At 35.1% G+C, this 60948-nt stretch overlaps 1 protein-coding gene across 4 annotated transcripts; it reads right to left on the bottom strand.

Annotated features, from left to right (window-relative positions):
* Positions 1 to 1710: 1710 nt before the first annotated feature.
* On the bottom strand, positions 1711 to 32968 carry LOC101901428 (brain tumor protein). Of its 4 annotated transcripts, none has more exons than XM_005185475.4 (3): positions 32521 to 32961; positions 12448 to 13230; positions 1711 to 7529 (listed from the first exon to the last, which is right to left on the bottom strand). In XM_005185475.4, the coding sequence occupies exon 3, from the start codon at positions 7402 to 7404 to the stop codon at positions 4279 to 4281; it is 3126 nt and encodes a 1041-aa protein (XP_005185532.2). In that variant the 5' UTR covers positions 7405 to 7529; positions 12448 to 13230; positions 32521 to 32961; the 3' UTR covers positions 1711 to 4278. The 4 variants fall into 4 exon arrangements, with proteins under 4 accessions (XP_005185532.2, XP_058981212.1, XP_005185533.2 ...); XM_059125229.1 differs by lacking the exon at positions 32521 to 32961 and adding an exon at positions 13679 to 13928; XM_005185476.4 differs by lacking the exon at positions 32521 to 32961 and adding an exon at positions 13389 to 13503.
* Positions 32969 to 60948: the final 27980 nt, after the last annotated feature.

Raw genomic sequence — 60948 nt, 5'->3', positions numbered from 1 at the left:
TATTTTACTCAATAATGAAACAATAACATTTCCTTAATCGTTATTCAAAAAACTCATTTTGGCAAGAACTTCTAAATTTTTAGTCTCTCTCAGAATGTAAAATTTCTTGTCCATAATAGTCCCAAGTGCAGATTGAAAGTGTGTTAAGTTCTGAAGTTGTACAAGTCAGAATATCGCAAATAGGGGATATTTTGTTTGCGATATGAAATATGAGATATCCCTTGTCTGAAAATATTATGAAACAAGTAAAAAAGCCCTCCACCATTTCGAAGAAACTTGAAAATTTTCAAAAAATTCCGAAAACTACCACTCAAATGAAAACTGTTATATGGAGGTTGTACGAAGACGTGGGCCTGCATACACAAAATTTTGTCAAGGCTGTAGTACCCATTAGAATTTTAAATACGAAATTCCAAATAATTCCGGTAAATAATGTCGCTAAAATCATGAAAATACCGAATATCGGAAGTATGGGGCCTATACGAAGACTTGGACCTGCATATAAAATTTTTTGTCATAGGTTAGAATTTTCCGCTGATCAAGAATATATATACATTGTAGGGTCTATTATGAATATTTCGAGAAGTTACAAACGGAAAGACAAAGTTAATATACCCTCCATAGAATGGTGGAGGGTATAAAAATGGATACTTTAATCCGAAAGCAAAAGATCCAGCAGTGAATATAAATGTTTTTTTAGAGAAGGCCTCGTTACATTTTCATAGAAGGACCAGGCCCATCTAGCTGGATCGGTGTTCATTGTTTTCCATTTTCTTCAGAGCTATACAAAAACACCATTTTGAAAAGAACACCTAGATTTCAAGTCTCGGGATGTTTGAACTTCATCTCTATAATAGTCCCCTCCCCATAGCAGACTGAAGGTGTAGAAATTCGGACATAAATGTAGAATATTTTGTTAGGTAATGTATTTGACCCCTTTGTCAAAATTTTATAAAAAACAATTTAGAAAGCCGTCAAATCTACAATAGACGCAGGAATCATCACATTTTCTAAGAGGCCCGGACCCATCTACCTATATGGGGGCTCATTATTATTTCAATAATGAAACAATAACATTTCCATTTTCTTCTGGGTTTGGCAAAAGACCGATTTCGAAAAGAACATCTACACTTTAAGTCTGGGTATGTTTAAATTTCATCACCATAATAGTCCCCATAGCAGACTGAAGGTGTTAATTTCCGAAGAAGCCAGCCAAATAAGCGCTTTATGTATTCCCACCTTTATGCCAGTCAAGAAAAACTTTCTATGCATTCCCACCTTAAGTCTACTTCGGTATGAGGATTGAAAAATTAACTTTAAAGTGAAAGCTTGTGTTTTTCGAGTTTACTTTCCAATCGTCATAAACAAAAAAACAGAATACTCTAGTGTCCCCTATCCTAAAAATTATTTAACGCTTTTTTAGTTTTTTTTTTTTTTTGTATTTAACATTAAGTCTTTTAAATCTGATTGCCAAACAGGAATTGATCGAGTCTTGTTGTTTAATATTTATATCTTTTTTTCTTATGGTCTTCTCTTAAAGTTGTGGGAAAAAGAGTTTGTTTAGATGTTTGGAATAAAAAAAATATGTAATTTTTGTTTGTTTTTTTTTTTATAAATTTTTGTTTTATTATTTAAAAAATATGAAAAAATCAACAGCTTTTTTATTTTTTTTTTTTGTTGTGTATTTAAATAGTAAAAAATTGTATTCAGTTTTTACGTTTTCGGTTCTTCGATTTTTATATAATAGTTAATAATAATAATAAAAAAAAGTTAACAAAATCATTATATTATTTCGCTTCGCACAAAAATTGTTCAGTTCTTATATAAAAAAATCAAATCAAATAAAAAACACAAAAAAACATACATTTAAAACTATGAAAAAAATTTACAAATTCATTGAAATTTTTAGGTGGGAGGAGGAGGAACGGGAAGGAGGGAGGGCGAGGAAAAACAAAAAAAAAATTGGTAGGGGGAGAAGGAGGAGGACAAAAAAAATAAATATTTTTTTTTTCAATACAATACTCCATATATAAAAAATATGAATTAAAAATAAATCAAAACAAAAAAAGATTCGTTTCAGATTATTTTTTCGCTTGTATTAATGCCATACCTACTAACTTAAACAATTAACAAAGAAAATCAATGCGAGTATATATAAAATAGTTAATTAAAAAAAAATATTTTAAAAAATCGTATTTCTTGGTCGTTAATTTTTTTGCGTTTTTTGTATGTAAACAATTTGTGTGATTAAAAAAAATTAATAATATATATGAAAACAACCAAAATAAAAAAAAAATGTAACAAAATGCAATAAATTCAAAACTAAAATGTAAAGCAAAAAATGATTTTAATAATAATAAAAAAACTATTAATTTGAACCAAATGTTTTACATACAAATTTATGTGGGCCATTGTTTACTACTTTAAAAACGAAATGCTAACTTAGTTTAAAAAATAATAATAGTAAAAATAAAAAACAAAAATACTTAAAATTATGTATATACCTCAACAATAAAAAAACAGAGAGAACAGAAAAAACACATACATATATATAATATTTTTTAAATAAATAATTTAAAAACATAAAATACAAAAAAATGGGCAGGCGGCGTAGAGACAACGACGAGAGAGCATGAGATTGATTATGTGTGAAAAATAAAACAAACATTCGTTCAGGCAGAGAGAGCTAGAGAGAGACTCTTAACAACACAATTCATAGAGAAATGCGAGTCAAACAAAAATAGTGTTTCAAAAAAACTGAGCTTCTTCTTTTCACACAAAAATATAAAAAAAAACAATAAATTCTGTTTGTTTTTGGAAATACAACTAACTAAAAAAAGAGATTTCATGGTCCTGTTTAAAAGAAAAATCATTTCGTTCACATTCTTCTTCTTCAAAATGAAAAACAAAAAACTAATAAATCATGGAGTGAGTTCAGTTATGTGGGGAGCAATCATTTTGGTTTGTAAAAAAAGAAAAACTAAACAAAAAACTACGATTCTAAAGAGCCTGAGGATAAAAGCCACCAACAAAATAGCTCACATAGCCTGGCCTGGTTCAGTCAGGTTTCCCTGGCGACCAAACCAAGCCAAATTGTGCCTATCTATCTTGGATCTGTAATCCTTATACTCTCAACTTTAAGAGAGAGAGAGAACATTACATTATAAAGAGCTCAGTCATGTTTGCTTTTGTTTTTTCATCATGTGACACAAATTAACTAAAAAAAAAAAAAAACAGAACAAAATTAGACAAAAAATAACCAGAGAGGAGAGACTGAGAGTATAAAAAATGAGCCTTGAATAAATACGCTCCGTAAAATCCTAACCTATTTATGTTCCTATGTATATATATTTTGTATTTGTAAGAGAGTTTTACTACTACACATATAATTAATTAAATAAGGGAGATTAATTATTCTTCTTCTTCTTAATTTAAGTTTTTAGAATTATAAAAAAGCATCATGATTAACTTTTGTGTGTGTGTTTGTTTGGGTTTTTTGTTTGTTTTGTGTGTTTTCTTTTCTTTTTCTTTTTTTGTAGTTATTTTGTTTCTTTTTTTTTGTTAGAAATAATCAAAACAAAGCTCAGTCCATTTTTGTTGCAAAAAGGTTTTTTGTTTTTTTCTGTTTTGTTTACAAAATAAAATAAAAAACCTTAAGATGTGTGGTGTTGTGTAATAAATCTTCATAGATTCTTACACTGTTTTACGTTAACGACCTAAGTAGTATCTAAAAGACGTATAATAATATTATAGATATTTAAGCATTTCATTATCGCTCCTTTGAATTATCATCATCATCATCATCAAAACATTATCTCAAGGAATTACAACTTTTTTGTCTTAAGCATTACACATATTAATCAACATCATATATCTTTAATATTTTTCTTTTTTTGTTTATGTAAATATATTGTTTATATATAAAACGTTTGTAAAAAATAATAATAATAATAAAAACAAATAATAATAATAATATTCATAAAAAATAAACTACTACTAATTCTTGTGTGTGTGTATAACTTATTAAATACATTTATAAAAATAAAAACAAATTCATTTTTTGGAAAGAATTTTCTCTTTTTGTGGGTGTGTGGGGTAGGGGGAGTGTTACAAGACTAAAAACAAGCATGGAAATAAATAGCCAAGGTAGAGAAAGGGGGAGGAGTAGGAGAAACTAGAAAATACATACACATAACTAACTAATTAATAATTATTATGATATATAAAAACAAGAATATTAATAATAATAATAATAATTAATATTATTATTTGATTTGTTTACAAACCAACTGGTGGTACTTGCACATAACGATATATGTAGAGACGATAATCTTTACTGGCCAACACAACACTGCCATCGTCCATTAATGCCACATCAAAACATTGGGCATGTTTCACCTTCGATTCCAATGCCGAAACCAATTGTCCATCCTGGGTGAATATGGTCAAATTGAAGTTATTATGATTGTCGGCAATTAAAATTTCACCATTGGTATTGATGCCCACGCCAATGGGATAGTTGGTAACACCTTCACCGCCAATCTGGCGCAAATACTGGCCCTCATAGTTGAATACCTTAACGCAGTGGGCACGATTGTCACTAATGAATATCTCCTGTTTGTCATTTACCACCACGCCATTGGGGAATTCTAGATGTTTACTGCAACCAAACTTGTGCAGTACATTGCCATTTTGATCGAAAATAATTACGCGCATCACTTTGCATTCCACGACAATAATTCGACCTTTGTTGTCCACTGTAACGCCCCGGGGATGTTGTAGAATATTTGCACCAAACTTACGCACAAATTGTCCATATTGATTGTAGATCTGTATTTGGTGTGTGGGCGAGCGTTCAGTGACAATAATGTCACCGGAGTTGCGTACCACAGCCACACGGTTGGGATACAACAGCTGGGAATCACGTTTGCCACACTCTCCAAATTGGAATTTGAAACGACCCTCCTTGTCGAAAATCTGTATGCGGTGATTGTTGGTGTCGGCCACAATAATGTCGTTTTGAGCATTTACCGCCACTCCGCTGGGCTCGGTAAACTGGCCCTCCATAACACCAAACTCTCCAAATTTGCAATGGTAAATCATTTTTTGTCTTTTAATTTGTGACTTGGGTGGATATATTGAAGCTGATAGCAGCTTGGATGTTAAGTCCATGATCGAATCGGAACTGGAGCAACCGCTGCCATTTGTCATGTTTAATGCTGTTAAAGCACTGGTTGGTAAACCATTTGTGGTGGCCACGGTGTTGCAGGCGGAGCCATTTGTCAGCGCATTACCTCCCAACATTTGGGTGGGGGTGGTTGAAGAGAATGGATCGGCACCATTTGAAGAGAAGAGATTGTCGGAACCACCATTGCTCCATTTTTCATAGGGATTGCTGGCGGGCACACCAACAAATGCTGAAACTGCATTGCTGGAGGCATTGGAATTGTATCGCTTTGCCATCAAATCTTCAAATGCTGAACTATGGCTGGATTGCAAGTGATTACGGCCCAATAGGGCACTGGAATATGATGTCTCCAACAGTTGGGCCGACAAACCCAAACCACTGGGTAAATGTGAACCTCCCGTTACACTGGAATTCGATGAACCACCACCATGTGATGATGAAGACGAAGTGCTTTGCGATGGCCGGGCAATGGGTGGTTGCTTGGTCTGTTGTTGCATAATATCCCCTGAAGAGGCCCGAATATAACCAAAAGTGTTCCTAACACCAGCCTGTATGGACTGATAGTTTGACATAAATTCCAATTCGAAATGCATTTGCAGTTCCTGTATAGCTGCCTGTAATTGTAGCTCCAGAGTTTTCCGTAACATCAAAACCTCGGTAATGGTGTGGGCTTTAGGCGATCTCTCGATGGCATCGCATGTTTGTAGGGTCTTCTCAATCAATTCCTTGGACCGCTGGATCCATGCTGAATGGGTGGCCATTTTGGCATTGTACAAACCCTCCAACTCTTTCATCAGTTCCTGTTTACGTTCATCCAACATGGAGCAGAAGAACTGATAAGTTTCATTCACCTCATTGTGGGCTTTTTGATATTGTAACTTGATTTTGGAGCCATTGAGTATCTGATTGTCACCGGGAGTGTTGTTGCTGCCAATTAGGGATACAATTTCACCCACTTTGCCACGTAAATCGCCCAACACTGTCTGCAAGACTGTTTCGGGTGTAGATTGCTGGCCGCCGCCATTGCCGCCCATCAAATTGCTCATGGAACCCAGACCATTTTCCTGGACATGTTCAACTTCATGCATGCCCGATGAATGTTCCAGCACCACACACTCCTTGCACACCAATGTGCAACAGGTGCGGCAGCTAAATTTCAACACCTCGTTTTTGTGACGTGGACACAACAGGGATTGCTGGCTTTGCAAGGTTTGTTGTAACAACTGCTGCTGCTGCTGTTGATGTTGACTCCTAAGCGAGGGTAACATACTGGAAAAGATATCGTCCTGGCCCATAATCGAAGCATCTGGGGAATTCATGTCATGATTATTAAACGACGAGGCTGCGGTGGCGGCAGCTGCTGCGGCTGCTGCTGAGCTTAAGACAATTTTTGATAATTGTGACAATGGTTGTTGTTGTTGGGAATTTGCTTTTTGCAGTTGCTGCTGTTGTTGTTGCTGCTGCTGCAACATCATGGTAAGCGAACTGGAAAATTTAAAATCCATGGGATTACTGCTGCCACTCATTTGCTGTTGGTTGTTATTGTTATTGGTGGGTGTTTGTGTTGTTGTTGGTGGTGTGGTGCCACTTTCAAATCCTTTAATTAAACACACATTGTGACCATTGAAGCAATGCATAAATTCATGGGCTGTGCAACAGTTGCCACACAAAAAACTTATGCAATCAAAGCATTTGGCCACAGCATCGGACTGTTTGCTTTTGCAGGCTGTGCAACGGGGTGCAGCTCCTGTGCCATTTGCGGTGGTGACATTAATGACATTGTTGTTACCCAAAAGTGTTTGGCATGGACTACCCTTACCACTGCCGATAACACCGGGACCATTACCACCGCCGCCTCCACCTCCGGAATTTGAGCCAGTACTCGAAGCACTACTTGAGGTGCTGCCACAACCACTTAAGCCACTGCTCGACAATGAGGATGTAGACGATGCTGATGATGCCGACGACGAGGCGGATGATGTGCTGGATGCCGACGAAGACACCGATGCCGATATGGTATGTTGACCTCCGACAACTACTGTTTGACCCACAACACTGGCAAAATCATCACAAATTGCCGAATCAGAAACTGGTGGCGATGAACCGCTTAATGTGAGTGGTGAATCGGATAGATAACCGTTATGTTCAATATAGGACTCAATGGAATTTGTACCACCTCGTATGGAATCCAACGATGGCGTTGGAGATGTGGCCATTTTGATGGCTACGTTTTGAAATTGTTGTGGGTAATTGTGTGGGTTGAGATTATCCTTTAGCTTGCCAATTTTGAAGCCGTTTTCTGTTGCGCTTTACTTAAGAAAATATTTCGGGAGGAAAAAACCTGGAAAACAAGAAAATGTAAATGAGTAATGGAAGGAAATTGGAAAAATATATCTGAAGTGTGTGTGTTGGTATTGGATTTACAAAAGAATGTGTGACAGTTTTGCCGGTCGTTACGTTGCTGGTTTTCTACAAAAAATGTAATTTTTTTTTTTCCTTAAACCTGAGCTATTGGAATTTTGACTGGAATGGAATGCTAAAGGATTCTCTTGTATATCTGGAGGAAATCGCTGAATTTATTCTAACCTACAACTCTACTTGATCAAATATTTCTTCTACTCTGTCCTTACCCATCCACCGTTTTGGGGGTCCACAATAAATCTCAATGTATTTTTTTTCTTCTTTTTTTAAATAGACGGTATAATTCTTTATTAAACAATAATAACAACATTTAAAGTTATAATAATGAGTTCATAATACGTTGTTTGGGAGAATAAAACAGCATTCAATAATTAACAATATTTTAGTTTTCTTTCGTTTTTTTTTTTTTTTTTTGGATTTTTCGTCTTCGTCTATTTGTTAAGACCCATTTCACTCAAAATCTTGAGAGCATTTCTGGCTGCATCCTCTTGGGATTCCTGGGCATTGGCACCAATGCCATGGCATATTTGTGGAGGATTAGTGGAAATCATAACAATGGATAAAAATTCGTTGTGATTGCCTTTGGGATAGTCGGAGAAATCAACTTCGAAACCCATGAGCTTGGCCAAATATAATAATTTATCTTTCATATAGAGTCCGGATGATGATTTCGGTGTGGTGGTAGTGGTTGTGGCTACGGAGCTGGGAGATGTTACAGTAGGATTAACACTTGTGCTGGCGTCAGCACTGCTTCCCACAGCAGCCGAGGTGGTGGGGTTGGAAGAAACTACAGGTTTCTCTTCCTTCTTTTCCTCTTCCGTCTTCATTGTTATGTTAATGGCTTTGGTATCCTTAACTTTTTCCATTTCCTCATCTCTATTCTTGAAATCTGCACTAGCTGTTTTCAGGGATTTTTCATTGTTGTTGGTGGTCTCATCAGATTTTTGTGGGGACTTCTCACTGCTGTTGCTGGTAGTAGTATCCACTCCCAAGGCTAGCAACATATTTTGAGCTGCATTGCGTCTGGCGGATTTCTTGCTATTGCCAACACCGCGTACAGTTAGATCTTTGGTGCACACCTCCACCACAAATTGACGCTGGCGAGCTCTCTCTTTTCCCCCAGCTTCTGTGATTATTTTAAATATTGGTTCCTTTTCCTTGTTGTGCTGGCACCATTCGACCAATTTTGTAATGGGATTGGAGGCATCGGCCACATCCGATGAATCAAGTCGTTCACGTTTTTTCATTTTATCACCCTGGCCACCTCGGGAATGGCCTGATTCCTTTTTATCAGCTCCCGGCTTGGAGTGACCACCAGATTTGCGGGCTGCACCAGGCAAACCTTTACCACCACTTCCACCTCCACCCCCTTTGGCTCGTTTATTGGGAGAATTGGCGTTGGCCGTTGTCGGTTCGATGGGTGGTAATTTCTTGAGTTCCTCCAACATTTTTTGGGCAGCCTTTTTCTTGGATATCTTCTTTCCGGTGCCCTCAGCTTCCGTGACAATCTGACCCACAATACATGCTGTGGTAAATGTACGCATATGGGCCGGCCCATCTTCACGCAAAATCTTAAAATCGACGGGTAGATTACGTTTTATGCCAATCTCAAAGACCATCGATATGGGCGATTTATTGTCACCCTCCACATCATTTTTCTCCTCTTCATTGTCTTTTTGTTGATTATTCATTTCCTCTTTCAACGCCTCTATGGCCTGGGCGGCTGCATCATGTTTAGCTTGTTGTATAGTTCTGCCAGTACCGATGAACTTTTGGGTACCCACTATGAGAGTAATTTTACAGGGAGTTGGGAAAATGTTGGCGTGATGATGTTGGGCAGCGGCGGCTGCGGCCATCATATGTGGTGGAAGCACTGGATAGCAAGCTGGATAGTGGCCACCACGATGATGATGATGGCCTGCGGCGGCGGCTTGTTGAACATGCATTAGAGCCGCTGCCGGATTATGATGGGCCAAATTGGGTACAAATGTTCCTGCACCTCCTCCGCCATATTTCATGTTTGGTCCCATGCCGTGTAATTGAGTTGGCGGTATGCCGCCTGGCTGATGACCACCACCACCAGTTGGTGGCCCTCCTCTAAAACGTTGTCCTCCCATAGCTTTACCCTTATCTCCAACACCACCACCACCACTTCCCTCTTGGGCTGATTGCCTTGGATCGAATATATAATACGTTTGTAAACCCAATTTCATGGCCAATGCATTCAGTTCAACAGTGGGTGTAACATTAACCTTGGACGCACCCTGTTCATCGTTACGACGATTGGCTTTTGGTATGGGATGTTTATATTTCGTTTTTAATATGGCCTCTTTGGCGGCCATATGCTGGGCTTCCTTAATTTTAAAACCCTCAGCCATGTACTCTTCATCTCCCAGTTTGAGAGTCACCGTAAAACGTTTACAATGGGCTGGTCCATTTTCACCTGTTAGCCTATATTGAAAGGATATCTTATTGAAACGTGCCAAATCATTGACCAGACACATGGGCGTTTTTTCCCGGGAACTTTTGAAATCATTTGATTCCTTACCACCGGCTGCATTGTTGTTGGTCTCATCGTTGGATTCCGAGGCCACAACAGTAGAAGATGATTCTTCCAATATCTTTTCGGGTTTGGTTTCTTCAGCTTTCTCGACTTTTTCTCCGGAACTTTGTATTATTTTGGCAGCATCTTCTTTTTCATCCAAGGTTGTGGTATTTTTCTCTGTCAGAGATAGTGTCTTCATGGACTTGATGGGTATCTCTTCTGTAGCCGCGACAGAAGATATGGTTTCATTTACCACCCTCTCATTGTTTGCCGTTTGAAAATTAAGCTCAAATTGTCTGGGATTTTCATTGATTTTCTTTAGGCCATAAACATCGGAACTTTTAGCTTGAGATGCTGGTGGTTGTTTGCGATTTTCATGGCCAAGAATTTTCAAATTTGTGGACGAATTCATGGCAGCAGTTTGAGGATTTGTTGTTGTTGTTGGAGGAGCAAGGGAAGAAGGAACTGTTGCTGTATTAGAATAACTAGTGAGTTGATGGTGTTGCTGATGGCCATGTAACTGATGATGCGGTGTAGTATGCTGCTGCTGATGATGACTTTCATTAGTATTGGCTTGTGGTGGAAGCGGAAATTTTGTTGATCGCGTCTTATTTAAGGGATTATGATATTTTTTATTAGCCGATGGATTACCACCAGACATTCGATTGTAATGCATATAGGGCGGTGGTGGCATGCCACCTCCTGCTCCACCTACGGCCACGTTGCCAACACCATTATTTGTTGTATCCATAAAATTGTGATAGTTTTGAGAACGATTTGAACGCTGTTGCATGTTTGGTGGAATTGTTGGTCCTGGTGGAAAACCCATATTTAAGCTATGTGGTGGTGGTGGAGGACCTATTTGTTGTAGGGAAGGTGGTGGTGGTGGCGGTTGTTGGCCACGCATACTGTGATGTCCATGCATGTGCCTAGCCGACATATTGGGCGGTGGTGGTGGTTGTTGTTGATGAGACTGCCGATTCATTTCCGTCTCGTCCTCGGGTGTTTTCAAACACACAATGCAAAGGCGAGTGTCTGTAATAACAAATTGGTTGGTTTTGGTATCATCATCACAAGAAGCACAGTCAGGATTTTTTTTGTTGACGTTAAGATTAATAATTAAATTAAAGCCGGCTCTTTCGTTTGCAGACAAGGGTGGATTGAGAACTGATTTCTAAAAACATGAAAAACCGAGTCTAATTTGAATAGATCAAAATGTAGGTAGGTAGGTATTTATCTTAACGAACAACAAATATTTCCGACCATGCATCGACGACCACCGCCACACAAACCTTCCGCAACAAACTAAAATTTGATGTGTATTTTATATGATTTGGTACAATGCAATATTATCGACTTGGATGGGGGCTTGTACTACAACCAATATATAATTTATCATTTCTGAAGAGCTCTCCTATCAGTTTGGATTTTTTTTGTTGTTATTATGTTTTGATGGGGGTTAGTAATTGTTTTCTTTTCTTCTCTCGTTTTTGTAGTTTTTTTCAGGAAATCTTGAATTGTTAAATACTTATAAATATATCATAAAAGAGAATATTACAAAAAAAAAATCTTGTCGATATTGGTTTGTTGCTTCAATCCACCCTCGTATGTTACGTAGATGGGCTAAATGGCACTATAATAATACTGTTTTCTTATGCTGTCATGCGTTTACTTTGAGACTAACAATATGTCTAACTAACTAGGTACTAGATCCAATACTACTTAACAAAGATTGAGAGATTTTAGTGCGCCACTAAAAAGGGAATAATACTTTGATTTACAATGGGTATCTACAGAAAGGGCATAATATTTCCTGAGAGTTCCATATAAAATGTTTAAGTCAAGTCCAAATGGTGAAATTGTACACCTATCATTGACAAATCTTGTCCGATCCTTTATTAAAAAATGGATTCCTCTATCACCCAACATAAATTATCCTAGCTCCCCTCAGAAAAATGTTGAAATCCACAGTGTCCTCGTGTTCCCAATCTATATACAATAATGAAAATGTCAATGTTTATTATGGCTCAATAATAGCAATATTTACATTACCTTTATTGTTCCTTTAGTCAATTTAACTCTTGTTTTTGTTAAGTTACTTCCTCCCCGGGTCCTTATCATAAATTTCGCTAATAACAACTACATTCTATGAAAACAACTACACTTTGTAACCTAACAATTTGCCATGTGTTTGCAAACTAGACTAACCTAATATCTGAAGAAGGCTAAAGTGTTAATATCATTTGTTTGTAAATCCAATATACAACTTTAAAATATGTTAAATAAAACTTACCTGTTGTATTGGTTCTTCCTATTGCTGCTGGATTTTTCTTTTGTAGTTAAGTTGACGTTGGTACGTCTGTCCCTTATGGTCAATTTTTATGGGTTTAGTTTTGTTTTTGGTTTTCCTTTATATTTTGTGTTTGATAATGATCTTCGTTTTAATACTATGTTCCGTTCCTTTACTAGGTGTCTTGAATGTGATTTGTTTGATTTAATTGTAAAAACTTCTATTTTCGCTAGTTCTTTCTTTCCTTCTCTGTTTGATTGTGATAATTCACACTCAGCAAACCATTTGCCTAATGGCGCTGTAAAAATGCAGTGGAACCAAAAAAAGTGTAGTATACGTTTAGGCGCTTCTCTGTTTTATTAACTCTGTGACCAAAAATACACTACACAAATGGTGGTCACCAACGTTTGAACACATTTCCTTGTCTTTTTTCGTTTGGTTGTTTGTTTGGTTCCGCGCTCGCTCTCTTACAACACAGTTGTCTCTTGCACGCTCTCTCTCTTTTCTTTTGCTCTCTATTTTCTTTGTGCTGCTGCTGCGAAATAATGCGGCGTTTTATGAATAATATTGTTGCTTTTATTCGTTTTGTTGTTGATGGATGAAGTTGTCATAAAAAAAGAACAATTTTTGTTGCGCTCTGCTAATTGTTGCTGTTGTTGTTGGCAAGTTTTGTGAGTTTTACCTTTTGTAACTTTGTTGTTGTTGTTGTTTGTGTTCGAATTTGGTTTTCAATTTTTCCTGAATATTCAAAGAATACTCAAGTTAATGGGGACACAAAAAAGATTCCTGCAAAAAAAAAACAAAAATAAAAAAATGTTATTAAGGATTCACACGCAAAGACAATGAATAAAAATTCCATGCAAAAGGACACCATATGCATGGGAAATATGGCAAATATTGTTACTTTTAATTTATTTAATTGTTTTTCTTGTTTTCTGCCTTACTCTTCTTAGTTGCAGAAAAACACGGACACTAAACTCTTCTTTACACCACAATTGTAACGAACCAACTATTGAGCGAGCATCAATTGTGCAGCATTGAGCATAACACATAGCAGTAAACGACCCGGGAAATGTCTATAGAATGTTTTCCATCCATCCAGAACACCACTAATCACAAATAAACTCACCATACACAACAAAAAGGAATGGAAAAACAAACAAATATTTAGCCTGAACATAACAATGAATGCCGCCGAAAATACACTCACTCATTCGTTGCTTCTTTCACTCACCAAACAGCGGCGCCAAATCAAAGAGAGAAAGAGAGAGAGACCACAAAGAAATGGAATGGGTGGGAAAACTGGAAAAATGGCACAGTCAACAGTAGAATTTAACCAGTGAAATATATGTATGAACGAGAATGAGGGAAGATGAAGAAGAAGAAGTCTGAGCCTATAACAGTGATGCCATATTGATTTATTTTGTTATAACTGTCAGTTACCATATGTATGATGATGAAGGACTATGGTAGCAATTACTGAAACATAACGTTGCGTAAAGCTAAATTATCATGAAAATTAAATATATTATCATGAAAATTAAATATATTTAAAAATCTTATACAACAAATAGATAAATAAATACAATTCATTTACTTTTTTGTTATGATTACAGCATTTACTTTGTATAAAAGTCAGTATACGTTTAACTATTAAATCGTAACGCAACGTAAGTTAACATAACAGTGAGGTATGCTTAAAAGGCTTTAAACAAGAACATAGTATATTCGTAGTAAACATAAAAACAAAGTCAGGAGCATGACGACGATGAGTTTTATTATGACAATTAAGCAAAGCAACAAATTGTTGTTCGTATTACAAAAATATGTTAATGAACAAAAACTACGACAACAACAAATATGACAGGTACTTAAAAATATACTTCCGTTTTTCAAGTTCTTATACCTTTTTTCTTCGCCATAATTATACCCTACAAAAGCTTAGATGGCTGCTGCTTCTGGCAAAAAAACAAAGAAAAAATATATAATATCCACAAAACAACTTTGGGTAATCATTAAAAAAAAATTTTAGAAATTCCGGTTCTAGCTAGCAACAACAACAAAAAATCATTAGAAACTAGACAAATTTTTGTACAAAAAAAAAAAAAATGATTGACAAAGTATATTCAAGAACTGGTTCTTCTTCACTCGCTGGCTCGCACACACACGTTTTATTATTATTATTATTTATTAGAAGAGTTCGTAAAATCACATTTGAAATATATATTTGTTTTGTTTTTATAACTATGTAAAACTGAGTTGTAGTTAATGATTGTCAATTGTAAGTGTAACGTTAAGTTAATATAAATTAATAAAAAAATTGTTATTCGGCCAAAATAGGAAATTGAGTAACTACTAAATATAATTTATTTTTGTTTATCTTTTTTTTACTGAATTTTGAGCATGGTAGAATAATACAGGGAACATTGATATGTCAAAAAATTTTAAAATGTTTTTTTTTAATAAGTAGATTTTTATTAGTTTTAAAGTTGTTATGAAATGCATTCCTTATATAGTTTTACAAATTTGAAGTTTTTCATTCAAAAATTTCAATTTGAAAATTGCTTTGACACTTCATTATCCCAGCAACTACGTCGATGGGACTACCTGTATTCTTCTACCATGGGTTTGAGTAATAGCATTACATTTGGACATTTAATTTGGCTAATCAGCTGATAATAATGGTCCTTGGGCCAGGTGGTATAATCTAATATTGGTTCTGCCTCTTACGCTTCTGGTTTGCTTATTCACATAGCTAAGATCCAAATACTAACTGAATATGAGCAAAAAAAAAGAAGCGTGCACGTGCAACAGCAATAAAGTGGCCTGGTGATGACTAATACATAGCAAACAAAACCCCAATGACTGGTATCCTAAAAGTTGAAATCATACACACACACATACGCATGATAAAATATCCCACACACATACCACAGTAGGAAAAAAGTGCCACTGTTGTGTCACAGTTATCAAGAGAAGTAGTTAGAAGAGGTGCTATTATAACAACAACTAATGGGTTGGGGGGACACACAATGGCATTTGTGACGAGACGACAGCTGAATGAGAAGAAAGCGTATTTGTTGTGTAAAGAAATCAATAATAATAAAATGTTGAATTTTTCACACACACACAAGCACATAAAATTGGTAGGATAGTTAGTTGTTAGGGATCATGGGCGGGAAAGCAAGCAGTGGTGAAAAACATGACGAAAAAGGCGCCTAGCAACAGTCACACACAAGAAACCATGGCACTGTTTGTTATTTATTTTGGTAATATATATTTAACATTGGTTAAAAGATGGCAGGAGCAAACGAAGAACCTGGTTGGGAAATCCTTTTGCTCTTTGGAGATCCTATATATAGATTTATATATTATTTCTCCTTCCACAAAAAGAGAATTTGAATTGAGCAGTTTGTCCGGTTACCCACCAGCTTTATGTCTAAAAAATCATTCAAAATGGTAAAAGAGGATGAAACTAATTCATTTGGTGTTAAATGACAAGAAATTCCTTTTAAGAGTTGTTGTTATTTTTGCCTTAGTTTCTTCAATTCCAATACTCAATATTTTAAACGAGATAATTCGATGTATAGCCCTATTGCCACATAATTAAAGCGTTCAATTACAAGAGAGCAGAGTTTCTTTGATATCTAACAGTCTATTATAGTTCTCTCGTAATTAAAATAAATTGAGAAGGCGGCAAAATAATAAATTATAAGAAATAAGACTAATTTTCAATTTATTTTACATTTCGTACATTCACGGTTGTAATATCGTTGCTAACTTACGAGTTTGATGTGTGGCTGTGACCCTTTACAATTGAGAGTACTCACATGTCATACGTCAAGATGACCACCATCTTCAATTGCATTTTCCCGCCATTTTTTAATTAACAAAGCAAAAACTCCCAAAAGTAAGTAAACATTTGTAATAATAAAATATTATTGGAAAATACAATTTTAATAAAATTGTTTGTTGTTGTAAATTCAATATTCCAGTGGGAAAAGTTTTAATTGCCCCGAGGATTATCCAAGAAACAATCAGTTAAGCTTTTTGTACCCATTAAACTTTGGGTAACTACCCCCCGTCACTGGCTAGGATGTAATGCTCTGCTCCTGTTTGAATAATACTTCCAGCAATCACGTACGCCACCTAAATGTATAGCTAGTCAGTCAGTCAGCCCGCCCCTATTCACACATATACGTAAATGTATGCATGTGTGCATAGACCGCGCCATATTATCATCACCATCATGGTGGTTGCCCCCCTTCGATGCCTTTTTACCATTAACATTAAAATCAAAAACAAACTCGGGAAAAAGAGACTAGAACGCAATAAGTAAAAATGGCAAAAAAAGAGGTTGTGTTGCTGACTGGGGGGGGGGGGGGGGGGGGGGGGGTAGGAAAATCCCCCTTTGCAAGAACCCAGGCATGTTGTGGTGGGTGGTAGGGAGGAAACACGGACTGTTGCTGCCGCTGCTGCCTAACAACCACCACTTGTAGATAACAGTTGTGGAACAACAACAACAAAAATATCCGCCCTTAATAAAACTCAAATTTTTATAAAGCTAGACATGTGGGGGATATAACAACTCACCCCCTCTTATTTCGTTTCAAACTTATCCTCCTCCCACCCACTCTTCTTGCTTGTATTATTCTTACCAGGAAGAATCTTTAAATGGGGCGCAAGAAACGCAAATCCTTCTGCCATCAACACTCCCAAGAGAGAGATTAAAACAACAACAAAAAGAAAGAACCAGCCGAACTGTTGAATGTTTGAATAAATCCTGGAAAAATGGAGAGGTGGTGGGTGGTGGTGTTGCTGGTGGGTGCAATAAACTCCAGTTATATATATTCCTTTGAATAAAAAGGCTCTTGGTACGGAATTTTCCCAAAAAAAGAACACAAGCCCAAGAGTTCAACAGCACAGAGAGACTTCATCAAATGGAGAATGGGGCAAAGAGTCAAGTTTTTATTGTACTCTTTGTACGGAAGAGAGAAAATGCGCGCGCATGTCAAACTCCCAAAATAGCCAACAAGTTGACAACTCTCAATTGGGCAAAGATAACAACAGCTCAATGCCACAGGTTGTAATAAATGTCAGTTAAAAAAAAAAAAAACTTTCTCTCCAACTCTCTCTCTCTCTCCCTTATAGGGTTGCTGCTCCCCCTCATTTCGTGTTGGACATATGTTTTTAGCTCTTTTTGTGTAATTTTTATATCCCTAAAATGCGGAAAAAGAAAATATTAAAGAAAAATGGAATCAAAATAAATGTAACAGGAAGAAAAGCTGTTGCGCTGCTCATCTACCGGGTTCTATGGCCATCCAACCAGGGCTAGTTATTCAACCAACTGCGATAAATGTGTGTTGTATGTGTGTATAAGGAAAGAAATTGCACGTAACTCTACAACTGATGAAAAAAGGAAGAAGAACAAGACATAAAACGAAAATACTCTCAAAGGCGAAATTAAAAACAAGGTAGCAAGCAAAAAAGAAGCAACAAGGGAGAAAGCAACAATAAAGGCAATAAAGGATCATAAAAGCCAGGCTGGTTCACATAAAAAGAAACTAAGCAGACAGCGCGCGACATATGTTGTCTTGGCTATGGGAAAGAATGAAAACGTAAAGGAAAGCAATTTTGAAATGTTTATTTAGTTGTTGTAATTTTTAAGTATCCTCCTCTACCACTTACAGGAACACGCACGCAAACACAAAACATTCGCCCTATTGTGTTTTCGTGTGAAGTGGAATTGGCAAAATGTGTAACATTTGTTGAAACGACAGCAAATCCTTTTTGTCCACAAAGGAGAAAGGAATAGACAACACTACAAGCGTTTGTGGAAAATATAGCAAAACTAAGTAAATTTCAATAAACACGATACACGGAGGGCTTGGGAAGACCTACATATAAAAGAAAAAAAGGAGAAAAAAAAAACGACAACAACAACACACCATCACCAGGTACAACAACAAAAGGAGCTTAAAACAAAAGGGTCGTTGAAACGAAAAAGGCTTTTTTTTTGCATATAAATATTCAGAGTTCAATTACATTTTACAGGACGAACAGGACAACGGACTGGAACGGGTGAAATTGAAAATGACAGACGGCCACACGTAGAGGATGTTAAACATTTACACTTTCAATGTGTATAAACGTGCGTATGCATAAAATTTCTATTTAGGGGGTTGGTTGTTGTTATACCTTCTTTTCGCATTTGCCTTGGCCTGTCCCAGGACATTTCCAACAACAACGACATAAATACAAATGTAAATTTATGCATAATTTACTCAAAAACTGGAATTGAAAATCAAATCAAAAATGTAAATATTTTGTGTTTTCCCAATTTACAACACGGGGCGATAAGAAAAGTTCTGAAAACATAAGAGAGGGAAAGAGCGGTGGTCGGGGGTTGTGGCACACTTTCCCTGGCAAGCAAACAATTTCGGAAAATTAAAATATTACCTTAAAATTGTTATTGTTGGAATGTTGTAATGGACAATTCCTATAGAAATTTTCAGGGTTTTAAAAATTAGGGAAAAGCAGGAATTAGGTTTAAAAAAAGGAGTGGAAAATAAAATAAATTTAGGGGAGGAAAATTAAAATCTAAGAAAAAGTTTTCAGAAAATGTCGTTCTTTCCACCTATTTACAGTTGCAAAAGGAAATTGCGATCAGGATCAGGGCACACACAATATATACATATTTCATTTATAACATCTGATCACAAGATTAGCTGTCCAAAGACATTATTGTGGTTGAAATCACAGCACAATGGGAAGGTAGTAAACAAATTTCTTAAAAGTGTTTCAAAAATGTCTTTGTTTCTAAGCCCTCAGCAGCCATATGGCTAGAAAAGGTATATATCATTTGATACGGTCAAAACGAGCCTAGTCGAAATAACGGTTTCGAACCAGGTATCTTTGGACCAAATTCGTTTCAGGACATTTGGAGTCGATCTAACGATGTCCGTCCGTCCCTTCGTCTGTCTGGCTGGCTAGTGCAACCGACAACACTCGAAGGAAGTATTCGAGTTGATGCAAACTTGGTACATCATAATATTATTGTCAAACTTAGATCGAGTTGGGAGATGGGCCATATCGGCCCACTCCTTCTGGTACCTCTCACACACAATGTCAAAATTTTCAAAGAAAATAATTTACTGAACAGACAGACAAAGAATAATTTGGCTCCAACTTTGCAAATCCTAATATTTACATCAGTGCTGGATGAGGTGCGAAAATGGACAATATCGGTCCACTCCATCCAATAGCTCCCCCACAAAGTGTCCAATTTTTGAATAATTAGAAATCTTATAAAACGAGATATAAGTGTCCGATTGTCTTCAAATTACACACATCACAATATATTTATTAAACCAAGGTCTGGTGTAAAGATGGGTTATATCGTTCGACTGCTTATGGTACCTCTCCCACAAAGGATCAAAATGTTGAATATCCATGAAGCTCACAAAACGGGAAATTAACATCCGATTTCATTCAGACTTGCCACATCTCAATATTTCCATCAACACAAGATCTGTTATAAAAATAATAGAGATCGGACCATTCCTTCTGGTTCCTCTCCCACATAGGGTTCAAGATTTTGAAAAACAAAACGCTCAAAGAAAGCGAAATAAGCATCCAAATCTCTTCAAATTACACAGATCACAATATTTTTATCAACCCAAGCTATGTTGTGAAGTTGGAATATATTGGTCCAATCTTTCTGGTACCTCTCCCACAAAGGGTTAACATTTTGAGTATCCATTAAGCTCATAAAATGCGAAATTAACATCCGATTCTATTCAGACCTGGTACATCTCGATATTTCCATCAACACAAGATCTGTTATAAACATGATAGAGATCGGACCATTCCGTCTGGAACCTGCCCCACAAAGGGTCAAGGTTTTGAATAAATAAAATCCGAAATAAGCATCCTGTTCTCTGCAAATTACACACATAACATTATTTTTATCAACCCAAGGTCTGGTGTGAAGATGGGATTCATCGGTCCACTCCTTCTGGTACCTCTCCCATAAAGGGTCGTGAGTTTCAAATAACTCAAAGCGGTGATGAACTTTTTACAATAGAAACTATGCAGTTTTCAATTGGATCCATTATTGATATCACATTTTGTTATATTGGCCCAAAAGTATCTAAGATTTAAAATATTTAAACATATTTTACAGTTTCAGTAATGTAGTAAGGAAATTGATGTGTGCCCCTATTACCTGATATTTTCATGAGAATCAATTCACAGTGAATGTAACATAACATCTGTTGTAGTAAGGAAATTGATGTGTGCCCCTATTACCTGATATTTTCATGAGAATCAATTCACAGTGAATGTAACATAACATCTGTTGTGGCTATATGCATATTTCATTTATGGCAACACTGTGACTTTGATAAAAATGAAAGAATAACTGTAAATGTAGAATTATCATTAATCGATAATTGGCAATAATTTTGGCGTTAATTACTAATCGCACAATTGTGTGTTTGAAATGTCAATGAGAGAGAGAACGACTCTCTCTGCAAATAGTAGCGGTATTATCGTTTGATTCGTTAGACATTTCACATTTTTAGGTGGCCAGGCCACACATAACATTTTATTGACAACTTTAAAGGGGGGAAATTATTGATTCTATCAATAGGAAGATTTATAAAATAAAAAAATGTGTCCCCTTCAAGATTTTCAATATTTTTTTCAATAAAAACAGTACAAAAGGAAGGCCAAAAATACAAAATAATTTAATTCGTTTATTAGCAAAACTACTTGGAATTCTATGTTTGAGTAATATTTTATTCCAAGAAGTGTATGCAGAAAAAAATATTATGAATACCTATCTACAGTTGCTTCCCGAACCCATTTCTACCAACAACTCAAACCCGTTGGTCGTTTTTCTTTGATTTGTTGTTGGACCAGCCAGCACTAAGGGGAGGAGAGTGTGGTGTAGAATGAAATCATAACAATTGATTTTATTTTTAACGCCAAGCAAATATAAACAATATTTTTTTTGTTTATAAAACACCAACAACAACAAAATAAAATCAACTACATATTCAATTAGAAAAGCAATACACGTCGTCATCAAAGCACCTACGATGTTCCGTTGTTGTAGTTGTTCTTCTATCACAAAATATAAATGACTACTTGAATGCAACAACAACAACAGCAACAACAACAAAGTAAGCCATAATATTTTGTCGTTTTTTTTTTTATAGTTCTCATATCTATCTTCCACATCCATACCCCTACCAACAAAAGTCAATGGTCTTTGTTATATGCTAAACAACTTATTTTGCTGCCGATAATATGGTTTTTGTTTTAATAAATAAATAAACAAAAAACATAACAAAAAAAACTTGTTTAGATTTATTGATGAGATTTCGATGGCAGCCAGTCACTCACTCACAGTCGCTGCTATCGATGAACGATCACATTCAAATTAAATCGTTGTTGAGTTAAATCGTTGATAAGCTTAGTTAATTGCCAAAAGACAAGAAGTGGTCAAAAATTAGTTTGAATTATTTAATGATGTTGCTTGCTCGTCGTCTGTCCGTCCATCCACAACAAACAATAACAACAATATTTTACCTCTCATAACAATATTTGGCAGATGATGATGATTATTGGTTGAAAAGAAGAAGCAGAAAAAAATATGAATTTTAAAAACATAATAATATTAAAAAAAAATTTTGTATATTTTGCATATCAACTCTTCATTATATTTTGTACACAAATTATATTTATGAGTTTTATTTTTTATAATTTATAAGTTCGTTGTTGCATTTTCTATAAATAACATGAATGAATGGTCATAAGAAGTGCCGAGAAGATGAACTTTGGAATGGAAATCAATAGTTAAATAAAATAAAATGCCGATGAATTGTTAAGAATTGTCTTTTTGAAGTAGTAACAGCAGAGTTCAATGTGTGGTCGATACCATTTTTTTTTGTAATGTCAAGAAAAGAATATTTCAAATATTCAAAAAGTGTTACTATTTCCCAGAAAAAGAAATTAGGCCGATTTAATTTGTGGCCACATAGCTAAATAATTCAAAATATTTTAGTTTGGGGAGAAGAAAGCTTTTTCTTGGTCCTTGGTCTATAAAAATATAAAAAATATATAATGGGATCCATTTCAAATGAACATGGTTAAGGTGACGGCACATAAGCAGCTTGCCATCGTAGCACCGCATATTTATGTCAAATTATAAGGAAAAGTTATGGCAAGATTTGAGTGAGGCTTTGACATTCCTTTATGTCATTAAATATACACCAACATAAAATGAAAACAACTTTTCATTTTATATTGTTGTACAATTTTTAGAAAAATATTTTCCCGTGAATTATTATTTAGACAGAAACGGAGGCTTAAAAAACGTGTTGCTTTTTATCTACTTTTATACTGCAACAGAAGAAAAAACTTCCAATACAATGTGTGGCCAGTTACTCTTAACATTTTTTGTGGAGCGGCCTTTTTCTCACTGAAATATCTGCATTATGAGACATAACATTATTAAAACTCAATGTGTGGCCAGGTAGTCTAATCAATTTAATTAAAGAGAGCGCAATTACTCTCTATTATGAAATAACGGAAGTGAGATGGATCATTGTTTCATATGATTACAAAGAAAAGTGTTGTCAACATTTCAATTTAGCAAAAACGCTACTAAGAAAGCAAATTGGGAGTAGCCTTAATTTTGTTGGAGGGAAACAAATCGAGTTTAAAATCAGTAAGGAAAAGTCAAAAGTCGTGCGGTGCCGATGAGTTGAATAAAACTGCAACCAACTTCAGACTGCTGTCATTTCTAAGCCACTCGTCCGACAGCTGCTTGTTTACAAGCGTAGAAAAACATTTTTGTGAGAATTTTCCAGAAAAAAAGTTATTCGTGATAGAATACAAACGTGATAGTGTGATTTCTTTATATTTGGCTGGAAAATCACAAGTGGCCATCGTTAGAGCACTCCTGCATTTAAATGTGAATAAATCTTTACTGGTCAAGGAAGTGGACGGAAGGAGGACGCACAGCAACATCAAATTAATTAATTCTGTATTTTGAAGAGTATGGGATTAAGAGGCAGGTGTGTGTGTGTGTGTTTTGTTCTTTTTCAAATTTATCTAATAATGCCCTTAAGGCCTCAATATTTTAAGAGTATGCCCCTAATGGTTTTGCTGTTTAATTTATACTATAAAGTTTCCAAGGATTAAAACTATTACAACAGCTGTCAACTTTGATTTGGTTGTTGGTGATAAGAAAAATACATTCTTGGTAAAGGCCCAAAGAAAAACAACAACATGAAAGTTTATTGTGTTTTTAGGAAAATTTTCGGATTTTCCTCTTTCTTTTTGTTTAGATAAGATACTTATCTACAAAAAATAGACATTTTCTTTTGAACACTACTCTCAGTCTGTGTGGGTATTTTTTTTGGGGGGGAAACAACAGGTAAAAGGTCACATTTGAAAAGGACGCATGACGTCTAATGGGGGCCAATTTTTTCAATGGAATTTTTTTTAGAAGAAAAAAAGGTTACACCGCTTGTTTTTCTTTCTTACCTTGTACAAAAAAGTGAAAAATGTTTAACCCATAAACAAGTAAACAATAACAATGAAAACATTACTGATAATAATGGTAAAATGCTGATGATGGAACAAAGATGCGCAGGGGAGAGAAACACAGGTTTTCATTTTTAAAAGGCTGATAGAGCACCAACAACAAAAGAACACTTCCAAAATGAAACATTAACAACTTTTACTGATAATGTTCTGTGTGTGTGTTTTTTCTTCTTTTCATTATTTTTTTAAGGGAAATACGAGGCAAACTTATATTGTTGTTGTTATTGTTAACCTTTTCAATGTAAACATTATGGCTCATAATGAAATGGGGAATTTCAAAGAAATGTCTATAAAATTTGGGAAAACAATTTTTTCCTCAAACGCAACAAAAATAAACAAGGACTTTGCATGTAGGTAGTTTCTATTGTTTTTTGTTTCTTTTATTTATTTTTTTTTTTTTTGATAAAGTTTATAATTTGTCATCGTTAAGAATTTAATTACCACCCATAGTTTTGGGAAATAACTGAAATATTTTTGTTTTATTACACATAGCGCTACAGGTCTCCAATTCGATAAAATTTCATAGAATTTAGTTATATTTTTAACTAGTTTTGAGGCTACTCCTTTTTTACTTTTCTAACCGCGTTTTTTTCCCAAATTGCAACGTTGTCAACACTGTGTTTTATGACTATACCAGTTACAACATAATTGACCATTTTACTTCCGTTATTTCATCATAGAGAGTAGTTGGCTCTCTTGGTTTCAATTTGTTAGACAACCTGGCCACACTTTGAGTTTCAATTACAAGGTGAGATAAAAAAACTGTAACAAAGTCAAACACGCTATAATTTTTAATTTTTTTTAATTTAAAAAAAATGTCGGAAATAGAATGAAATTTTAGAATAAGTTTAGATTTAATGGAATTGGTCAACTTGGCATGAATTATGGCCTTCAAACGGCCAATGAAACTGTCACACGCTGCCCGAATGTTGCTCTGCGGTATTTTGGCCCATTCGCGGCCAAGCGCTTGCTTGACTTGATCGAGACTTTGGTATTTCTTAGAGCCAACCTTGATTTCCAAAATACTCCAGACACAATAGTCCAACGGATTGGTATCCGGATATTTTGGTGGTGGCCATTGTGCGCTGGAAATTAAGCGAGGAACCTCATTTTGTAACCATTCTTGGGTGGCGCGTGCTGAGACCTGGAATGTTGTCCAAAATCTGCGGCCAAAATGTTTGCTTGCCCAGGGCTTTAATACACCCTCCAGAATATTTTCGCGATAATATTCGGCATTTATTCTGATGTGGCATCATTTCGATTACTACGAGCGGAGAGCGACCATCGCCTGTTATGGCGGACGACATCACCATCGTGGGCGCTTGAGTTCTGGTGATCAACCGAAGGTCCACATTTTCAGCTGACCTCTTTGGCAAGTAAACACGATCATTTTGTTTTGTTTACAAACTGTTGAACAAATTCGGCAGTTCACCACTTTGGGCCAAGCGAAGCAATTTTTTAGCTCTTTTGAGTCTATTTTCTTTACTTTGCGGTGTAAGTTCTTGCACTTTTTGGAATTTCAAAGGCTTACGCCGAGTTCATTTTTCAAAATATGACGAATGGAATATTGCGATATATTCAGCTTTTTTTTTCTGAAAAATGTTCATCAAAATGGTATTGTACGCTTGTAAACAATATAAATAATTTTAACAGCTGTTGGACAAGTGCCTTAGAAATGACAGTTTTTCCATCTCACCCTGTATATGCAAATTGAACAACTTGGATGGTGGCCATACCACTTCATTTACATCATCATTTCTCCATTTGATCGATCATACCGTGGGAGATGCGTTAGAAAAATGTCTTTCTTTCGTGCAATTTGAACACATTGAATAACTTGAAGTGTGGCCAGGCAACTTCATTCACTGGTTGGCGCCATGTCATTAGTCAGTTATCAGGTGCGTATGATAACCCAAAATGTATGCAAATTATTACAGGATTTGATTTGAGAGGGGCAATTCCTTAAAGTTTTTACAATATTTTTTATGTGTGAGAGAAAAATTCACTGCGAAAACAATCCCGAGTTCTTATAAGCCCCATTCCATGTCCGTGTCGCAAACATTCAATATGTTTTTATGAAATATTTTCAGAAATCGTTTGTAAAATTCTTCTACCAAGAATTATTCCATTTTTACCCAGGAATTATTCCATTTAACAATGTGACTTGATACATCTGTTTAATTAAATATACCCTAGTAGTTTAGTGCCCTCTGCTGGCTGGCTGACTGGCTTTTCTGTTCTGCATTTCTTCCCACTTAAAAACAAACACACACACACACCACACAATGCACAACGACAGCAACCAGCAATAATAACAACAACAACAAAATACACATGCAATTGGAAACACACAAGAGCGAAACAAAAAAAATCAACAACGAAAAAAAACAAACACAGGAAGAAAATAAATAACCAAATTCATCTTCATCGAAAGCCTTTAAGAATAATAATAATGTGGATATAATGAAAGAGTAGAGTGTAGAATAAACATCAAAAGCAACAACAACCATGCCAACGAACGGACGGACGGCAACAACAAAAAACCATTAATTTTTTTTTTTGAACGTTGTGTGTTCCTTATGTTTTGGTTGCTTTGTAAAGCCGAGTTCACATCACTTAAAATTCATAAAACAACAACAACAAAAACAAGCAACAACACCCATTGTGGCCGAAGAACGTTGAGGAGGAGAGAACACACACACGCATGCACTCACACAAGGAAAAGGTTCAAACCAGAGTTCAACATAAAAAAACACACAACACAGCCATCATCATCATTATTACCATTGCCGATGCCGTTGACGCCGCCGTGGCCGCCGTCGTCATCAACATTAGCAAGGCTTGGGGTTTTGTACGTCGGCGTAGCAGAGAACAAATTAAAAAAAAATGTAGACAGAAATTGTGTAGGTTTTTTTTTTCAACTGTTCGTCGCCGTCTGTCGTTTAGTCACCACCATGCATACGATCGTATGTCTGTCTGTCCGCCGAGCATTTCTTTCCACGTTTATATTGAACACAACGACAAACGGCCTAGGAGGTTTGTTGGGGTTTGTTTGTATGTTGCAACGTTGCGCGGCGGCCAACACACATAGATTTCTTTGTTGTTCTCTTCATTCTTGTTATTCGCTGTTATGTTGTTGTTGCTGCTGTTGTTTTTCAGTTTGTGCGAAATATTTAACAAAACAAAAAAGGAAAATTACCAAAGAAAAAAGTAACAAAATGAAATTGAGACAAAACAAGAAACAGAATAGCATGCCAAGCAAGCTAGGCGGCGGGCTGACATATGCGCTGCTGACGTTAACAGTACAGGAACCAAAAACGGGTGAGCACTAGAGAGAGAGAACAAAATGTAAAAACAAAGAGAGCGAGAGTTGTGAGTGGCAAACAAAATGTTAAAGAGATTACTGCACGTAGCACACGATGGCCAGGCGGCAATCTGTATTAAAATGGGAGACAAAAGAATATCCCAAAAAGAAAAAAAAAAACAGAAAATGTACACACACACAAATGTACAGTTTGAACATTTGTATGTAAAATTGTGTTTGCACGCGATGGTTTGGTTGGCAAAAAAAAAAAAAAAAAAAAGAAAAAAAAACAAAAGAAGAAGTGTTAGAGTTGCCATCACAATAATGTGTTGAATTACACAATGGGGATTTTAGTAATACAGCGAGGAGCAATGAAAGAAGTTTGTAGAAAAAGATTTTCAAACGATAAACTAGCACATGGTCTGTTCCAGAACCTGCAAGAATCTACTAGAAAAGAGAAATCGGAAGAAGATCGGTTATGGTAAAAAATTGTATATTCTTTCAGTTCTACAACAGACCAATGTACGGCACAAGATAACCTCGTACAAGCAGTGCCCTGTTCCAGAATCTACAAAAATCTACTACCTTTGATTTTTTTTATATTATAAAGGACAAATTGGTTATCGCTGTAACGTCCCAAAGATGGGAATCAATTTTATATTGTCTAAATTGTTTTTTTTAACATACTCCAAAAGATGATTCCGGACTTTAGTTTCCTGCGCCTACTTTTTATGAATCTTGGTGTGTTTTCAATACCAATTTGCCCCTCCCGGATGCTAACTGCCCCAACTGTACTATAGCGCTGTTCCTTTTATTAAGAATTATAAAATTTGAGCTACCTGGCCACACATCGAATTTCCTTGGCGAGTTTATAAGCAATTGATTTGTTCTAGAACTTGTAAGAATCTACCAGTTTTGCATTTTACGTTTCTATTGGAAAAATATTTAATTTTATAAAATGTTAGCTATTGTTTATTTCAAAAATTTGTATTCAAATTATGTCAATTGCAATTTCCCAGATTATATAGCAGCGGTTGTGAAGTGGGTTATACACCATCGAACTAAACACAATTTTCTCTCCAAATACTACGAGATTTAATTATTTATCCAGAATATTCAGGCATATTAGGCAAGTTTAATTGAGACCATATTTTATGATTCTCTTATGAACCGACTTCTTCTTTCTATTTATACAAGGTTTTTCGTTTTCAGAGATGTTCGCTTTTCATTATTGCCTTATTTTTGTCTTATTATTGACATAATTTCTACTTATGAATAAAAATAGCAATGCCGTGAAATAAATCTTAGGTGAGGTATACACTAACGAGATACCATATGTTTTATTTTACGCCGTCAAAAAGAGTTAACATTTACGTCGATGTTTAAGACTGTTTGGGATGCTTTTATTTTAATTTAAAAAAAAACACAATTTTTTTTCGAAAAAAAAAAATATCGAAAATATCTTTTTTCTAGCTTTTGTACAACAAAATAATGACAAAAAAATTTTCGGAAAAAATGCAACTAAATATCACCCGAAATTTAAAAAATTCTTTTTGATAAAAAAAAAATCTGAAATCATCCCAGAATAAATAACCGTTAACTCCGTATACATTTAGAATTTTTCTAAGACAATGGTTATATTATCCGGCTACGAGGAGGACTTTAGGAAACCCTATTCTTGTCCAACAAAATAACCCCGAGAAGACCTACATTTTTTTTGCAATAGAAATTGGACTCAAAATCACCGAAAATTTATTAAGTTATTTTGATAAATATTTATGATACTATTGCCAGAAAAAACTACCGTTTATGCCTTTAGATTTAGAAGTTTTTTTTTTTGAAAAAGGGTAATATTATTCCGTTACGATGGGAACTTTAATAAAACCTATTCTATTATAAAATTCTTTTGGATAAATATTTCTGAAATTATTGCCAGAACAAAAAATCGTTAAAGATTCAGAAGTTTTCTAAAAAAAGGTCATGATGAGAACTTAAAAAAAAAAAAACTATTCATAGAATTAATCAGAAAAATCTGTAGTTGCAAAATGCTCTGTTCCAGAACTGCTTTTATCTTTATGATATCAAACAAGTAAAATAGCTGTAAGTTCGGCCGGGCCGATCTTTAAAATCACTCCACCATTTGGCACGATTTTGGCAATTTTCAAAAACAATAAAATCCGTTAAAATCATAAAAATACCGAATGTAGCTGTTATATTAGGGTCTATACGATGACTTACTTACAAAAAAAATTGGTAATTATTTAGCTAAAATCATCAAAATACCGAATATCGGGAGTTGCCGTTATTTGGGGGCTATACGAAAACGATGTGCACAGACAAAATTTCTGTCACAGGCTGTAGTATCCATTACAAACTTCAAATACCAAATTTGAAACAATTCCGATGAATATTGTCGAAAAAATCATCAAAATATCGAATATCGGGAGGTACCGTTATATGGGGGCTATACGAAAACGTGGACCTACATGGCCCATTTTCAATACCATGTCCTGCAGACATAACATACATTTGAGTAATGTGGCGTTTCCACTGCACTTGATTCGCTCTCTATTCGTTGTTTGACCCTTAACTATGAAAAAACTACTTAATTCTTCACACAAAATTTCCTGAGCGAACAATCATATTTGTACATTGTTCAAATCAAATCACTCTCAGAACAACGAAAAAATATGTCCCATCCCTAACAAATGAGAGCATTTATCGAAAAAATTAATTATGACATTTAAAAATTGAAAATAGAAAAATTTAATGAAATTTTGAAAAATTTTGGGAAGACTGAAATTTATGAATGAAAACTACAATGTAGAATAGCGTATGTACATTCAAACGAAAGTAAATTTTGTTTTCTCTCTCATCCGAGGTACGCATTTTGTCCACGAGTTGAAATTACCACAGAAAACAGGAAACAAAAGAGGCAATATTTTCAAAATGTTTGTATGGGCAGAAAAAATGTTTGACAAGTGTCTCTCAAACAGAATTTAAAAATAGAAAAATACAAAAATATGTTCAAAATGTCAACATTTACACAAAAAGTTGGAAACGTGAATGAAAATTATAAAATTAATGTTTTAATAAATCTTTGGGAGAAAAATAATCATTTCTTCTATCCATATTAGTGAGAATTAAATGTATTTTAGTATAAATTCCCATTAAAATCAACAAACAAAATTTTGAAAAAAAGGAATTATTTTACTATGAATTACGAATCGTGCCGTATGAACGGGTTAATTCGTGTACCCAATTCTGAGAGCGAACAACGTTGTTCGGTTTCCAATGGAAACGTGCTATAACATGTTATTAATATACTTCAATTCGTTCGGAAGCTAGAGTGATTTCCACAGACGGACAGACGGACGGACCTGGCTAAATCGACATAGAATTTCATGCTGATCCAGAATATATATACTTTGTGGGGTCTAAAATAAATCCATACTATGGTGGTGGAGGGTATAATTACTAAAATTTGTAAAAATGGTTGAAAAAGGCATATTATAACCTCCGGTTTGCGTCGTATAAGAAAAAATATAAAAACCTACTTATTGTTCACAAAGCATTTTAAAATTTTGACAAATCAATGTTCTCAAGCATTGATGCATCTACCTGTATTCATCTGCCATGATTACAACTAATAATTTCTTATTAACTAAAACGAGTATTTAAGTTTTTAAATGGTCTGTTCCAGAACTTTTTGAAACTGTTTACTACGATAATCGATTTTCCCTTTATGATATCGAAAAAAAAAATGCAGAACATGTAGATTCTTGAAGATTCTGGAACAGAGCAAAAATTTTTCATTTGACATTTTTAAAATCATCGTTTGTCAATTAATGAGGATCAACTGTCAATTAAAACCGTTTGAGTTTCTTATTCTGTCATGATTTATGCATCAATTATTTTAGATCTAATTTCAACTAAATTTTTGTTTTAAAATTATTAAATAATTTGATGCAGGAAAGTTATTTTAAAAATCTCTTAAGAATTTCTCTCTCATTATTTTGCCTATCTCTGTTATAAAGTATGGTACACACTACCTAACATGACAACAATTCAGTTTTATTTTGTTTGGATAAAAATAAGACTAACAATAACATAGAAAAAAAAAACATCCATTTTGGCAGTAACCAGGAAAGTTGGGTTTTGGTTTTTGAATGTTAGCAAATATTTTGTTAAAATTACAGAATTTTTCAAAATTCTTGTCACAAAACTCCTCAAGGTTAATTTCATAATTTTTAATAATAGCACCATAGTTGTTTAATGTTCAAGTAGTTATCTTAAGTTAAAAAATGTCGTTTATCTTTATTTTGCAACCACAGCCGTTTAAATGCGTGAAACATTTCAAGGAAAAAAAAAACGCGCAAATGGCATCACTTTTTATCATTGGTGTATTTTTCGGAGTTAATATCATCAAACCTCTGGTTTTTTTTAATTACGCGCAAAACAAATTATAACGGTTCTGAAATATAGTTTATGTTCATCATGTCACTGGAGCTCCACATTAGTTTTATAAATTCAGAAAAAAAATCAAGTTCACTCATGTTTTTGTTCATATCACATAGGTATTTTTTGTTTTCAATTTGTTTAAAACGTTTAGTTTTTAACATTTCCATTGGTATCTTGTTGTTATTTGTTATTGTCACAAGAATTTCACAACTTGTCTTGTGCATGGTTTTTTGGTAATCCGAAAAATAATATTTTGCTGATCATCTGAAAAATAAAGTAACACAACCACCAACCTTCTACAAAAACGCGCGACGGTTTTGTGGGTTTTTCACTTTTCAACACAAGTTTTCTTTGCCATATATATTTTTTTTCTTGTTTCAATACAAAATGTGGTTTTGAAATCACCAAAAAATGCTTAAGAATATTATTTTTTCATGTGTTTTTGTTGTTGTTTTTTCTTTTTAATTTTGTTTAAACTTTAATCCATGTTCAGCTGTGTGTGAGCTGCCAGTCAGTCAACCAACCAGCCAGCCAGCAAAAGAACCAGAAATGACGATGACGACAAAACAACGATGTTATCGCTTAGAACTTAAGCAAAAATTAAAAATAAACTTTCTCATATTTCTTCTTAATGCACATTTTATTAATTTGTTTTTTATTTTCATTAAAAAAAATACTAAACTATAATTTACCTTTTTCCTGGTAATTGATTTTTTTTGTTATCTTGTTTCACAAAATTTGATTGTGCTTCAAAATTTTTTGTTTGCTTGTTATTAACAATTTTTTTTTGCGATGCTTCACAATGTGGGTTTTGTTGGTTTTATCGAGAAAAAGCCTTGTTGGTTGGATTTTCATCAAATACTTTTCTTTGTATTTTCTGCTATGTTTTTCCTTTGAATAATTTTTGTTTTGTGTTAACTTTTTCAATTTTTAATATTTTGTAAATGATTTTTTCGTTTTTTTTTTTTTTTTTTGCTTAAAAAGTGTTATTTTTTCCAAGGGGTGACGCCGATTAAACAACAAAAAAAAGAGTAAAACTACAAATTCAACGGACAACGGGCGTACAAACGAAATATACGCGCGACGACGACGAAGAACGACAACAGAATGATATAGAAAATGGTAAAATTTTGTTGTAGACATCGAAAACCAGAGTCTCACAAAACCAAGCAAGCCCAAGCAGACGCAAAACACACACACGCACACACAGAGGCAGAGAACACAACCCAGAAAGGCACGCTCACACATACCAGCTCAGCGAAAACCAAGCAAGCCAGCAAAACACACAAAAAAGGCGGCAGCGCAACATCAACAGCGGACATTTTTCACAAGAAGAGAACATGAAGAGAATTAACAACAACAACAACATCAGCAGCAGCACTGAACAACAAGAACCCAACCATATACATATGTACGTATGTATTTGCCTGTGTTCATGTGCTGCGGCTGCTGCTACATTGGCATGACAAAAGAAAAAAACCTACAACAACAATTTACAAAATAAAACAACCAAGAACGTTACTATACTTAACAACAAATCAACACAACAAAGAAAAGCGGCAATTCCAGGCAAAAAAAAATACCAAATAAAATCAACAAGAAGTAAATAATAATAATAACAACAACAGCAGCAGCAGCCTCAGCAAGAATACAGGCAGAGAGAGAGGGAGAGCGAGAGCATACATGTGTTAGTTTGAAAGAGCATCGCAACAGAGCCAATGCTTATTTCACTCGTACTCTCTGAACATAAACAAAAACAAACGCCAAGAATCTTTGCACAATAATAACAAGAACTAATAAGAGTGTTGCCCATAATGCGGTTTTTAAAGGAGTAATAGCTGTTTTTAATACAGCCATTCTTTGGGGGAATTTAATGCGTAAATGAAATTAAATATAAACAAATATACCCATGTTAATGACACAAGAAATGCGTGGCACAAATAAAAAGAGCAATTTTGTGTCCTTTTAAGTAGCTACTGACAAAAATCACGTTAAAATGAAAGTAAACTATTGATATGTTCAAGAACCTACAAGAATCTACTAGTTTTGTACATTTTTCAATATCATAAAGTGAAAAAAAAAACACGAAAAAAATTGAAAAATATCAAAAAAAAAATCTTTAAATTTATGGTCTGTTCCAGAACTGAAAAAATTTAAAAGTTTTTACAAACAAGTTTTATGCAATCGAAAAAATTGCAAAACTAGAATCGTTTTTAAATTTTTGTATTGATGACTTGAGGTACATTTATCCACGGAACCAGAACATTCTCTCTCTATATTCCACCTTTTCTTAAAGCCCCAAATAACGGTTCCTCCCGATATTCAATATTTTGACGATTTAAGCAACATTTTCAAATATAATTCTTTAGCAGGTTTTACCACCACTTGGAGAACACTGTCTATATAGATTCACGTTCTCGTATAGCCCCGGTGTTTCGGTATTTTGACGATTTAAGTCAAATTTTCTAATGGAATTGTTAAATGTCGCTGCTTAGATTTCGCAATAACAAAATAATATGCTGCTGCAATAAGCATATTATTTCTTATATCGCTCATAAAGCGGAACCTCCGAATATTTGTTATTTTTGCGTTTTTAGCCACATTTTTATACCCTCCACCATAGCATGGAGGGTATATTAAGTTTGTTATTGCGCTTGTAACACCTCGATTTATACATTTTAGACCCCATAAAATTCTTGATCAGCATAAAATGTCGATTTATCGATGTCCGTCCGTCTCTCCCTCTGTGAAAACCATTCTAGCTTCCGAACGAAACGAAGTAGGTTGATAAAATTTTACTCAAATGTATATAATGTCTGCAGGACTTTTGGTATTGAAAATGGGCCTTGTAGGTCCACGTTTTGGTATAGTCCTCATATAAAAACAGCTCCCGATATTCTGTATTTTGATCTTTTTAACGACATTATTCACCGAAAATGTTTCAAATTTCGTATTTGAAGTTCGTAATGGATACTACAGCCTAAGACAGAAAATTGTCCGTGTTGGTCCACGTCTTCGTATAGCCCCCATATAACGGAAACTCCCGATATTCGGTAGTTTGACGATTTTAGCGACCTTATTCCCCCGAAATGATTACAATTTGGTTCGTAATGGATACTACAGCCTATGACAGGAAATTGTCTGTGCAGGTCCAAGTTATGATATGGCCCCCATATAACAGTACCTCCCGATATTCGGTAGTTTGATGGATTTAGTGACATTATTTACCGGAATGATTTAAAATTTGGAATTTGAAGTTTGTAATGGAAACTACAGCCTATGACAGAAAATTGTCAGTGCAGGTCCAAGTTATGGTATAGCCCCCATATAACGGTACTTTGATGATTTAACGACATTATTTACCGCAACTGTTTCAAAATTGGTATTTGAAGTTCGTAATGGATATTACAAACTATGACAGAAAATTTTCTGTGCAGGTCCACGTTTTGGTATAGCCTCCATATAAGGGTACCTCCCGATATTCGGCATTTTGATGATTCTAGCTACATTATTCACCGATTTTTTTAGTTTCGCATTAGAAAATGATAAAAGTTGTCCATGCAGGTCCACGACGTCGTATAGACCCTAATATAACGGCTACATTCGGTATTTTTAAAATTTGAAGAGAATTTTTAAGGGATTTTATTTTTTTTTTGAAAATTGCCAAATTCTTTCCAAATTGTGGAGGACATTCAAAGTTCGGCCCGACCGAACCTAACCTTTTTTAACTTATTATTCATCGTAATAGAGAAACTTCAACAAAATGTTCAGAGAGGGTAAAATGTACCACCACCTCGTTAGTTAAAAAGCTTAATAAGCTGCAAAAAAATTCAAAACGAAGCTTCCATCTATGGTACAATAAGGAGGTAGAGCAGCTTGGTAAGCTTGCAGCTTGCTTCCAGTCAGAATTATTCAAAATTATTAACAACAAGTTGTTTAAATTCATTTGATATTTTTTGCTCCTTTCTAAAATGAGTCAAATAGCGCGAGAGATGAAAAAAATGCCCGGATGTTCTCTCAAAAGTATGATCCTAATTGTTTAATCTTTCAATTCCATGGCAAATCTGGTTAATATCATTAATGTGCGCACCGCTATTTAAGTTTCTTCCAATCGTTGATTTTGGAAATATTTTTTTTTTATTTTTTTGAACCAACAAATACATACACAAAATTAGCAGAAGTCGGGCGCACTTAGAATAAAATTGTAATCAGCTGGGATCTCCTCCTTACCTCTTTATTGCACCATGGTTCAATGTTTGAGTTATTTTGCTCACCGACTTTGGAGATACCACTTTGAGAAACTTGCGTTTAGACTTTTATTTTTCATCGGATGAATTAATAGAGCTGAATTAATGCGCCTTTTTATGTTGCTATTAAGTCGAACCAGATTAATTAAATAATATTTAATCTCTTCAAAAATATTTTTTGTTTCCATTTCCTAGCAAAGATTGCCATTGTCATAAATAATATACTTTAACACAAAAAAAACGCTAAATAGACATCACTAAAAATAGAAAGAGAGTAGATAACGTTCTCTACAAAAGGAAAAAGCGGGATTGCTTACTGTCATTTATTTTACATAGGTGTATGGTTGTGATGCCAATGACAATGACAACAACAAAAATAAAAGGCCCAAAGGAAATTCGAGGTAGTTCAACGATATTGGTAGCGAAAACTATTATTTCAGGTTGGTAATTTTTGTTGCACATACATATCTCCCTAATCAGTGTGTGTGTGTGCGTGTGTGCAATGTATTGATGGATGGATGACTGGTTTGATGATGCCTTTTGGGAACCTTAAGAACAAAGAAGAAGAAAAATTGTTAAAAAGAATCCAATAAAATTTTTACCTGCCACCATCTACCACCATCCTGCTGTTGATCGTCAATCAAGTTTTTGTAGAACATCATGGGCATAGCATCAAACATGGCATTGGTGGCCTGGCTTGGCCTGCCATTAAATTGCAGAGATCATTAACGAGACCAGCAACAACAAAAAACAAGATAATGAAGAAAGGAGAAGAAGAAAATACATAACAAGAATCCACAAGAAAGTGTATTGATCGAAAATCATCAGTCATTTTTAAGCCATGGCTGTGAAAAAAGGTAAGAGATTTAAAGATTTGTACAAAAAAAGAATACCAATAACAACAACAAAATCTTATCATCACCTCAAGGCTTTTTTAAACCCTAGATTTTTGTTGTTTGTATTTTATGCAGCCAGACGTCCGTCAGGAAAGGGAGGTGGGAGCGGAAGACTAACAACCATGAGAACAGTGAGTTATGTACACACACACACACGCGAGAGAGTTTAATTGTATGCATGTATTTGTGATTCGATGACTCAGTTGGATTTTATAAATCCCTTTGCTGCCAGCAGCAGGCAGTAGCAGTAGCTAGCCCTGTCCCGGGTTAAAAATTAAATGAAGGGGTCCTGTCGCTGCTGTGCAGAATTCGCCAAGGCAAAATTGCATATGGTGCAGACGTGACAGACGATAGAGCGAAGCAAAACACGGCAAGAACAAGAAAACCAACCAACAAAAAAAAGGGTTCAATGAAAATCCCCAGTAACATAGCAGAGCCGGACAAGCTGCTGCAGGGCCAGGAGGGAGGTAAGATGACAGCCAACAAAACCAAGCAACCATCCAACAAACAGCAGCATGCATTTGCTTGGGCAAAACAAATACAAAGTTGAAAAACGGCCGAGCAGAGTTATGCACAACATACAACTTCAACCACAACGAACGAACGACGGATGACGACGGCGACATGCTACAAGAACAATAACAACGAGAAGAATACAAAAACAAAAAAAATAGCAATACTCACATAAAATTCTCTATTGCAGGCGAAACAAAAACACACATCCACACTCGCATACACCCGCGCCGCACTCTTGCACAAACATGCACACGGCACACACACACACACACACGACTCGCACACAATTGCACTTATGTTTTTGCGCTGCTCCTCCATTACAATACAACAATTTCCTAGGTCGTTAAACTTATGGTTGCCAGGTTGTGTGGTTGTGGATGGAGAAGAATTTTTTGATTGCAGGATTGTTTGGTTGGCTGGCTGACTGGGTTCCTTTGGTTGTTTTCAACATTGTTGTTGTTGGTTTTTTTGCATAGCCCTTTTTTGCTGATTTACTCTGCCTTTACACGGTGCAATTTTTAGCTGGCATTTTTATCAATTCTCTTTTAAAATTTCTGCGTAAATCTTCGCGCCTTTACACGGTGGCATTTTTCGATAATAGTGCTTGGCATTTTTTCTGACATTTTATTTTATTCAGTATTTCGTATAGAGCTAATTGTTTGTAACAGATATTTATAAAGAAGTGATTTAAAATTGAATGTGTGAATCTAAAGGAGAAATGATGGAAAAAGTTATTGATGTGTTAAATATTGCATTATTAACTTTTATTTTAACTTTCTTTTTTTTACTTTTTAATACTTCCAATTAATTTTCATATAATTCACTATACAATTCAATGACTAAAAACATCACATCACAATAAAAGAAACGCATCAAAAATTACAATAAAGAAACGATATGAATTGTCAAAATCATAAAAAATTCGGAAGAAGCAAAAAGAGAAATGCAAAGAAAATTGCATGTAACCCTGTGCGGTGGCTTATCGTGCCATTTTTTCTTCTATCCTTGTCTCTCTACACCTTTTACCAACAAAAAAAAATTGCATGGTTAAAAAATGTCACCGTGTAAAGGCAGTGTTATTCCCTTTTATTTTTTTTAATGTGGAGTTGGGGCGATTTTACTTTTATGTTGAGTGCGGGCAAAAAGGATATCAAAATGCAGTCTTGAAAATTAAGAAAAGTGTTGAAATAATTTGTCTAAAACGATAGAGGACTTTCTAAAGATCTACTTTGGAAGTTTTTAGAGGAAGATTAAATCTATTTTAAATTAAATATAAATACAAAAATAAATCTCGCCACTTAGGAAAAAAGTCTTAGAAGTTATTTTAAAATAACTCTTGACTTTGCCGTTCCGTTTGTAACTCCTCGAAATATTCATAATAGATCCTACCTATCTCTCTGTCTGTTATAATCACGCTATATTTCGAACGAATTGAGATTGAAGGCTAAAATACATGCATAATTTTAGCCTTTGACCAGTAGCCAGTTTTAGTTCGTAAATGGGTCATGTACCTCCCGATATTTGGTATTTTCATGATTTTAGCGACATTATTTAGCGGAATTATTTCAAATTTCGTATTTGAAGTTCGTAATGGATATTGCAGCCTATGACGGAAAATTGTCTGTACAGGTGCATGTCTGTCTTCGTATAGCCCCCCTATATCGGTAGCTCCCGATATTCGGCATTTTGATGATTTCAGCAACATTATTCACCAAAATCGTTTCAAATGTTGTATTGGAGGATCTTCATGGTTACTACAACCTATGCAAAATTTTTTTGATATACAGGTACACGTCTTCGTATAGCCCCCATATGACGGTACCTCCCGATACTCGGTAGTTTTATGATTTGTGCGGAATTGTCTCAAATTTGGTATTTGTTCGTAAACATGACAAAAAATTTCCTAAGCAGGTCCACGTCTTCGGATTTTATATTCGTTTTGAAATTTTCAAAATTTTGACCCTTTGTGGGGGAGGTACCATAAGAAATGGTCCGATCTCTACCATCTACATATATAAAAGATCTTGTGTTGATAGAAACATATTGAGATGTTGAGGCTAATTTCGCGTTTTATGAGCTTCAGGGATATTAAAAATCTTGTCACTTTGTGGGGTAGGTATCAGAAGAATGGCCCGACATATTCTATATTTACTCCAGACCTTGGATTAATAAAAATATTGTGATGTGTGTAATTTGAAGAGAACCGGATGCTTATTTCAGATTTTATGATCATTTTGGTTATTCAAAATGTTGACCCTTTGTGCCGGAGGTACCAGAAGGAATGGTCTGATCACTACCATCTCTATAACAGATCTTGTGTTGATAGAAATATTGAGATGTGCCAAGTTTGAGTGGAATCGGATGTTAATTTCGCGTTATATGAGCTTGATGGATATTCAAAATTTTGACCCTTTGTGGGGGAGGTACCAGAAAGAGTGGGCCGATATATCCCATCATCACACCAGACCTTGGGTTAATAAAAATATTGTGATATGTGTAATTTCAAGACAATCTGACTCTTACATCACATTTTATAAGAGGTTTAATTATTCAAAATTTTGACCCTTTGTGGGGGAGGTACTTGATAAAGTGGTACGATATTGTCCATTTTCGCATCTGACCTAGCACTGATGAAAATATTAGGATTTGCAAAGTTAGAGCAAAATCGGATTATCCATTGTCCTTGTGGGCAATAAAATATATATTTTTTTGAAAATGGAGTGGACCGATATTGCCCATCTCCGAACTCGATTTAAGTTTGACAAAAATATTACGATGTACCAGGTTTGGACCAAATCGGATACTCCCTTCGAGAGTTATCGTGCACACCAGCCAGACAGATGGACGGACATCGCTAGACCGACTCCAAATGTCCTGAAACGGATTTGGTTCAAAGAGTCCAGGGTCTAAAACCGTCATTTCGATGGGGCACGTTTTGACCGCATCAAATGATATGTACCCTCTCTAGCCTATGGCTGAGGTTATAAAAATGACCAAGTGAAGTACGTCGGAAAAGGATTGTCATAGTCGTTTTAGCAAATGAGTCTGCCTCCATTGTATTTTGCCATTGGTAGACCCAAGAACATATGGAGTAGGTCAACTATGTTAGACATGAACTCTATGTCTCAGAGTCTTGGAAGATCCCACAACAACATTGCAGAACTAAGTGAAGTAGCTACAAATCGGCGGAGAGAGTTTATAGACAGCCTATGCCCAGTATGGAGGGAGATGACGGCGATCATGGTTTTTCGATCTTGTTGTTTTTTCGATCTTGTTGTCAGGATTGACCGCTGGGAGGGGCTAGTACAGAAGTAGACAGCATTGCTTTCGAAGGCTTTCCTTGATTCATTTTGAATTTGCAGACTACCATGAAGTCCCTATCTGAGAGATCTGATGGCAACCTGCTGCGACCTTGGTGTCAACACGACAGGCCACACCTCGGTCGAATCCTCTCCAATCCTATCTAGTATCTGAAACTGATCTAATTCATCGCTCTGGAATCTTAGAGGGTGGTGTTTCTTCCTCCTTCCTGTCCTTCACAGGTATTTTACCTTACGAATTCCTGGATTTGTAAGATTTAAGACACCTTGCAATTGGATTTTTGACCTCTCGTCATCAAATTTTTTCCGATTTTCGAATAAAAATATAGAACGAATTGAGATTTTTTTCCCAAATTTCAGATCAAACATCTGAAAAGTTTCAGAATTTTGGATCAAGCAATAGACATTTCTCTGATTTTCGAATGCATTAATCGAATATTTTCCGATTTTTAGAAGCCAGGAAAATTTTGTTCCGAAAATGTTCTCAAACATATGTATTGAACATCGCGATAATCTCCCCTCCAACCACATGGAAACAACCTGGAATTTCACAACATTGTGTTCCCCAAAGTTGCATGAATTTCACAACTCCCGCCTCTCACACCCGGCGAACATAAGTTTATGTGTTTGTTCAAATGATAATTAGCCAGCATTAATTTCATGTCTGACTCGACGTTTTGAACTTGAAATAGAGACGTAAAATTAAAGCGTCCATTGCCTGGTCAGAAAAATAAACAACAGAAACCCCTAACGCCGGGCAATCAGTCAACCAACAAGTCGTACATACATGCATGCATACATACTAACCGGCATCATCGCCACATTGTTTACATATTTACTCTTTTGGCCACTTTTTATTAAATTTCAAACAAAGGATATGTTTACACAACAAATTTCATGCCGTTATGCTTTGTTCTTAGCTTTTGTTGGAAATAGCCAGTGCAGCAAGTCGTGGACGATGGGGAAAGGGATTTAAATTTTCAAGCTTCTTAAGTAAGGGAGCTGAAGAAAATCGGAGCAACACCCAAGAATCCCGTTTCGGTTTCCATGAACGGATCAGATGATTTCAACAAAATATTAAAAAAAAATCTTCCCTGGCATAATTTCGTGATATTTTTCTGGTATTCTGCTCTCTATAATATCGATAATTCTTGTTTATTTTTTCTAGAGCTTCATCTACGCTAGATCTCCGATTGGTACTAAATTATGCTTTATGACGTCTGCTGCATTCTATAGGATTTGGTTCACCGTTTGCAGACATATTTCTCCATCCATATTTTTTATCATACCCAGCTAATAATTTTTTTCCGAGGGTTCTGATGTCTGATTTTTTTTTGTCTAGATTTTCTGTCATTTCTTAAGAAAACTTCAAAAACAATTACCTAAAAATGGAAACCCAATTTTCTCGATATTCGTATGAAACTATAGAACAAATAAAGATTTTTTCCGAATTTCGGATCAAACATGTGAACATTTTCAGAATTTCAGATTAATTTTTCGAAAATTTTCCGAATTTTGAATGAATAAATCGAATATTTTTACGATTCTCGAATAAAACTATAGAACGAACTCAGATTTTTTTCCGAAATTCGGATTAAACATCTATAATTTGTCAGAATTTCGGATCAAATTTCCGACATTTCTCTGATTTTTGAACGAATTAATCGAATATTTTCCGATTTTTGGGTAAAACTATAGAAAAAATTCAGTTTTTTTCCGAATTTCGGGTAAAACATTCGACATTTTTTGGAATTTTGAATGGGTTAATCGAATTTTTTCCGTTTTTCGAATAAAACTATAGAACGAATTCAGATTTTTTTCCGAAACTTGGATCAAACATCTAAAAATTGTCAGAATTTTGGTTCAAACATCCGACATTTCTCTGATTGTCGAATGAATCATTCGACATGTTTCCGAATTTTGAATGAGTTAATCGACACTACATCCTATGACAAAATATTTTTGTATCCAGGGTTACGTCTTCGTATAGCCCCCATATAACGGCACCTCCCGATATTCGGTATTTTGAATTGTTTCAAATTTGGCATTGAAAGATCTTAATGGTTACTACAGCCTATGACAGAAAATTTCGTATGCAGGTCCACGTCTTCGTATAGCTCTAATATAACAGTTCCTCCTGATATTCGGTATTTTGATGATTTTAGCTGTATTAACCGGAATTGTTTCAAATTTGGTATTTGAAGATCGAAATGGATACTACAGCCTAAGACAGAAAATTGTGTATGAAGTTCTAGGCCTTCGCATAGCCTCCATATAAAGGTACCGATATTCCGTATTTTCACGATTTCGGCAACATTATTTAACGGAATTATTTAAAATTTCGTATTTGAAGTTCGTAATGGGTACTACAGCCTATGAAAGAAAATTTCGTATGCAGGTCCACGTCTTCGTATAGCCCTAATAATCCTCCCGATATTCGGTATTTCGATAATTTTATATATAACGGCACCTCCCGATATGCGGTATTTTGCTGATTTTGGCGACATTATTTACCGGAGTCGTTTCAAATTCGGTGTTTGAAGTTGATAATGGATACTACAGCCTATGACAGAAAATTGTCTATGCAGGTCCACATTTTTGTATAGACCCCATATAATGGTACCTCCCGATATTCGGTATTTTGATGTTTTTAGCGACATTATTCGCCGGAATTTTTTCAAATTTGGTATTGGAAGATCTTAATGGGTACTACAGCATATGACAAACAATTTCGTATGCAGGTCTACGACTTCATATAGCCCCCATACAACGGTACCTCCCGATATTCGGAATTTTCATGATTTTGGAAACCTTTTTTCCTGGAATTGTTTCAAATTTGTTATTTGGAGTTCGTAATGGATACTACAGCCTATGACAAAAATCTTTGTATGCAGGTCTACGTTGTTGTATAGCCTCCATATAACGACACATCCCGATATTCGGTATTTTGATTATTCACCGGAGTTGTTTCAAATTTCGTACCTAGAATTCGTAATGGGCATTATAGCCTACCAGGCCTTCATATAGCCCCATATAACGGTACATCCGATATTCGGTACTTTGATGATTTTTGCTACATTATTCACCGAATTTTTTTATTCAAGGTCCACGTCGTCGTATAGACCCTAATATTTTAAGATTTAACAGAATTTTTAAATGGATTTTATTTTTTTGAGAAAATTCGTTCCAAATGGTGGAGAATATTCAGGAGAGTATTTAAATTCCTTAACCCCTTTTTTGTGTCACTGCTTCTATTCGAACCTGTAGAGATCCAAATTCCAAATCATAGCTAATTTTAAGAATATGTTGCATAACTTTTATTCAAATTCATATGTCTTAGTATTTCCCAATAATTTTTTGAGGACCTCTTTTTACTTGCTTGATGAAGTCCTGCATATAACGAAGCTAGAAGAAGCTTTAGTGTCGGCACGGAGTATTAAGATTATTTTCATTAAAAAAAATAAATAATGGAAATTGCCTCAACTTGGGACCTTCCCATTCCAATAAATCGATTTCCTTTCCCTCTCCCAATGATAAACAATCATAGTTTCCTTCCCCATTTTCCCAAAAAAACAAACAACCCAACGAAATGTCAATTTGTTATAGAAAATCTGTCGGCGACAGGGAAAATAGTCCATATATCCATTAGGCTTGTGATAATATTCCGAATGGCTGGATGATGAGTTGTCAATATCATTAACAGTTTTCATGCCATCACCACAGCCAAGAATTGGGTGTATCCGCTGCAATTTAAAGATCTCTCTTTTTTTTGTTTTCTTCCAGAGGAAGCAAATTGCCATTGTCTGTCGTCCATCTTCGGCAGAGAGAAAGTGAATCTTCAGCCATCATATGCACCACAATTGAGAACACACACACACACTCGCACACACACACATTTTTGGGGCGGGGGATTTATTGTCACTTCCGTTCCAGATGTTGCAAATCTTTTCCCCCATCGAAGCTAACAAAGAAGACACACAACACTCTGTCCCTTCTTCTGGTGCGGTCTAGAGTGCTCCGTGTTTACCAGAGTTCAGGGAAAGAAATGAAAAATGCATTTCAAAAAAAGAAACCTAAACAAATAAAAGAAATTAAGGAAATCAAGTTAGAATGAGAGGGAGAGAGAGAGAGAGAGTGTGTGTGTGTGTAGTAAGAACAACAAGGAAGCAGAGAAACAAAAACAATCATTCTCAATATGAACGTGATGTGATGGATGTTGTTGGTTACGTCCCGCTGCCGCTCCCTTTTGGCACAACATGGAAATAATGTTTTGTTAGGCGAACAATAACAAAAAAAAAAAAAAAAAACAACAGCAGCAGCAAAAAGTAGTGTCATTTGGTTATAAACTGTCTGTTTGACTCTCTGGCCGGCTGGCTGACTCACCGATCGCTGCAATTGTTGGCCTGGCCGCCAACCAACAAATATTGTATTACAAACTAAACGAATTGACAGATAGTATGACTGTCTGTCTGTCGCTTGTATCCGTCATCCATGTTGCTTGGTGCATGCTCAATCGCTCACTCACTCACAGATCGAGCACAGAGAGCTGCATTTCAAAGCTGGCAACCAAGTTGAGCTACCATTGAGGCTGTTTACACCCACATGCCTGTGTCAGGCCTGTCCGTCTGTCTGTCGTCTGTTTCATTCTCTACGATGTCTGACGATCCCTCCTTTATTGCAGGCACATTGTTTGTCTGTCTGGGGTTAACACATTTCCTTCTTCGAAGTTGGTTGTTTTTTTTTTCTACATAGATCTCGTTTTATACCCTACACCACAAGTTGGTCAGGGTATTATGTCTTTGTGCATTTGTTTGTAACAGACAAGAGGAAACGAGAGAAAGACCCGTAGTTGCTTTAGAGGATCTCCATAGAATCACTTTCTGAGTCGATTTATGTATGTCCGTCCGTCCGTCTGTCCATGTATTCTTGTGAACAAAATGCAGGTCGCATTTATTACCCGATGCAGATGAAATTTTCCAAACAACATTTTTTTGGCCCAACGAAGAACCCTATTGAAATTGGAGATAATCGGTAAAAACTTAGATATAGCTCCCATACATATCTTCGTCCGATTTAGCTTTTATTGTGCACCAAACGTGTAATATCAGTCCGAATAGTATGGAATTTTGCACATACAACCAAATTAGGCCTGAAAATAAGTATGCCAAATTTGATCGAAGTCGGCTCAGATATAGCTATAGCTCCCATATATATCTTCGTCCGATTTAGCTTTTATTGTGCACCAAACGTCTAATATTTGCCCAAATGGGATGGAATTTGGCACATGCGACCGAACAGAGTCTAGAAGCTAGTATGCCAAATTTGGTGAAGATCGGTTCAGATATAGTTATAGCTCACATATATATTGTTCATCCGATTTGTTATTTTTGTCCTCCGCAGCCGTAATATACACTCTGTAACAACAATATTTGGGGAAATATATCAAATGCAGCTCAGAAATACCTTTGCTAAATTTTATCGAGATCGGTTCGGATTTGGATATAGCTCCCATATATAACTTCGTCCGATTTACATTTTATTGTACACCAAACGTCTAATATCTGCCCAAATGGGATGGAATTTGGCGCATACAACCAAATTAGGCCTGAAAATAAGTATACCAAATTTGATCGAAATCGGTTCAGATATAGCTATAGCTCCCATATATATTGTTCATTCGATTTGTTATTTTTGTTCTCCGCAGCCGTAATATGCACTCTTTAACAACAATATTTGGGGAAATATATCAAATACGGTTCAGAAATATCTTTGCCAAATTTTATCGAGATCGGTTCAGATTTGGATATAGCTCCCATATATAACTTCGCCCGATTTAGCTTTTATTGTGCACCGAACGTCTAATATTTGTCCAAATGGGATGAAATTTGGCACTTACGACCGAATTGAGTCTAGAAGCTAGTATGCCAAATTTGATGAAGATCGGTTCAGTTATAGCTATAGCACCTATATATATTGTTCATCCGATTTGTTATTTTAGTCCTCCGCATCCGTAATATGCACTCTGTAACAACGATATTCAGGGAAATATATCAAATACAGCTCAGAAATATCTTTGCTTAATTTTATCGAGATCGGTTCGGATTTGGATATATGTCCCACATATAACTTCGTCCGATTTACCTTTTATTGTGCACCAAGCGTCTAATATTTGTCCAAATAGGATGAAATTTGGCACATACGACCGAACTGAGTCTAGAAGCTAGTATGTCAAATTTGGCGAAGATCGGTTCAGATATAGCTATAGCTCCCATATATACTGTTCATCCGATTTGTTGTATTTGTTACCCACAACCGTAATATGCACTCCGTAACAACGATATTCAGGGAAATATATCAAATACAGCTTTTAATTGTTATGCGTAGCTCTACAAAATTAGCAAAGTGGTGTAGGGTATCATAAAGTCGGCCCCGCCCGACTTTAAGACTTTCTTTACTGCTGTGTTTATAAAACAGCTGTTATTATTGTTTGCTTTGCGTTCCTTGTTGTTATTATGTTTTTCTGATCGTATGACTCTCCCTCGCTCACAACTGCTCTCTCTCTCGTTCTCTTTTTCTCCCATTCAAAAACACACAGAAATTGTGACATGTGCAACAAAACATTCTATCGTAAAAAAATTATTTAAACATAAATAATAAAAATGCCTTCCTGCTGCCCATTCAGCCGATGGCCGATTGATCGTCTCCCCCACCACCACCACCACCAGTGCCACAATTCCTTTGGGTGCATTTCTTCATGCCTGACGGCATGCATGTGCGGCGTGGTATTTCGGCTGCCAGTTGAAAAAATGTATTTTTGAGAGAAGTAGTAGTACTAAATAAATGACAGCATGGCAGGGTTGCATTTGTTTGTTTATGAGTTATTAGCAGCAGCAGCAGACTACGAGAATAACAAAAAAAAAAAAAAAAAAAAAAACAAAAAACACCAACAAAGAATGCCTGTAAACTTCAGTCGCACATGTGCATCGTAGTCGTCACCCTCATCGGCGTAGAGCAACAACAACCAACAACAACAATGTTGAGTGTGGTGCATAAATGCATTGCATATCCGCAATTATTTTGTTGTGGAGTTCTCTGTTTTCATTTCTTATTCTTGTTGTTTGTGCGCCTCTCTTTGCAGAGATGGATACTCTCATTAGTTACATTAGGAGCTGCATGATTTGGAATTTATTGTTTCAGCCATATGGCTAAAGAGAGGTTATATATCATTTGATACAGCCAAAACGTGCCTCATGGAAAAAACGGTTTTAGAACCTAGGTCTCTTTAGATAAAATTCGTTTCAGGACACTTGAAGTCGATTTAGCGACTGTCTGGCTGGTTCGCATGATAACTCTCGGGGCGAGTATCCGATTTGGTCCAAACATGGTACATCGTAATATAATTATCAAACTTAGATCGAGTTCGGAGATGGATAATATCGGTGCCACTTTTTCCGGAAAAGTTGGCGGTAGTTCAGAAACTTTATAAATGGCGCCCAACGAGTCTAGTTTACTATTTACTTGCAAATGTAGAATTTGTCAAAGTTTCGTTATGACAAAAAAAAAAAAATGTCTCAAAAACTATTTGTAATCGTAAATTGGACAACAATCCAGATTTATATATCAAACCAAAAAGAAAGTGGCGCCCAACGTGTAGCCCGACAATGGAAACAGAATAAATACACTATTAACTCAGGGATCCAAAAAAACTGTCTCAAAAACTATTTGTAATCGTTCTTTTTTTTAAATTAAATTGGACAACAATCCAGATTTATATATCAAATCAAAAGGAAAGTGGCGTCCAACGTGGAGCCCGACAATGGAAACAGGAAAAATACACAATAAACTCACAATGACTCGATATATAATATCTATTGTTTTCCTTTTGATTTTTCTTTGGAAACATAATTTTATGAATGGCGCCCAACGTGACAATTTTGCCATTGAAGAATATATTTTTTTTAATTCTGCTATGATCAGATAATTACAAATCTTCGAAATTATGTGCGTATAAATTAGTCCAGATTTAACCAAAAAGTGGCGCCCAACGTTGGGCCTTACACTAGAATAACACAAACCTAAAGAATTGGGAATTTTAAACCGTTCAGAACATCTTATTTCCCGCTTATAATAGCTATTTATGAAATAGGAAATTGATTTTTTTTTGTTTTGGTAGCTCCTGCTTTGGAAACTTATTTTAATAATGACTTCCAACGACAAAGGGTTGTTATTGCTTTGGAATGACGATTTTTTCATTCATATCCCATGATCAAACCATTATAAATAAAAAAAGAAATTAAAAATATAAATTCGTTCAGATTTAGATACATACTCCAAAAGTGGCGCCCAACGTTCGGCCAAAAATGGCATTTCGAAATATTTTTTTAAAATTGGCAACAATTCAGAACAGTTTTTTTCTCTCTTCTAAAAGATATTTATGAAATATTACATAACAAATGGCGCCCAATGGGTCACATTCAAAAATATATATGCAGAGACTTGCTTAAATTTGTAAATCAAGCCCAAAAATGGCGTCCAATATAGGAACACAAAATGAAAACACGAATTATTCCGTCGAAACTCGCAATGACCGTCATAAGAACTAATGTCCTTCTTTCTGGTAACTCCTATGGAAGGTTAATTTTAAATAATGGCGTTAAATGGTTGCTATGACATCGAAATAAAGTTTTTAAAGGCAATTTTATTAATGGCGCCCAAAGTTTAAGACTTGCTATTGCTTCGGAATAAAGAATTTTTTATTCATTTGCGATGGTGAATAAATTATAAATTTTCCAAAAATATATACAAAAAAATTGATCCAGATTTGAACTGAAAAGAGTGGCGCCCAACGTTGTCTTAATCAAATAAACACTTGAATATTACAAATCCTGATTTCTCCTTTGGAAACTTAATTTTCCTAATGGCGCCCAAAGTTAAAGTGTTGCTATGGCTTCGGAACGAAAAATTTTTCATGCATTTGTTACGATCCATTATGAATTTGCAAAAAAAATTGCTCCAGATTAAGATATGAACCGAAGAGTGGCGTCCAATTTTATTAATGGCGTCCAATGTCAGAGACTTGCTATTGCTTCGGAATAAAGAAAATTACATGCATTTGCGATGAAGAAACAATTATAAAAAGTCCAAAAATATATACGAAAAAAATTGATTTGAACCGAAGAGTGGCGCCCAACGAAAATAAGAACTTGAAATTTACATTCCTGATTTCTTTTTGGAATCTTAATTGATGGCGCCCAACGTTAAGGGGTTGCTATTGCATTTGCAATGACCAAATAATTATAAATTTTCGAAATAGTTACTCCAGATTAAGATGTGAACCTGAGAGTGGCGCCCAACGTTATCGTAATAAAATACGCACTGGCAACTTTCAAATGCTAAATATTTGACTTCTTTCTCTATCCGATAGCTATAGCAATAAACAAAACATTGTCAAACCCGTGAACGGAGTCCTTCATAGAGTGAACGAAATTGGATCTCTACTCTAATCCGACATAACATAATATCTATTCCAAAGAAGTTTAAACGTTGTTGGATGTCTGCAAGGTTATATTTCCAAAAATTAAATATTTATATACCCTCCACCATTCTATTAGCTTTTTCACTCCGTTTATAACTCCTCGAAATATTCATGATAGACCCTACAAAGTATATACATTTTGGATCAGTTTAAAATTCTAAGACGATTTAGAGCTGTCCGTATGTGCGTCTGTCTGTTGTAATCTCTCTAATCTTTTAAACGAAATGAGATAGAAGGCTACAATTTTGCACACATGAGTATTTTGCCAGTAGGTAGGTTAAGTTCGTATAGCCCCCATATAGCAGTACATCCCGATATTCGGCATTTAAAGGATTTTAGCGATATTATACACCCGAATTCTTTCAAATTTCGTATTCGAAGTTTGTAATGGGTACTACAGTCTGTGACAAAAAATTTCATAAGCAGTACCATGTCTTCGTAGCACCCATACAACTGTATCTCCGATTTTCGGTATTTGGATGATTTTAGGACATTATACGCGGGATTTGTTTAAAATTTCGTATTTATAGTTTGTAACGGGTTGTACAGCCTATGTCTAAAAATTTTCGTATGCAGATCCATGTCTTCGTATAGTTCCCATATAACAGTACCTCCCGAAATTTGGAATTTTCATGATTTTAGCGACATTATTCGCCGAAATTGTTTCAAATTTTCCGATTTTCAGATTTTTTTTAAATTTTCCAGTTCCTTCCAAATGGTGGAGGGTATTAAAAGTTCGGCCTGGCCGAACATAGCTGCTTTTTTTACTGGTTTTCAATAAAATTTTATAAAGATTCCAATACCCCTACACCAAGACTAGGGAACTTACCTCGAATCCTACAACATCATATTGTAACTACATGATATAACTTGGGACTAGAAGACATCTAATGTGTCCTCCCACTATAGAAGAGACCTATGTGCTTCTAGATTCGCGGAAGACCTCTGCAAGAAGGTAATTTATAGAGAACGTCTATAGAAAGTCTTCTACCTGCAGAGAAGCTACAAAATATATTTTTTCTTATTTGGCGCCCAACTTGGATTCTGTCACAATATTTTGAATGTATCTATGGGCTAATACATTGCTTCAAAACGGATAGCAAAATGTATACTTTTGTTATTTTTTGGTCCACATTTGAACATGAACCTCCAAAGTGGCGCCCAATAAGGGGTCAACGCACAATGATGATGTCAAGAAGGTCATTTATAGAGAATGTCTATAGAAAGTCTTCTATCTGCAGGAGAGCAATAAAAAATTATTTTTCTAATTGGCGCCCAACTTGGATTATTTTTTAATTGGCGCCCAACGTGGCTTCTTTTAAACATTTCCAATATATCTATAGGCTAATACATTGCTTAAAAACGGATAGCGTATTGTATACTTCTGTAATTTTTTGGTCCACATTTGAATATGAACCACCAAAGCGGCGCCCAATGAGGGGTCAACACACAATGATGTTGTCAAGAAGGTCATTTATAAATAATGTCTATAGAAAGTCTTCTATCTGTAGGAGAGCTATAATTTCTTTTAATTGGCGCCCAACGTGGATTGGCTAATACATTGGCTTAAAACGCATAGCGGAATGTATATTTTTGTTCTTTTTTGGCCCACATTTGAACATGAACCGCCAAAGCGGCGCCCAATGAGGGGTCAACGCACAATGATGATGTCAAGAAGGTTATTTATAGAGAATGTCTATAGAAAGTCTTCTACCTGTAGCGGAGCTATAAAAGGGACTTTTATGAGTAGTTTTTCTATGGAAAATCTCTCCAATACATTATCTCTGCGGAAGATCCTTGGAGGGTTTTCCATCCATATAAAATCTTTGGAAAGTTCCCTATCAGTAGGAGACCTATAAATGATGTTTCTGCAGAAGAACATCAGATTTTTCTACTTCCCATCCCTGATGGCCTTTATCAAACTTCACCCCCCACCACTCTTTCTTCTTCTCTCTAATAAAACGCACAATCGATTCTCTGTAATCGCTGTCATCAGTGTCAATAATGAATATTTTAATTTGTTGTTGCATTTGTTCTTTGTATTCCTTTTTTCTGCAACGGTCGGTCATTGCATATCAAAATTGATTAAAACTAATGTTCGGGTTGAAGTGGTGGTGGGTTTTTTTTTCCAAGAGAAAGACAATTTCGTAACATTTCATGTCTTTGCCTTCTCTGCACTTTTCTGCACTCTTCAATTAAGGCAGGGGACGACAGACACATTGAGTGCGGAATAAGATCTGTATGGCTGCGGGACAAAGTAGGCTCCTTGGTTCTTTGTGTGTAACACACATGTGTGGTGTGGTAGGCCGACCTCCTTCTTTGCTGCTGCACTTTCATGATTTGGACAATTTTTCAAAAAAAATGCAATATTTTTGTCCATTGTGATGTGATGACGCATATTTTTGTTCCCGTTCTAAAAAACGGGGTCTGTCGGGCTGACGACTGGTTACAACGGGATCACAACCCAAAGACGAAATGTAATTTATTAGTTCTTGTCAGAGATTCAGGGTAAATTACAAAACAGAACCAAGGAAATTCAACAAAAATCACCCGAAAGACAAAGCAGGCCAGTCAGCCAGCAAAATTAGCAGCCGTAGGAAGCAATGCCTGCAAAAAAAAGAAGGGAGAACCAACCGGCTGTGTGGCTTGAGATGGATGTGGTTGGCCCTTCACAAAAGCAAAACCAAAAACAAGCAACAACAGAACTTGTCAACCATCTACAAGGAACAACAGAACATGAGACAACTTGATATGCATGCATGTAGGAAGGTAGGTAGGAATGTTGTCTTCGGCACATGTTATTCCAAATATTATGGCAAGTGACTCATATTTCCAGGAATATGGCAACTGAAAGGGGGGAGATATTTTCTGACTCAACTTAAAAAAAAGCCACAGCTTAAATGGCTTCTTCTCGCCAAGAATGTCCTTTTTTTATAGAATTTCACAGCCGCCTATATCGGATGTTTTACTACGAATAATTACCACAATTTCCGTTTCAAAAATGTCAGAGGCTAAAATTAAAAATAATTTAAATTAAAAATCCATAGACCCCGGGCAGGAGAATTTTGTTTTAAAAGCCTGAGGTAGGGAGTTATGAAAAATCGAGATTTTTAAAAAAAAACTTTTTTATTTTGAAATCAACTCTTTAAGGCCTAGGATTTCCTTAAATTCATAAATACCGGCCAGGACCTTGAGGTGCCTGGGCTCCAGGGTCCCATATAGTCTCTTGAACTCCAAATGTTGAAGTCCTAAAATTAAAAATCCATCGATCCCGGGTTGTAAAATTTTGTTAAAAAAAAAAACATAAGTTAAAGATTTATGAAAAACCGAGATTTTATAAAAAAAAAACATTTTTTTTGAAATCATCTCTCTAAGGCCTTGGATTTCCTTAAATCCGCGAATGCCGGTCAGGGACTTGACCACAGAACACACGGTCCATGGGCTAGCTAATATCCCATTAATATTTTGGCCAATTATTTAATTTTGTTCTGGTAATTTGGCGCCCAACTTGAAAGAGCTTCATTTTTTCAGTTTTAAATTAATAAATGGCGCCCAACGTAAATCCGCCTCATTCTATAAATTTAAATTTAATTTCATAAATGGCGCCCAACGTGTGATGTTTACTTATACTTCGAAATGAAGAGTTTTTCAAACTACTTCGAGAGGTGCCTGGGCTTCAGGTTCCCATATAGTCTCTTGAACTCCAAAAGTTGAAGTCCTAGAATTAAAAATAATTTAAATTAAAAATCCATCGATCCCGGGCTGGAACTTTTGTTCAAAAGCCAAAGTCAGAGATTTATGAAAAACCCGAGATTTTATAAAAAAAAGCTTTTTTTTTAAATCAACTCTCAAAGGCCTAGGATTTTCCTTAAAACCACGAATATAGGCCAGGTCCTCGGACACAGAACACACCGTCCTTGGGCTAGCTAATTTGCCATTAATATTTTGGCCAATTACTTATTTTTGTTCTGGTAATATTGCGCCCAGCTTGAAATCACTTAATTTTTTCAGTTTTAAATTATAAATGGCGCCCAACGTAATTTTTTTTAAATTTAAATTTAATTTCATAAATGGCGCCCAACGTTTGATGTTTACTTATACTTCGAACTGAAGAGTTTTTCAAACTACTTCGAGAGGTGCCTGGGCTCCAGGTACCCATATAGTCGTTTGAACTCCAAAAGTTGTACTCCTAAAATTAAAAATAATTTAAATTAAAAATCCATCGATGCCGGGCTGTAAAATTTTGTTTAACAGCCTAAGTCGGATATTTATGAAAAAAACCGAGATTTTATAAAAAAAAAACATTTTTATTTTGAAATCAACTCTCTAAGGCCTGGGATTACCTTAAAACCACGTACATAGGCCAGGGCCTCGGCCACAGAACACACGGTCCATGGGCTAGCTCATATCCCATTAATATTTTGGCCAATTATTTTTTTTGTTCTGGAAATTTGGCGCCCAACTTGAAATCAATTCATTTTTTCAGTTTTAAATTATAAATGGCGCCCAACTTAAATCCGCCTCATTTTTTTAAATTCAAATTTAATTTCATAAATGGCGCCCAACGTGTGATGTTTACTCATACTTCGAAACGTAGAGTTTTTAAACTACTTCGAGAGGTGCCTGGGCTCCAGGGTCCCATATAGTCTCTTGAACTACAAAAGTGGCGCCCAACGTTGACTTGCGAAAAAGGTATCATATTCAACGGAATGTCAAAAAAAAATTACAAGTTTTGCTAATAACTACTTCGATGCCTGATTTATAAATGGCGCCCAACGTAAATTTTTTTAAATTTAAATTTAATTTCATAAATGGCGACCAACGTGTAATGTTTACTCATACTTCGAAATGAAGAGTTTTTCAAACTCATTCGAGAGGTGCCTGGGCTCCAGGGTCCCATATAGTCTATTGAACCCCAAAAAGTGGCGCCCAACGTTGACTTGCGAAAAAGCTATCATAAAATATTCAACGGAATGTCAAAAAAATTTAATTTAAAATTTACTTCGAAGCCTGATTTATAAATGGCGCCCAACGTGTGGGCTTAGCTATTGCTTCCCAATGAAGATATTTACCTACTTTAAAGATCAAATAACAAAATGAATACGTACTGATATATGGTTCAGATTTTGATATGCCCACCAAAAATGGCGCCCAACGTTAGGCCTTACTGCGGAATTACGAAATATTCACTGGAAACTCGCATTCTTTTATAAAAGCTGGTAGCTAATTATCTTATTAAAAGAAGGTGTCCCATTGTAAGAATATGTTTGCCAACACTTATATAGGACTCCTCTAATATGGCGCCCAACGTTGGGATAAGAAAAATAATTACAAACAAGTAAAAAGGCAGCCGAGCCGAACTTTGAATATCTGGTAAAATCTTAAAAATACCAAATATAACCGTTATATTGGAGTCTATACGAAGACGTGGACCTGCATAGGCAACTTTTGTCATAACCCATTACAATATTCAAATACGAACCTTGAAAAAACATCAGGTGAATAATGTACCTAAAATCGTCAAAATACCGAATTTTGGAGGTACTGACATATGGGGGCTATACGAAGACCTGGACCTGCATAGACAATTTTCTGGCACAGGCTGTAGTACCTATTAGGAACTTCAAATACGAAATTTTAAACACTTTCGGTGAATATTGTACCTAAAATCGTCAAAATACCGAATTTGGGAGGTACTGAGGTATATGGGGGCTATACGAAGACCTGGACCTGCATAGACAATTTTCTGTCATAGACTGTAATTGCCATTACAAACTCTAAATACGAAATTTGAAACAACTGCAGGGAACAATGTCGCTAAAATCATCAAAATTCCGAATATAGGGATGTACTGATATATGGGGCTTATACGAAGACCTGGACCTGCATAGACAATTTTTTTGGCACAGGCTGTAGTACCTATTAGGAACTTCACATACGAAATTTTAAACACTTTCGGTGAATATTGTACGTAAAATCGTCAAAATACGGAATTTGGGAGGTACTGATATAGGGGGCCTATACGAAGACCTTGACATGCATAGACAATTTTCTGGCATAGACTGTAGTTGCCATTACAAACTCTAAATAAGAAATTTGAAACAACTCCAATGAATAATGTAGCTAAAATCATCAAAATACCGAATATCGGGAGATATCGTTATATGAGGCCTATATGAAAACCTGGACCTGCATTGACAATTTTCTGGCACAGGCTGTAGTACCTATTAGGAACTTCAAATACAAAATTTCAAACCTTTTTGGTGAATATTGTACCTAAAATCGTCAAAATACCGAATTTGGGAGGTACTGATATAGGGGCCTATACGAAGACCTGAACCTGCATAGATAATTTTTTGGCACAGGCTGTAGTTGCCATTACAAACTCTAAATACGAAATTTCAAACAACTCCAGTGAATAATGTAGCTAAAATCATCAAAATACCGAATATAGGGATGTACTGATATAGGGGGCCTATACCTATTATGAACTTCAAATACGAAATTTTAAACCCTTTCAGTGAATATTGTATCTAAAATCGTCAAAATACCGAATATCGGGAAGTTTTTTTTTTTGTGAGAGAGGTACCAGAAGGAGTGGATCGTTATTGCCCATCTCCGAACTTGATCTAAACTTGATAACAATATTACGATATACTAAGTTTGAACCAAATCGGATTGGAAATCGGACCAAATCGTTCGTACCAGCCAGACAGACAGACGGACGGACAGATGGACGGACATCGGTAGATCGACTTCAAATGTCCTGAAACGGATTCGGTCCAAAGAGACCTACCTAGGGTCTAAAACCGTTATTTCGATGAGGCACGTTGTGGCCGTATCAAATGGTATGCACCCTCTCTAGCCATATGGCTGAGGGTATGAAAAAAAAAATGGAGCCCAACGTTGGACCCAATAACAGAAATAGGAAATATACACTGAGAACTCGTGATGCCTCATAATAAACTCCATGAAAGACAATTTTTCCCTCCTGGAAATTAAATTTTATTACTGACGCCCAATGTAAAGGGTTGTTATTATATCTCCAGAAGCTCCTGTAAGAACCGAATTTCATTACAAAAAAAAAAAAAAAAAAAAAAAAATAAATAAATAAATAAATAAAGGAAAAATTGCTCTAGACTTAGATATGAACGCCCAACATTGTCTAAAGAAAATACATGTTGCGGATTTTTTTTTAATTCTAAGGAAACAATAGCTTCAGATTTAGATATCTATCAAATAATGGCGCCCAACGTTGTCTTAATAGATTTGTTAATTTCAGAGGATATAAACTTTTCTTAATTGGCGCCCAACGTGGATTCTGTTAAAATTTCCCAATATATCTACATATAGGCTAATACATTGGTTCAAAACGGATAGCTTTTTGTTCGCTTTTTTGGTCCATATTTAGACATGAATCCCAAAAGCTGCGTCCAGTGAGGGGCCAGCGCACAATGATGATTTCAAAAGAGTGCATATATATTGTATTCTGTATCAACATTCTCCGAAGATAACCTTGATAGAATCGTGATATAAATCAATTTTTTCTTTGAGATGGCGCCCAACGTGGATTCGTTAGGCTGGAAAATCTCCTTAAAAATCCACGACTATACTAAATAAATATAGATTCTATGCTCTGAAAACTTATTTTAAAAATCCACAATTGTAGAGCTGGGCATAGGCTAGAAAAATAAATTTTAAAATCCAAAATATACTCGATTTTTTTTTTAAATCCGTGAACATAGAATCGAGTAAAAACTATGAAATTTCTTTTAAAAATCACAATTATATACCTGAAATCTACGAAATTTCTTGTCAAATTCCCCTATCCCAGTCTAAACAAATTTTCTGTTAAAATTCCGACTGTTTAAACTTCACACCATACCGTCAACATGTTTGCTGGGTAAACATTTGATTTTTGGGGTTATTATGTCTGAATGGCCGTTTGTCAATAATTACCAGCTATGCATTTTTGATTTCGATTCTTAAAGAAACTCACAGCCGATAATTATTTTTTTCTTTTTTTTTTCTTTAACATTCTTTCCTTGTTTGGGTTGTGTGGAAGTTTGTTTATGTTGTTGTTGTTCTTTTCGGATGATCAGCAGCATAAGAATGAATTCACATCCGTTCTTTTGATGTCCGTTCATGAACAGCAACAGCAGCACGCACTTTGATGTTCATATTCTCCAGACAATAACAACAATGCAACACTTACTCATTCACACATACACGTAATGAGAGAAAACAAATCAATATGAACTCTTAATAAACCATTAAAGCAGCGCCTATGTGGGTGGACGAGAGAGAGTGGGAGAGAGAGCGAGGGAATGAGACATTAATTACAATCCATGAGCATTAGCTGTTGGGAATATCATTATTTCCGCAAGTTATTTCAAACAAAAAATGGGTAAAAAGGAAATTTCGACCAAAATAAAAAAATGCTACCAAATTAAAGAAACAAATTCGACCAAATTAAAAAATCGACCAAATTGGAACAAGTACGGCCTAATTAAAAAAAGTCCACGAAATTAAAAAAAAAAAACAATTTCGGCCAAATAAAAATTGGTCGAATTTATAAAAAAAAATCTAAATCAAAGAAACAATTTCGATCGAACTAAAAAAATTTGAACCAAATTAAAAAAAAAAATTGACTGAATTAAAAACAAATATAACAAAATCAAAGAAACAATTTCGACCAAATCAAAGAAACAATTTTTACCGAACTAAAAAAGTTCAACCAAAATGAAAATCAATTTCGACCAAATTAAAAAAGAATCGCCCAAATTAAAAAAAAAGTTCTACAAAATTAATGAAACAATTTCGACCAAATTTAAAATATGACCAAATTAAAAAAGTTCGACCAAACTAAAAAAATGGTAGGACTAAATTTAAGAAACAATTTTGACCGAATTTTAAAAAAGTACGACCAAATTGAAAAAAAAAACAATATCGACCAAATTAAAAAAAAAAATTGGCCCAATTAAAAGAAACAATTTCGACCGAATTAAAAAAGTCAAACCAATTAAAGAAACAATTTCGACTAATTAAAAAAAGTTCGACCAAATTAGTGAAACAATTTCGGAAAAAAAACGACCAAATTATAAAAAAAAAATTTGACCAAATTATAAAAAGTTTGATCGAATTAAAGAAACAATTTCTACTAACGTTAAAAATATCGACCAAAATAAAGAAAAAAAATTTGACCAAATTAAAGAAACAATTTTGGACAATTTAAACATAAAAATTTACCAAAATAATGAAACAATTACGCCCAAATTAAAAAAAAAAAATCCACCAAAAAAAGAAACAATTTCGACCAAAGCAAAGAAGCCATTTCAACCAAGCTGAAGGAACAATTTCAAACAATTAAAAAAAAAGTTTGACTAAATTTAAAAAGAGTTCGACCAAAATAAAAAATCCACCAAATTAAAAAAAGTCGACCAAAGTTAAGAAACAATTTCCAGCAAATTACAAAAAAGTTCGACCAAATGAAAGAAACAAATTTGGACAAATTAAACATAAAAATTGACCAAAATAATGAAACAATTACGGCCAATTAAAAAAAAAATCGACCAAAATAAAGAAACAATTTCGAACAAATTAAAAACAAAAATTGACCAAAATAAAGAAATAATTTCGACCAAATTAAAGAAGCATTTTCGAGCAAATTAGAAAAAGTTTGACCAAAACAAAAAGAAAATTTCGACCAAATTAAAAAAAATAAGGAACAACTTTGGCCAAATAAAAACAATCTTCGGCCAAACTAAAAAAATTTGACCAAATTAAAAAAGGTCGTCCAAAATAAATAGAAAATTTCGACCAAACTAAAAAAGTTGGACTAAATTAAAAAAAAGTGACCAAATTTAAAAAAGTTCGACCAAATTAAAGAAACAACTTCGACAAAACCTATTTCTACCAAATTAAAAAAAAAAAAAAAAAACAATTTTAAAAAATTATGAAAGTTCAACAAAAAAAAAAAAAAAAAAACAATTTCGACTAAACTAAAAAAAGTTCGTCCAAATTATAAGCAATTCGACCAAAAGAAACTATTTCGACCAAATTATAAAAAGTTTCCCCAATTTAAAAAAAAATCAACCTTACAATTTCGACCAAGTTAAAAAAGTTTGAACAAAGTAGGGAAAATTTTCACCCAAATTTAAAATGAACCGAGAATAATTCAATCAAAAAAGTAAAAACTGTAAAAAAATTCTGTTGAAAAAAATTTATCAAAACAAAAAAGAAAGGACCGAAAAATTGGAAATGAAAATTTATTAACTTCAAAAAAATGAATAAATAAAATTTCGATTGGAAAATTGAAAAAAATCGAAATGTCAAGAAAATATAAAAAAATTTTAACTTAAAAAAATAAATAAAATTTTGATTAAAATATTGAAAAAAAATCGAAATGTCAAGAAAATACAAAACTCAATCAAATTAAAAAAAACCGATCATAAAATTGTCGATAAACCGAAATTCCCAAAATACAATTGAAACAATGCTTAGCATTCTATTTGAAAGGGGTGGAGTTAGAATTGTAAGTGTGTGTGTTTGTATCATCATTCCCCTCATCATCATCGTCATCAATTATCGACATTATTTTAATATG

This window comes from Musca domestica, unplaced genomic scaffold (assembly GCF_030504385.1).
Source record: "Musca domestica strain aabys unplaced genomic scaffold, Musca_domestica.polishedcontigs.V.1.1 32, whole genome shotgun sequence".
Classification (NCBI taxonomy): domain Eukaryota; kingdom Metazoa; phylum Arthropoda; class Insecta; order Diptera; family Muscidae; genus Musca; species Musca domestica.
The sequence above is the reverse complement of the archived record's forward strand: the minus strand, read 5'-3'. Positions and strand labels throughout refer to the sequence as shown.

Bases quoted from the DNA above. Each gene is read 5' to 3' on its own strand.
- LOC101901428 (XM_005185475.4), bottom strand. From the start codon at position 7,404: ATGGCCACATCTCCAACGCCATCGTTGGATTCCATACGAGGTGGTACA.